The 72089-nt window shown below is 36.3% G+C and overlaps 1 pseudogene; it reads left to right on the top strand.

Moving 5' to 3' along the window:
• Positions 1–41398: 41398 nt before the first annotated feature.
• Positions 41399–51867, top strand: LOC118619673 (annotated as a pseudogene).
• Positions 51868–72089: the final 20222 nt, after the last annotated feature.

Raw genomic sequence — 72089 nt, 5'->3', positions numbered from 1 at the left:
ATAAACTCAAAATGGATAAAACTCTTAACTGTGACTCATGAATACATAAAAATCCTAGAAGAAACTGTAGGCAACAAAATTTCAGACATCATATGCAGCAGAATTTTCACTGATACATCACCTAAGGCAACAGAAACAAAGGAGAAAATTAACACATGGGACTACATCAAACTCAAAAGCTTCTGCACTGCAAAAGATACAATCATCAAAATAGAAAGGCAGCCCACTGAATGAGAACATAATTTCCAATGACATAGCAGAAAAGGGGTTAATTTCCAATATATAGAGAGTGCTTATACCACTCAACAAAAGGAAGACAAAGAACCCAATTAAAAAATGGGCAGAGGAACTAAATAGACACCTCTCCAAACAGGACATACAAATGGCTAAGAGACATATGAAGAAATGCTCAACATCACTAATCATCAGAGAGATGCAAATTAAAACAACAATGAGGTATCATCTCACACCTGTCAGAATGAATACCATCAACAAATCATCAAACAAGAAGTGTCGGAGAGGGTGTCGAGGAAAGGGAACTCTAGTGCACTGCTGGTGGGAATGCAGACTGCTGCAGCCACTATGAAAAACTATATGATGTTTCCTCAAAAAATTAGAAATTGAACTTCCATTTGACCCAGTGATCCCACATCTAGGAATATACCCTAAGAAGCCTAAAACACCAATCAGAAAAAATATATGTACCCCCATGTTTATAGGAGCACTATTTACAATAGCTAAGATCTGAAAACAGCCCAAATGTCCATCAGTAGACAAATGGATAAAAAAGCTGTGGTACATATACACAATGGAGTACTACGCAGCTGTAAGAACAAAAGATCTCTTATCCTTTGAGAAGACATGGAGGGACCTGGAAAGTATCATTCTAAGAGAAACAAGCCAAACAGGGAAAGACAAGTATCATATGACCTCACTCATTTGTGAAATAAAATGAACATAACAGCCTGAGGACTGGGGTAGTCCCAGAGACGTGGAAGTGTGGTACAGACTGACAATCCCCAGAAAAGGGGGTGGTGGGGGAGACATAAACTACAGAATTTATATGCATGTGTGCATGAACAATGGACATGGACAACCAAGCTGGGGACATGGCGGGGAGGGAGAGGGAGGTGGGAATCAGTGGGGGGGAAAGGAGATACTTCTGTAACAAAAATAAATTAATTAATTTAAAAAAAAAAAGACATCCAAAAATAAAAGAAAACAAACCAACCAAAAAAAAAAAACCAGAAAAACAGTTTGAGAGAACTGTGGGAAAACTGGAAATGTAACAATACGCACATCATAGGATTTCTAGAAGAAAAAGTAAATAAGCAAGGGTTAGAATATATATTTGAAGAAATTGTGTCAGAAAATATTCCTAAATTGATGAGGGAAAAACGCATTCAAGTTTAAGAAGCACAGAGAGCCCCAAGTAAGAACCCAAGCAGGTTCACACCAAGGCACATAATGATTAAAAATCCAACAATTAAAGACAGAGAGAATTCTAAAGGCAGCAAGAGATGAGCAACAGGTTACCTACTAAGAAACCCTTGAAAGACTATCAGCTGATGTCTCAACAAAAACACCATAGGCTAGAAGAGAACAGCATGAAGTACTGAAGGTAATGAAACGACTATCTAAATCCATGACTTCTCTATTCAGCAAGGCTATCATTCAAAATAGAAGATGAAATAAAGAACTTCCCAGACCAACAAATTAAAAAAAAGAAAGTCAAATAAAATATATTAGCACCAAACCATCACTACAAGAAATGTTAAAAGAATTGCTGTAATTAGAAGAAAAAATAGGAAGAAAAATATAACCACAATAAACAAAACTGGCAATAAATAAGTACATATCAATAATCACCTTAAATGTAAATGTACTGAATGCCCCGATCAAAAGACACAGAGTAGAGTAGGTGATTGGATAGAAAAGCATGACTCATATATATGTAGTTTACAAGAGACCCACCTTCCAACAAAAGACTCACATAGTTTGAAAGTGAAGGGATGGAAAAAAATCTTCCAAGCAAATGGAAAGAAAAAAAAAGCTGAGGTAGCAATACTCATATCTAATAGAATAAATTTCAAAATGATGGCCATATTTAGAGACAAAGAAGGCCACTACATAATATTGAAAGGATCTATCCAACAGGAAGATATAACCTTGGTAAACATATATGCACCCAATATAGGAGCACCAACATATATTAAAAATCTTCTGGAAGACTTCAAAGGAGAAATCAACAGCAATACAATCATAGCAGGGGACTTCAACACCCTGCTGACATCACTGGATAGATCCTTATAGACAAAAAATTATCAAGGAAATAGAGACTGTAAAAGAAGCACTAGACCAAATGGATTTAATAGATATCTACATAGAATTACACCCTAAAACTACAGAATTCACATTCTTCTCAAGTACACATGAAATATTCTCAAAGATAGACCACATGTTAGGACATAAACTAAGTCTCTACAAGTTCAAGAAGATTGAAATCATATCAAGCATTTTTCTCAGATCACAGTGGCATGAAACTATAAGTCAGTTACAACAAAATATGAAAAGACATTTGAACGCATGGGGGTTGAATAGCATGTTATTAAACAATGAATGGCTTACCAAGGAGATCAAGGAAGAAATTAAAAGCCAATGAAAATGAACACACAATACTACAGAATCTATGGGACACAGCGAAAGCAGTCCTGAGAGGGAAGTTCATAGCACTACTGGCCTACCTCAAAAAACAAGAAAAATCTCTGATAGACACTCTAACCTCACAACTTAAAGAACTAGAAAGAAAACAAAAAGAAAACCCCAGAGCAGGTAGAAGGAAAGAAACAGTAAAGATCAGAACAGAAATAAATGACACAGACAAAAGCAACAACAACAACAACAAAAATTCAAAAGATTCATGAAACAAAGAGCTGGTTCTTTGAAAAGATAAAAAAGATTGATGGCCCCTTACTTAGACTCACCAAGAAACAAAGAAAGAGAACACAAATACACAAAATTCAAAATGAAAGGGAAGAAGTAACAACTGACACCTTAGAAATACAAAGGATTGTTAACAAATACTATAAACAATTATAGGGCAATGAATTGGAAAACCTAAGCAAAATGGACAAATTTCCAGAAACTGAAATTTTCACAAAACTAAACCAGAAAGAGATAGAAAACTTGAACAGACCAATAATAATTGAGGTAGTCCTGTTAAAGAAATTGAAGATGTAATCAAGACTCTCCCAGCAAATAAAAGCCCAGGCCTGGACATCTTCACAGGGAAGTTTTAATGAACATTCAAAGAATAACTAATACCCATTCTCTTCAAACTACTCCAAAAAATTCAAGAAGAAAGACTTCCAAATTTGTTTTATTACGGCAGCATAATTCTAATTCCCAAACCAGATAAAGACACTACAGATAAAAACTATAGGCGAATATCCCTGATGAACATAGATAACAAAATCTTTAAGAAAATATTAGCACATTGAATCCTGCAATACATTAAAAAAGTTATTCACCATGACCAAGTGAAATTCATCCCAGGGATGTAAGGCTGGTACAATATTTACAAATCAATAAATGTGATACACCATATAATCAAAGAAAGATAAAAGCCATATGATCATATCAATAGATGCTGAAAAAGAATTCCAGAAAATTTAGCATCCATATCTGATAAAAACACTCAACAATGTGGGAGTAGAGGGATCATATCTTCACATAATAAAGGTCATATTTGAAAAACATATAGCCAACATCATATGCAATGGGCAAAAACTAAAAGCATTTTCATTAAGAACAGGAACAAGACAGGGATGCCCACTCTCACCACTGTTATTTAACATAGTATAGAAAGTCTTAGCCACAGCAATGAGACATGAAGAAAAAATAAAAGGAATCCAAATTGGAAAGGAAGAAGTGAAACTGTCATTATTCAAAGATGACATGATATTATACATAGAACACCCTAAAGATCATCAGAAATCTACCAGATTTAATAAACCAATTTGGCAAGGTAGCAGGATACAAAATCAGCATCAAGAAATACATGGCATTCTTATATACGAATAATGAAGTCACAGACAGAAAACTAAAAAAAAAAAATCCCATTTACTATTGCATCAAAACAATTAAGATACATGGGAATAAACTTAACCAAAGAAGTAAAAGACCTATTTGCAGAAAACTACAGGGCATTGAAAAAAGAAATAGAGGAAGACATAAAAAAGTGGGAGCACATTTCTTGTTCATGGATTGGAAGAATTAACATCATTAAATGTCCATACTACCTAGAGCAATCTATAGATTCAATGCAATCCCCATCAAAATACCAATGATATATTTCACAGAACTAGAACAAATACTCCAAACGTTCATATGGAACAAAAAAACCCTGAATAGCCACAACAATGTTGACAAGGAAGAACAAAATAGAAGAGATCACAATACCAGATATCAAGTTATACTACAAATTCATTGTAGTCAAAGCAGCTTGGTACTGGCACAAGAGCAGACATATAGATCAAGGGAATGGATCTGAGATCCCAGAAATTGACCCCAGACATTATGCTCAATTAATATTTGACAAAGGTAGCAACAGCATACAATGGAGTAAAGACTGCCTCTTCAATAAATGGTGTTGGGAATATTGGACAGGTCCATGCAAAAAAAATGAAACTACACCACCAACTTACTCCATACACGAGTTTATTGAGAATAAACTCAAAATGGATAAGATACTTAAATGTGACCCATGAATCCATAAAAATCCTGGAAGAAAATGTAGGCAGCAAAATTTCAGACAACATATGCAGTCAAATTTTTACTGATACAACACCTAATGCAAGAGAAACAAAGGAAAAAAATGAACTCATTGGACTACATCAAACTAAAAAGCTTCTACACAGCAAAAGAAACAACCGTCAAAATAGAAAGGGAAGCCGCTATATGGGAGAGCATAACTGCCAACAATAGATTAGATAAGGGTTGATTTCCAAAATACATAAAGTGCTCATACAGCTCAAAAAAAGGAAGACAAAGAACCCAATTTAAAAAAATGGGCAGAGGACCTAAATAGACACCTCTCCAAAAAGGACATATAATTGGCCAAGAGATATATGAAGAAATGCTCAACATCACTAATCATCAGAGAGATGCAAATTAAAACAACTATGTGGTATTACTTCACACCTACAAGAACAGTTGCCATTAACAAATCATCAAATAAAGGCTGACCAGGGAGTGGAGAAAAGGGTACTCTAGTATACTCTGGTGAGAATGCAGACTGGTGCAGCCACTATGGAAAATATGGTGTTTTTTCAAAAAATCAAATAGGAACTGCCATTTGACCCAGTGATCCCACTTCTAGGAATATATCCTAAGAAGCCTGAAACACTCAGAAATAATATGCATACCCCTATGTTCATAGCAGCACTATTTACAACTGCTAAGATCTGGAAAGAGCCCAAGTGTCCTTCAATAGATGAGTGGATAAAAAAGTGGCGGTACGTATACACAATGGAGTACTATGCAGCTGTAAGAAAGAGCTCTTATCCATTGAGACAACATGGAAGGACCTGGAGAGTATTATCCTAAGTGAAACAAGCCTATCAGAGAAAGACAAATACTACATGATCTCACTTATTTGTGGAATATAATGAACAAAATAAAGCGATGAAAAAAATAGACCAAGATACATAGAAAGGAGTATGGTTCAGACTGACAAAACTCAGAGGAGTGGGGCAGGGGCTATGGATGGGGTAAACCAAAGAACTTATATGCATGCATGCCTAACCAATGAACGTAGACAACAATGCTGTGGGTATGGGAGGCGGGATGGGGAGGAGCGTGTCTAAGGGGGGAAAAGGAGAAACATCTCTAACAAAAATAAAATAATAAAAGAAAAAAATAATAATTAAAATAAATTACGCACAAAGAATAAAATAAAATTAGAATTTTCAATGTCAGAATATGGGAATATTATTAACCATTGCTGAATGTAGGTTTTTTATTTCTTTTAAATTTTGTATTCAAAATTTTATTGGGTAAATCAGTGCATTTAAGTAGAACAATGGGAGGATTGTTTCATAGGTAATCTAATAAGCTAAGAGGAAAGAACATAAAAAATAATGGTGTAATGTTGAAGACATTTCTACTGCTCACCAGTATTTTTGATATGTCCTTTACTTGTGCTTGAGAAAAATTATAATTTTCTTTCTTTCCTCCTCAAAGATAGTTGTAGTCATGAGGCATACAGAGCATGTCAGTAGAAATTATGTATTTAATCACCTGTGAAATCATTTAAAAGACAGTGGAGTAAAAACAGCCTCTTTAATAAATGGAGTTGGGAAAATTGGACAGCTACATGCAAAAAATAAATAAAATAAATGAAACTAGACCATCAACTTACACCATACACAAGAATAAACTCAAAATGGATAAAACTCTTAAATGTGACTCATGAATTCATAAAAATCCTAGAAGAAACTGTAGGCAACAAAATTTCAGACATCATACGCAGCAGAATTTTCACTGACACATCACCTGAGGCAATAGAAACAAAGGAGAAAATGAAAACATGGGACTACATCAAACTCAAAAGCTTCTGCACAGCAAAAGAAACAATCGCAGAAAATGGAGATGCTACCCACTGTATGGGAGAGCATAATTGCTAATGACATAGCAGATAAGGGGTTAATTTCCAATATATATAGAGTGCTCACAACTCGACAAAAGGAAGACAAAGACCCAAATTAAAAAATGGGCAGAGGAGCTAAATAGACACCTCTGTCATGTATTTCTGCTCTGATCTTTACTATTTCCTTCCTTCTACTTGCTCTAGGGTTTTCTTTTTGTTTGCTTTCTAGTTCGTTATGTTGTGAGGTTAGGTAGTCTATTAGAAATGTTTCTTTCTTCTTGAGGTAGGCCTGTAGTGCTATGAACTTTCCTCTTAGAACTGCTTCTACTGTTTCCCATAGGTTTTGTGTTGTTGTGTTTGCATTTTCATTGGATTCCAGGAAGTTTTTAATTTCTTCCTTGGTCTCCTTATTGACCCATTCGTTGTTTAATAACATGCTTATTTAGCTTCCATGTATTCAAATGTCTTTGCATGTTCTTGTTGCAATTGATTTCTAGTTTCATGCCATTGTGATCTGAGAAGATACTTGATATGATTTCTATCTTCTTGAACTTTTAGAGATTGATTTTGTGTCCTATCATGTGGTCTATCTTTGAGAATGTCCCATGTGCACTTGAGAAGAATGTGAATTCTGTAGTTTTGGGGTGTAATTCTATGTAGATATCTATTAAATCCATTTGGTCCAGTGCTTTATTTAGAGTCTCTGTTTCCTTGGTAATTTTTTGTCTAGAGGATGTATCCAGTGATGTCAACGGGGTGTTGAAGTCCCCTGCTATGATTGTATTACTGTTGATTTCTCCTTTGAAGTCTTCCAGAAGATTTTTAATATATGTTGGTGCTCCTATATTGGGTGCATATATGTTTACCAAGGTTATATCTTCCTGTTGGATAGATCCTTTCAATATTATGTAGTGGCCTTCTTTGTCTCTAGTTATGGTCTTTATTTTGAAATCTATTTTATCAGATATAAGTATTGCTACCCCAGCTTTTCTTTCCTTTCCATTTGCTTGGAAGATTTTTTTCCATCCTTTCACTTTCAACCTATGTGAGTCTTTTGTTGTGAGGTGGGTCTCTTGTAAACAACATATAGATGAGTCATGCTTTCTTATCTAATCAGCTACTTTGTGTTTTTTTATTGGAGCATTCAATCCATTTACATTTAAGGTGATATTTATATGTATTTATTTATTGCCTTATTTGTTTAGTGTGGTTATATTTTTCTTCCTATTTCTCCTGCTAATTACAGCAGTCCTTTTAACATTTCTTGCAGTGCTGATTTGGTGCTTATATATTCCCTTAGCCTTTTTTTTTTTTTTTGTCTGGGAATCTCTTTATTTGACCTTCTATTTTGAATGATAGCCTTGCTAGGTAGAGTAGTCTTGGATTCAGATCCTTGTTTTTCATGAACTTGATTACCTCATGCCATTCCCTTCTGGCCTCTAGTGTTTCTGTTGAGAAGTCAGCTCAGAGCCTTATGGGGTTTCCTTTGTAGGTAAGCTGTTGCTTTTCTCTTGCTGCTTTTAGGATTCTCTCTTTGTCTTTAAATTTTGGCATTTTGATCACTATGAGTCTTTATGTGGGCTGTTTGGCTTCTTCTTACTTGTGGCTCTCTGTGCTTCTTGAACTTGAATGCGCTTCCTATACCAAGTTAGGGAAGTTTTCTGTCACTATTTCTTCAAATATATTCTCTAACAATTGCTCATTTTCTTCTTCTTCAGGGACCCTATGATGCGAATGTTATTACATTTCTGGGTTGTCCCATAGTTCTGTTAAGCTGTCTTCCTGTTTTTTAATTGCTCTTTCCTTTTGGTTTTGTGATTGGTTGTTGTTTTTTTTCTAGCCTATCTACTAATTCACTGATCCAGTCCTCAGCTTCCTCTACTCTGCTAGTTAGACCTTCCAATGTGTTCTTTGTTTCTGCTATGTCATTTTTCATTTCTTCTTGGTGGTTTTTAATTTCCAACTGGTTGATTTTTAACATTTCTATGTCTTTACTCATGGTGCTCATATCCTTACACATGCTGTTGAGCTTCCTACAGATCACGGCTCTGAATTCTAGTTCTATTTACTTGCTTAACTGCACCTCATTTATCTCCTCTTCAGTAGAGGTCTCTTGTTCTTTCATTTTGCTTTTGTTTCTGTGTTTCACCATTTTGGCTATCACAGTGGGCTTTGGAGCCTGACAACTTTTCCCTGTGTGTTGGTATTCTGCTGTTTTTTGCTCCCTCTCTTGGGTTTGGATGATCCAAGGAGGACCCACATTCAGCACCACTGTCAAGTTTTACTTTCCTGGTTAAAGTTGCTAGCCCAGCAAATGGTATAGTTATCCTCTAGCTTTTTGCCTGGAGGCTATCAGTACTGGTTTCCTGAAGAACTTTGGCTTCTCAGTTGAATGACAAACTGGCTCAAGTGCTTAGTGTAAGAGGATTTCCTGAGGGTAAAGCAGCTGCTGGTTGTTAATAGGCCTCAATTAGCATTTCAATGGCCACCAGGTGCAGTTGAGTCTCCAAAGGAGGGGCCACTGCCTCTACCCAGGGCCCTGGTAAGGAGTAAGATGACCACAGTCCTCTGTGGCTGCAACTCAACAAAAGCTCTGTGGCTGCAACTCCAAATCCTGAGTGTCCCCACACAGTTCCAGTCCAGTCTGCCCTCGCTCTGCTGGAGCCCAAGGTAAGTGTCTGCTGCTATTTTAGCCTCTGTCTTGGCTCTGCACTGTGGAGCCACTTCAGAGTTTAACACAAGGGCACAGCTCACAGCCAAGGCTGCTGCTCACAGCTAAGGCCGCTGCTGACCATGGGCTCCCAGCCCCCCTCTTGCGTCTTTGCAATCCTACCTGGATTGAGTCAGTTTCCCTTGTTATGTGGTCCTTCAAGCTGTTTTTTTGTTGCCTTATCCTGATGATTTGTCTTTATTTTCATTGTAATTTCAATTTGGTCCTGGGAGATGATCTGTGTAGCTTCCATTCCCTCCACTGCCATGTTGGAAATCCATCAAAACAGAAATTTTTTATAAAGCTTTTGCAAAATAAATAGAAAATGGCAGAACAAAAGTCTTAATAAAGTCATGGCTTTAAAAATTAAGATAATCTCCAGAAAATAACAAAAAACAAAACAGTGACATTAAGTAGGCAGAAAAAAAAAAAAAAAACTATCATAAATCAGGGTTATTCACCTTCCAAATAATTGAGGTCTCTGAACAAAAGAAACAAACAAACAAAAAAAATGATTAGAAAAAAAAAAAGTAATTTAAAAATATTTCTCAAAATTTAAGACTTGAGTTTCCAGATTAAAAAATCTAAATGAGTACTTAGTACACTGTATAAAATTTGACACAAATCAATGTACATTATCAGAAAATACATATTATCTATTTATGTTCATTCTTCAACTGTTTATTCCATAATCAGTTACCACATAGAATGAAAAACCTACTGTAAATAGAGTTAAAGCATAAAATATGTAATTACAGAAAATAAATTTAAAATGAATAACAAAAACAGAATTGGCAGATTCTGTTTTTTAATTTTAAGGATTGTCTCCTTTGTCACATTCTCCTATTCTAATTTGATATATATTTAAAATCCATTCCCAAAAATACATAAATTTATTAATACACTGAAATCTCAATTAAGATGTAAATATTTTTTGTGCTTGTGGGAAGTATTGAATTATTCAAATCTGTATTCATCGCCAGGGAGAAGTAAAAGTTTTAATAGAGAGAGAGAGAGACAATGAGCAGTTTCTCTTCACACAGCATAACCTGATTTAGAATGTACACTTAAAGGGAATAAACATTTTTGTGAATGGGAAAGGATCTGTTATATATGCCCTTATTTATAAATGCATATCATTATAAGACATACCTAGAACTTTTATGTATACATTTGCCATTTAAAAGAATCACTTATTTAACTTAACCTCATTAAGCATGCTTTGTCACTAGTGTTAAGTATTATTACATTTATTATAGTATTTAAAATATTCTATGTAATATATAAAATATTTTATATAACATATATACATATATCTGCATAGTATTTAATTAAAGTCACCAATTCACAAAGTCATAACTAAATATACTCTAGCTAGAAAATAAATTGTTTTCTTATTAGAGTAGATATTACTGTGGCCTTAACATATATTTTCAGGTTGTCATTCATAATTTGAAGTTTTAAAAAAAGTATTAAATCACTATATTATATTTTATTTTTAAATTTTTAATTTATAATTTGTTTTTTTTTACAGATGTTTCTCATTTTTCCCCATTGACACCCTCCTCCCCTCACCCCCCCACCTTTGTTGTCTATGGTCATTGGACATGCATATATGCATGTAAGTTCTGTGGTTTATCGGTTCCCCCCACAACCCCCTTTTCCTCTGAGGCTTGTCAGTCTGTACCCTACCTCTATATTTCTGGGTTAATTTTGTTCATCAGTTTTAGTTCATTATATTCCACAAATAAGTGAGATCATGTGATATTTGTCTTTTTCTGATTGGCTTGTATTTAGCATAATACTCTCTGGGTCTTTCCATGCTATCTCAAAGGATAAGAGATATTTCTTTCTTACAGCAGCATAGTATGCCATTGTGTACATGTACCACAGCTTTTTTATCCATTCATCTACTGATGGACATTTGAGCTATTTCCAGATCTTAGCTATTGTAAATAGTGCTACTATGAACATAGGAGGACATATATTCTTCCTGATTGGTGTTTCAAGTTTCTTAGGGTATATTCCTAGAAGTGGGATCACTGGGTCAAATGGAAGTTCAATTTTTAACTTTTTGAGGTAACACTATATTTGTTTCTACAGTGGCTGCACCAGTCTGCATTTCCACCTGCAGTGTACTAGAGTCCCCTTTTCTGCAAACACTTGCCAGCACTTGTTTGATGATTTGTTGATGGTGGCCATTCTGACAGTTGTAAGGTGATACTTCATAGTTGTTTTAATTTGCATCTCTTTGATGATTAGTGATGTTGAGCATTTCTTCATATGTCTCTTGGCCATCCGTATGTCCTTTTTGGAGAGGTGTCTATTTAAGTCCTCTGCCCACTTTTTAATTGGGTTCTTTGTCTTCCTTTTGTTGAGTTGTATAAGCACTCTATATATTATCTAAATTAACCCCTTATTTGATGCATCATTGGCAATTATGGTTTCCCATATACAGTGATACCTCGGTTCTCGAACATAATTCGTTCCAGGAGGACGGTCAAGAACCAAATTGTTCGAGAACCGAAGCAATGAAACCCAATAGGAAATAATGGAAACTGGATTAATTCGTTCCAAGCCCCAGAAAATGCCTATTTACTGGCCTAATTTGTATATAATATGTAGAAAAACATAAGTCTCAACAAGAAATAAAAGTGTACAGTATGTATTAAAAAAATAAAATAAAATGTACTGTAAAGTACAGTAAATTGTGTTTCATTTACTGTACCTGTACCAACCTTTATTGTCTTGAAGGGGAGTCCTCTTCAATAAAAACAGAGGGTAACTGCTCTTCGGGTGTTTCTGTTCTCTGTATCTTTTGCTGAGGAGAATCAGAATCTTTCTCTGCAGTTACTTGTCTGATTTCTTTATGGAAGAATTTTTCAATTGTTTGCTGTTTTTTTCTCCTTTCAGAAATTTTGCGGAAAGTGGACATAACATTGTCATTAAAAATGTTAACTGCTCTATTTGCTACCACTTTATCAGGGTGATGTTGTTCAACAAAGTTTGCGATTTCTGCCCATTTTGCACACATTTCATGAATAAGGCCACTAGAAGTATCCTCCACTCTCTCCTCTTCTTCAGAAGAAATTTCTTCCACCATATCCTTCTGCTGCTGTTGTTGTAGGTGCATCAGTTCCTCGGCGGTTAACTCAGCAGCGTGACCTTCCACAAGTTTGTTGATGTCATCTTGTTGAATGTCAAGGCCCATGGTCTTTCCTATGGCCAAATATCATCAACTACAGCAACATCTTCATCAACGACAGGAGCTGACTCAGCTTCTAAACCCTCACTGTCCCTTTCAGGCCATAGTTTTCGCCATGCCGCATACAATGTGCGATGAGTGACATTACTCCAAGCAGTGTCAATCAAGTTTACACAATTTAGGATGTTGAAGTGTTCTTTCCAAAATTCCCTCAGAGTTAGCTGTGTGTCATTTGTCACTTCAAAGCACTTCCGGAAGAGGGCCTTTGTGTACAATTTCTTGAAATTGGATATGACCTGTTGGTCCATGGGTTGCAGAATAGGGGTTGTATTGGGGGGTAAGAATTTTACTTTGATGAAGCTATAGTCATCAACTAGATCTTCCTCTAAAGCTGGGGGGTGAGCAGGAGCATTGTCTATCACTAATAGACATTTTAAAGGCAATTTTTTTTCTGCCAGGTATTCCTTCACTCGAGGTGCAAAAACTTCACGCACCCACTCTGTAAAGAATTGTCTGGTAACCCAAGCTTTGGTGTTAGACCGCCACATCACAGCCAATTTACTCTTCATTACATTGTGCCTTTTGAATGGCCTGGGATTGTCTGAATGGTAGACAAGCAAGGGTTTTACCTTGCAATCACCACTTGCATTTGCACAAAACAAAAGAGTAAGCCTATCTTTCATAGGCTTGTGCCCTGGTAGCGCTTTCTCCTCTTTGGTTATGTAGGTGTTGGCTGGCATTTTTTTCCAGAATAATCCGGTCTCATCGCAGTTGAACACCTGCTCAGGAACAAACCCTTCTGCCTTGACATAGTCACTAAATTCTTTAATGAACTTATTAGCAGCCTCCTGGTTTGCACTAGCTGCTTCCCCATGCCTACTGACGCAATGTATGCCACTTCTATGTCTGAAATTCTCAAACCAACCTCTGCTGGCTTTAAATGTGAAAGCACCTTCACCACTTGTACCAGGTGTTTCTTTGTTCAGATCACTGAATATTTGTAGTGCTTTCTCACAAATAACGACCTCATTGATGCTGTCACCTGCTAACTCTTTTTCTTTAATGAAAATAAGGAGCAGCTTCTCAATTTCCTCCATTATCTGAGGCCTTTGCTTAGTTATCAGCGTTACACCTTTGGCAACATTGGCAGCCTTTATAACAGCTTTATTCTTAAGGAAAGTAGAGATGGTTGATTTTGGCACGCCATACTCAGCAGACAGATCCGAAACACGTGTGCCCTGTTCATATTTGGCAATGATTTCTTTCTTCAGCTCAATAGTTGTTCTCACAGCTTTCTGCTTACCTTTGTCTGCATTACCACTTCTGGCTTTCTTTGGACCCATGTCTAAGGGTTAAATTCAGTGTAAAGCGTGACTCTCTCCACAAAGCGTGACTCTCTCCACAAAGCGTGACTCTCTCTCTGCACTCACACTGATGACGCAAGCAAGGCGCGCTGGGCCGAATGAACGCCATTCGGCTCAACTCGGCTCATCTCGGAAGTTCGAGTTCCAAATATTTGTTCGGATTTCAAGACAAAAGTTTCTCAAATCTCCTGGTCGAATACCGATTTGGTCGAAAGTCAAGGCGTTCGAGAACCGAGGTATCACTGTAGTGGAATCCCTTTCTGTTTTGATGGTTGTTTCCCTTGCTGTGCAGACGTTTTTAGTTTGATGTAGTCCCATGTGTTCATTTTTTCCTTTATTTCTCTTGCCTTAGGTGTTGCATCAGTAAAAATTCTGCTGCATATGATGTCTGAGATTTTGTTGCCTGCATTTTCTTCTAGAGTTATTATGGATTCACAAGTTACATTTAAGTCTTTTATCCACTTTGAGTTTATTCTCATGTATGGTGTGAGTTGGTGTTCTAGCTTCATTTTTTTTTGCAAGTAGTTGTCAAATTTTTCCAACACCATTTATTGAAGAGACTGTCTTCACTCCAATGTATGCTCTTGCATAATTGTCAAATATCAATTGAGCATACTGTCTTGGGTCAATTTCTGGATTCTCTATTGTGTTCCATTAATCTAGCTACCTGTTCTTGTGCCTGTACCAGGCTGTTTTTATTACAGTGGCTTTGTAGTATAACCTGAAACCTGGTAATGTGATCCCTCCAACTTTGTTCTTCTTTTTCAAAATTGCTGTGGCTGTTCGAGGTCTTTTGTGATTTCATATAAACTTTTGGAGTGCTGATTCTAGTTCAGTGAAGTATGTCATTGGTATTTTGATGCGGAATGCACTGAATCTATAGATTCCTTTGGGTAGTATGGACATTTTAATGATTTGAATTATTTCAATTCATGAACAAGGTATATGCTTCCACTTTTTAATATCTTCCTCTATTTCTTTTTTCAATAACTTATAGTTTTCTGTGAAGAGGTCCTTTATTTCTTTGGTTAAGTTTATTCCTAGGTATCTTAATTTTTTTGGTGCAATGCTAAATGGGATTATTTTTTATTTTCTTTTTCTGTGGTTTCATATTGATGTATTCGAATGCCATTGATTTCTTGATGTTAATTTTGTATACTGCTACTTTGCCAAATTCATTTATTAAGTCGAGTAAATTTTTAATGGAGTCCTTAGGATTTTCTATGTATAATATCATGTCATCTGCAAATAATGACAGTTTCACTTCCTCCTTTCCAATTTGAATCTCCCCCTTTTTTTTTTCATGTCAAATGTCTGTGGCTAAGACATTCAGTATGATGTTAAATAAGAGTGGTGAAAGTGGCAACCCTGTTTTGTTCCCATTCTTTTTTTTTTTTTAATTTTTATTGTTGAATGTAGATGTATTACAGATGTTTATTTTCGCCCCATTGACCCCCTCTTCCCCACTCCCGCCCCCTCCCACCTTTTCCTACACTATTGTCTGTGTCCACTGGTTATGCATATAAGTTTTTTGGTTTATTTCTTCCCAACCCCCCAACCCCTTTCCCTTTGAGGTTTGTCAGTCTAGCAATGAATTTGTACTTCTTAATCCCTTCAGCTTTTTCACCTATTCCCCGAAACCTCCTCCCATCTGGCAACCAACAAAATGTTCTCTGTATCTATGAGAATGTTTCTGTCTGTCTGTTAATTTTGTTTGTAGATTCCATTGTTGATAGTTATGTATTAAATGCCATTTTGTTTGTTCATATATTTTATCTTTTTCTTCAAAAAGACCCTTCATCTTTTCATATAATAACGGTTTGGTGGTGATGAACTCCTTTAACTTTTTCTTGTCTGGGAAAGTTTTTATATGGTCATCCATTCTAAATGACAGCTTTGCATGATGGAGTAATCTTGGTTGTAGGTTCTTGCTTTTCATCACTCTGAAGATTTCTTGCCACTCCCTTCTGGCCTGCAAAGTTTCTTTTGAGAAATCAGCTGACAGCCTTATGTGAACTCCCTTATAGGTAACTAACTACCTTTCTCTTGCTGCTTTTAAGATTCTCTGTTTGTCTTGAACATTTTGCATTTTGATGATGATGTGTCTTGGTGTGAGCCTCTTGGGGTTCATCTTATTTAGGACTCTCTGTGCTTCCTGGACTTGTATGTCTGTTTCCTTCACCAAGTTAAGAAAGTTTTCTGCCATTATTATTTCAAACAGGTTTTCAATTTCTTGTTCTCTCTCTTCTCCTTCTGGCACGCCCAAGATGCAAATGTTGGCATACTTGAAGTTGTCCCAGAGGCTCCTTACACTATCCTCATTGTTTTGGATTCTTTTTTCTTTTTGCTGTTCTGATTGGGCGTTTATTGCTTCCTTATATTCCAAATCAATTGTTTGCTTCTTGGATTTACGTACTCTATATTGAATCTGTGTAAATCATTCTTTATTTCAGTTAATGCCTCCTTCATTTCTGACTGTGCATCTATCATTTCTAACTGGTCCTTTTTTATGCTCTTGAGGCCCTCACTAAGTTCACTGAAGTTCTCACTAAGTTCATTGAGCATCCTTATAAGCAGTATTTTGAACTCAGCATCTGTTAGGCTGCTTATCTCCATTTTGCTTAGTTCTTTTCTTGGGGTTTTGTTGTGTTCTTTCATTCGGGACCTGTTTATTTGTCTCCTCATTTTGGCTGCCTCCCTGTGTTTGTTTCTGTGTATTACTTAACGAACGGTATGGGGTTAGCTGAGACCAGATGCTGCTCGTTTGAAAGAATTTAGGAAAAACCTGAAGCTGGATCCAAGACAGGCCAATCCTATGGTTAAGCAACTGGCAACAGCTTGGGTGGGCCTGAAAGTTGGGTGGGGCGGGGCCTCAGAGAATCACCAGGGCAGGGCTACCAGTGTGAGCCAATTTGCTGGAGTCCCAGATATGGCGGCTGTCTGCCACCCCAGGGAAGGGCTCACCAAAGAAACAAAGGCCTCTGACAGCACATTTGTCCCAGAGAAAGCCCCTTCTCTAGCCTTCACTCCAGTGCCAAACAGCTTAGTTCTTCCCTGTATGTCTCTGGTGCCCATCAAGCTGCCTCCCCTCCAAGCTTAGAAGGAGTGAGTCCAATAAGTCTGTGCATGGACCCTTTAAGGAGCTGCCTGGGGCTCCAGGCATATTAGCTTTTCTGAGTCTCAGTTCTTGCTGTTTTTTCCAGCCAGATGTTATGGGGACTTCTCTTCCTGGCACTGGAATCCTGAGCGGGCACCTGGTGTGGGATGGGGACTCCTCAGTCCTCAGGGAGGACCTTCCCTGCCGAGGTATTCTCCTGATTTTTATCCACCACATGTGGGTGTGGGACCAGCCCGTCGCACCTCTGCACCTTGCGCCTCCACCCCTCCTACCCATCTGGATGTGGCTGATACTTTAATTCCGTAGTTGTAGGACTTCCATTCATCTTGATTACAGGCAGTTTTGAATGATGATTGTTATGTAGTTTAGTTGTAACTTTGATGTGGTTGTGGGAGTACGTGATACCGCGTTTACCTATGCCGCCATCTTGACCAGAAGTCATTGTTCCTGTTCTTAAGGGGAATGCTTTTAGCTTTTACCCATTTAGTATGATGTTGGTTGTAGGTTTTTCATATATGGCCTTTATTATGTTGTGATATGATCCCTCTATTCCCACATTGTTGAGTGTTTTTATCAGAAATGAGTGCTGGATTTTTTTCAATGCTTTTTCAGTGTCTATTGATATGATCATGAGGTTTTAATCTTTTCTTTTGTTTATGTGGTATATCACAATGATTAATTTGCAAATATTATACCATCCTTGCATGCCTGGGATGAATCCCACTTGGTTATAATTAATACTTTTTTTGATGTATTGCTGGATCCAATTTGCCAATATTTTATTAAGAATTTTAGCATCTGTGTTCATCAGGAATATTGGCCTGTAGTTTTCTTTCTTCGTAGTGTCTATATCCGGTTTTACAATTACAATTATGCTGACCTCATAAAATGCGTTTGAAAGTGGTCCATCTTCTAGGATTTTTTGGAATAGTTTGAGGAGAATGGGTATTAGATCTTTTTTGAATGTTCGGTAAAACTCCCTCATGAATTCAACTGGGCCGGGGCTTTTGTTTGCTGGGAGTTTCTTAATTACATCTCCAATTTCCTTTGTTGTTTTGGTCTGTTCAAGTTTTCTATCTCTTCCTGGTTCATTTTTGGGAGGCTGTGGGTTTCCAGAAATGTGTCCACTTCTCCTAGATTGTCCAGTTTGTTGGCGTATAACTTTTCATAGTATGTTTTGATAATCCTTTGTATATCTGTGGTGTCAGCTGTTACTTCTCCTCTTTCATTTCTGATTTTGTTTATTTGGTTTCTCTCTTTTTGTTTCTTCGTGAGTGTGACTAAAGGTCCATTGATATTGTTTATCTTTTCAAAGAACCAGGTTTTTGTTTCATTGATCTTTTTAATTGATTTTTTTGTTTTTTTGTTGTTTTTTTTTAGTCTCTATACCATTTATTTCTGCTCTGACCTTTACTGTTTCCTTCCTCCTACTAGCTCTGGGTTTTTCTTTTTGTTTACTTTCTAGTTCATTAAGTTGTAGGGTTTGAAAAGTCAATTAGAATTTTTTCTTGTTTCTTGAGGTAGGCCTGTAGTATTATGAACTTCCCTCTCAGGACTGCTTTCGCTGTGTCCCATAGGTTTTGTGTTGTTGTGTGTTTGTTTTCATTGGTTTCCAGGAAGTTTTTAGTTTCTTTCTTAATCTCATTAGCAACCCATTTGTTGTTTAATAACTTGCTCTCTAGCCTCCAAGTGTTTAAATGTTTTTGTGTGTTTTTATAATAATTGAGTTCTGGTTTCATGCCACTGTGATCTGATAAGATGCTTGATACAATTTCAATTTTCTTGAATTTATAGACTTGCTTTGAGTCCTAACATGTGGTTTATCTTTGAGAATGACCCATGTGCACTTGAGAAGAAAGTATATTCTGCAGCTTTGTGGTGCAATGTTCTGTAAATATCAATTAAGTTCTACTGGTATAGTTTGTCTTGTGAGGACTCTATGTCCTTGTTAACTTTTTGTCTAAAAGATATATCCAGTGGTGTCAGTGGTGTGTTAAAGTCATCCCCTGTGATCGTGTTGCTATTGATCTCTCTCTCTCTTCATGTCCTCCAGAAGTTTTTAAATATATTTTGGTGCTCGCATATTTGGTGCATATATGTTTACCAGGGTTATATCCTCTTGTCGGATTGCTCCTTTTAATATGATGTAGTGACCTTCTCTGTCTCTTATTATGGCCCTCATTTTGAAGTCTATCTTGTCAGATACACCAGGTTTTTTTCATTTCCATTTGATTAGAAAATTTTTTTTTCATCACTTCACTTTCATCCTATGTGAGTCTTTTGTTGTGAGGTGGGCCTCTTGCAGACAGCATATATATGGGTTGTGTTTTCTTATCCAGTCAGCTACCCTATTTCTTTCTTTCTTTTTTTTTTTTTTTTTGAGCATTTAAGCCATTTACATTTAAAGTAATTATTGATAGATAGTTATTAGTTGTCATTTTAATTGTATGCCTGTGTTCCTCTCTCTCTCTCTGTTTCTTCTTCTTACGACAGTCCCTTCAGCATTTGTTGCATTCCTCATTTGAAGCTCTTTATTTGTCCTTCAATTTTGAATGATAGCCTTGCTGGATAGAGTAGTCTTGGATTCAGACCCTTGCTTGCATTACTTTGTACACTTCATGCCACTCCTTTCTGGCCTGCAGTGCTTCTATTGAGAAATCAGCTGATAGTCTAATGGGAGCTCTCTTGTAGGTACCTTTCTGTATCCCTCATGCTTTTATAAAGATTGTTTCTTTTTCTTTAATGTTTGTCATTTTATTGTGATGTGTCTAGCTGTGTGTCTTCTGGGGTTCATCTTTCTTGGGACTCTCTGTGTTTCCTGTACTTGTGTGACTTTTTCTTTCACCAGTTTAAGGAATTTTCGGCCATTATTTCTTCAAACAGGTTCTCTTTTCCTTTTTCTGATTCTTCTCCTTCTGGTAGCCCTATAATGAGAATGTTGTTACGTTATGTATTGTCCAAAAGCTCCTTTAAACTTTCCTCCTGCTTTTTAATTTTTTTTTCTATTTGCTGCTCTATTTGAGTGTTTTTCTCTATCTTGTCTTCTAAGTTGCTGACTTGTTCTTTCGCTTTTTCTAATCTACAACTGAACCCTTCTAAGATATTTTTCATAACTGCTATGTCATTCTTTATTTCCTCTTGATTTTTATGCATAGCTTCTACCTCTTTTTTAGCTGAAGTAGTTCCCAGTGAACTCTTCATAATTCTTATTAAGTTGCTTGTAGTTCTCACCAAATTGTTTGAGCACCCTTAAAATCATTGCTTTGAATTCTTTATCTGACAAGTTGCTCTCTTCCATTTCCTGTAGTTTCTTCCCTGGTGATTTGCCTTTTTCTTTCCTTTGGGTGTTATTTCTTTGTCTCTCCATTTTAGCCATCTTGTATCTCTAGACCCACTGAGGGATGTTTTGATGTGTATGCAGCTCACTGTATATCAAATAAGGCTACTGTACCTCCCAGGCTGTTTTGTTGCGTGTTGCCTCTTGCCTGCTGTGGGTCCTGGAGGATTGACTACTGGGGACTGGTATTGGTGTGTCCTGGTAGGTGCTGCTGCTGGATTATGTGGGCCCCTCTGGAGCTATGTTCATAGCTGGTCACTGCTGCCACCTGTAGCTATATAGTTCAGGCCCTGTTAGAGCCGCACTCCCTGCCCATACCATGGGCAGCTAGATCGCACAGTTGCTTTGGAGACCCAGCTTTATGCCTATCTTGTGGGCAGCTTGGTCACACAGGCCTCTCAGGTGCCCCAGAACCTTGCATGTCCCGTGGGAAGCTGGACTGCACTGGTCCCTCTCGAGCTCTGGCTTCCCATCATCCTTGTGGACCACTGGGGAGCACAGGCCTCTGTGGGGCCCCAGCTCCCACCACTGCTCCTGGGGAGTGCAACTGTCCCATGGGGCTCAACTCCTGCTCAGCTTTTGCTGTAGTTTTTCAGGATGGGTCTCAGTTGCTGGTCTGTGCTTCTGTTACTTGTGGATGGATGTCTGCTCCTCAGACTCTGTTGCTGGGTGTGTATCTTGACTCTGATTGGGCTGCTACTATGGTGGATGATGCTGGGCTCCTGGCTGTCTGTGGCTTCCACAACCAGCACCTTGGCATCTCCACTATTGTTCACTGGTCTGTGTTGACACAGGGTATCCACTGGGCTGATAGTGCCAGGTGCACTGGTGGACTCAAATTGCTGGTCCCTAGCCCCTCCCACTGCCTCCTTCCAGGGAAGACCAGGATCTTCCAAAATGGTGGAACCTCACCACTGCGCAGGGAGAAGAGCCCTGAACAGCAGCTTACAGTGGTGGCCAGCTGCTCCCTGTCCACAGCACAGGAAACTTCTGCTCTGTAGCTCTGCACTACATGAGTTTGGTCATCCACCTTCACGTCCACTCACACACTAGTTCACTCTTTCACACACTCACTCTCCCTCCTGTCCTTCCCACTGCCATTTTCAATCTTTACTACATTATATTTTAAATAGAAGGGTTAATCTTGCAATCAGAAAGACCTGACATTTTAGAGTTAAATTAAATTAGAAAGAAATATTCCATCACTTTTCAGAAAAAAAAAAACATTACTCATTTTTTTAAAAAGTAATATTATTAGCAGCAATAAAAAAAATTTATGGTTATACATCTGTTATCTCTGGAAGACTATGCTTTTTCGTGCTTCTAAGAATTGAGCAAATAGTACTAATATTCTTAATGTGTTACCTAATTTAGAATTTCATACTCTATATAGGATAGTAAAATTTGACTGCATCATTTTTCCTTTTACAACATTTAATATGAGGGAAATCTGTCCTTAGTAATATCCAAGGGTTGTTAGAGTTTTGGTTTTTTTGTTGTTTTTGTTTTTCAGAGAGGCCAGAATAAATACATCTTCTGTTTGGTTTTACAAATTGTAAGATTCACAAAATTTTAATGATAAAAAAGTGAGGAAACAAACATTTTTCCCCTCTATTTTAGCTTTGCTGTTTTAGCAGTTCATACATAAAATGTATGACATAGAGGCTCTTGGAAGGTTCAAAAGAAAAATGATTCCATAATATAAAAGGAATACATTATTTCAAGTTAAAAACAACAAAAAGAACAATTCAAATCAACAGTGAGTTCACAGTAGAAATACAAAAGGCTAAGAAACAAATGAAAATATGCTTAACAACAATAGGAGCTAAGGAGATACAAATAAAAAACCTTTTATTTTTCTGAGATAAGCAACATATTTTAAAAGCTTAAGACCAGTTTTTCTCTATATGAGTAGGCAAGAATGATGTTAAACCCTTGATGGGAAAGATTTGTGCCAATTTTTATTGGTTCACAAGTTATCATTTCTTTAGTTAAAAAGTATATCCTTTGACTCCAAACCTCAACTTTCATAAATCTATATTTACAAAATATAACATATAAACAAAACAGTCACTAAAACTACATTTTAATGTCCAGTGTTTGACAAACAATTAAATAAATATGTATTATATTAAAATAATGATGCAGTGATTTACCAAAATGTCTCAGAGATAACAGATTATTTATCAATTTGTCCATTCATCTATCATAGCAATCTATCTAGACTACTTCAGAAAAAGAAAGAAAAAACAACAACACTAGTTGCTATGGAGTATGAACAGTATTTGGCATTTAAAAATAAACTAGTCAACATTTATTTATGAGAAAAATAGGAATGAAAAGAAATCACATAAAACATGTTTAAAATTATTATGTCCAGAGTGCTTTAGTGGGTTGAGGTAAAGGTGGAAATAGTCATTTTATGTTTAACAACAGTTCCTTGGGCCAGGGAAGCTTAGAGAAAAATTCTGTGAAGCTGAAGTTTGGCAGGTTTCTCAGGTATTGGTGCAGTTCATCATTCTATTGTTTGGTCCTGCTTAACTTTAATCCTGATTATTTTCATCAAGAAAATTCTAATAAAGGTCAGATTTCTTGGACCATGCTCCCCACATATTTCTTCAAGCTTATTAAAACATGTGTGTCCATTACTAAGATAGAATGGTAGAGTGAATATTGGTAGACAATTAGCAGTCTAGGCTACCCATCTCACTTGGCTCAGAACAGAGACAGTTACTTAAGCTAAATAACTTGGAATCTCATCTTCTCACATGCTACTTTAATTTGTCAGCAGAAATTGTTGGCTCTACTTTAAAAACATATCTCAAATCCAACAATTTCTCATCTTTTTCACTGCTAAAGTTCTAGTCAGTCACAAACATATGCCACTTGGTCTTTGCAACAGCTTATGGATCAATATATTTGCTGTTCCTCAAGCATATCATGCATGCTCCAAATTAGGCCCTGATTTTAGTTCATTCTCTCAAGCAAGTACTGTGTATTGGAAAACAGAAAGTCTTGGAGTCTTTTCCAGTTCAGATGTGGAGAGGCCTCTATTATCAGATATTTTCTTTGATTTTCTCTTACCATTAGATTATTTCTCTCCAAATTCTTACATCTTTCTTTAGTTATATTCTTTCATAAGTACTTTTTTTTTCAGTGGTAATTGAGCAGAACTATGTGGCAATGGTAGAACAAATTTTTTTTTGTCTCTTTCTCAACTTTCATTTTCTTTAAGTGATCATACTAATTTACTCTACCTTCTTTTGTTACTCCTGACAAAATTATGGAGACTATAGCTAGAGTTTGGCACACCACTAGTAGCTTAGGTGTTGGTGCATACAAACACACACACACACACACACACACACACACACATTTATTTTAGATAGTACATTTATATATTGATGTTTATTATAAATATGTGCTATGTATGTATAAAATTATTTTAGTTTCAATTTACTAGGTATTAGTGTGCTGTGAAGAGTGTATATTATAATCTCATTTTAAGTCCTTGCTTTTCATCACTTTGAATATTTCTAGCCATTCCCTTCTGCCCAGCAAAGCTATCATTTAGAATTGAAGGACAGATAAAAAGCTTCTCAGATAAGAAGAAGCTAAATGAGTTCACCATCAAACCAATATTGTATGGAATGTTAAAAGCTCTTCTTTAAGAAGAAGAAGGAAGAAAAAGATAAACAAAAATCTGAGCAAAAAAATGGCAATAAATACATATCTATCAATAATTGAATCTAAACATAAAAATAAAAAAGCAGAACAGAAAGAGACTCAAAGATACAGAGAACATTTTAACAGTTACCAGATGGGAGGGAGATCGGGGGAATGGGTGAAAAAGGTGAAGAGATTAAGAAGTACAAATTGGTGGTTACAGAATAGTCATGGGATGTAAAATACAGCATAGGGAATATAGTCAATAATATTCTAATAATTATGTGTGGTGTCAGATGGGCATGAGATTTATCAGAATGATCACTTAGTAAATTATATAATGTCTAATTGCTGGAGCTTACACTTGAAACTAATATAATATTGTATGTCAACTGTAATTGAAAAATATGAAATTATTTTAAAAAGAGGATATATATATATATATATAATCTTTAAATATATATAAAAACATTCACAAATTAAGTATTTATGTTTTTTTTATTAGTCTCCATTATGGATTGTGCATCCATGAGGATACAGAACAGAACACGACTAGATAACTGAATTCCTAGTGACTGCCAGAATGCCTTACACAGAATGAACTCTCTTTAACATTTTTAACCAAGTAAAAGGGGAAATAAAGGAAGTGCTTCTTATTCTATGTATTTATGACTGGAAAACACTATGGTAAATAATTCAAGATAATTTTTATGATTCTCATTCACTTCCTTCAAAATATTATTAATATAACTTTATTGATTTATTAGCTAGCTGTTGGGATAATATTTTTGACAAGACTGCTTGAATTATGTTTGAAATTTAATTTATGCAAATTATATGTGAAATTTCAACCTCAACTGTTATATTCGAGTGTAAGATACTATGCTTGCACATAAGAGGATCACTGAATAGCTATAAATATATCTAGCATGGATTTCCAGATAATACTGGGTCATAAAAATTACACACACACACACACACACACACACACACGCTAAAACCATAGGGGCAACATCAAGATAAGTGATTAATGATTAGTTAGGGCTTATTCTTTTCCACAAAATATATAAAGCAATATTAATATTTTATTCAAAGTTCCTGAGAAGCATGTAAGTTAATATTTCTATTTATAAATGGAAAACATAAGACTTAGTATATCTCAATAAAATATGACAATTCAAGACAAACTTTTTCTTTCTCAAAATGATTTCTCAGAAAACTAAGAAATCACCATATAGTTAGTTTCTTATGAAGTCTTATGTAATAGAATGTTCAACCAATTAATTTTATACTGAGTGAGAGTTTGTGTGTGAAATGGGGAAGGAAAAATATATAGTTTTAGATTATTTTCTTATTTGTTTAGCAAGAAAAATGTTTAGAAAGTACTATTATTTCTCAGAAATTTAATTATATTTGTCAATTTATAGAAATCCTTAACTTCAATAGAAATATAATAGAACAAAAGTCATACTATTTAGATGTTAGACAAATCTGTATTTGAACTTGAAATAATTTTTTCAGTGACAGCATCACATATAAATTTTAAAAGAGTTGTAGCATAAACAATTTCAAAATACAGAAAAAATAATGATATGCTCAGGAAAATAAATTGTCAGATGTGACTTCATAGGCATTTTGGTGGTTATAAGGATTAAGCAAATAAAGAATTTTATAATAATAAATAGGAAAATATAGTGAAACTATGTTAAAATATGAATTTATTTGAAAGAATTGTAAATAGCCATTTGAGTAATCCACATCATTAAAAGCGTACAATGTTAGTTGGTTTTTAGAATATTTGGGGCTCATCTTAATCTTGGGTCTCTGTATATATAGTAAATGCAAGGATTCAGTAGAACTCACAGTACAGTTTAATTTTAGACCTGAAATACTTTCCCATCCAGTTTGACGTCAGTGTCGGCTTCCTTGACCATTACATACAACACCCTCCAAAAGTCAATGAGTAATTAGCTAAATTGGATGTGCAAATGTATATTTTAGGTAGAGAGAAGACAATATTCAAAGGTTGCATTATATTCAGAGTGATGCAAGTGGTTATATTTGGGCAATGCTGGCAAAGCAAACAAAGAAATAATCATGTTAAGAAGCTGACATTTTGAAGAAGTCAGATCCCAAAAGGTCTTCTAACCTATGCTACATGAAAATAATGAAGTACTGTTGAAGGGATTTAAGAAAGGAGCAGATATAGGAAGACATAGGTTTTAGTAGCCTTTCGCCCATTTCAAATAGTCTCCTCCATTCTTGAGAAGAATATTTAATGTTTTCTAACTGTTATTACAAAGATAATGCAAATGCAGCTTCAAACCATGTCCTTTTGTTACCAAACATCTTGAAAATATAAGCCAATCTTCTACAGCCATTCTCTTAGAGAAACCATTGTTCCTTAGAGTGACTTACTGCTGTTGTGGAAATGCAATAGATAGAGACAAAACTGAAGACTGAGAGCTTAACCAAGAAGTTTTCACAATAGATGGAACTGGCCCAAGATGATAACAGTAGGGAAGGAGAGAAGAAGCTGCTTTGGAAGTATAATCAGTACATATAAAATAGGAGTTTTATGTACAGGAGATCTCACTGATTCTTAGTGAGATATGAGAAAGAGAGAGGAATCAAGGATAATAATTATATTTCTGGCTTCAACTACAGGATTGCAAATAATCTCATTCATTGAAATCAGAAACACAGAAAGAATAAATTGACACTGAGAGGAACTGGGGGGGGGGCCCAAAATGAGTAGAAGGAAGGAAATAATAAAAATCAGAGCAGAAATGAAGGAAATATATTCTAAGAAAAACAATACAAAAGATCTATAAAACCAAGAGCTGTTATTTTATTTATTTTCATATATTTTATTAATGTTTTGGAGAGAGAGTAAGGGAGAGAGATATAGAAACATAGATGTGAGAGAGAAACATCAATCGACTGCCTCCTGCACATCCCTCACTGGAGTTCAAGCCTGCAACCTGGGCATGTGCCCTGACCAGGAATCAAACCAGGACCTCTCAGCCCATGGGAGCATGTTCAATCCAATGAGCCACACTGGTTGGAAAAGAGCTGTTATTTGTTTATTTTTTTGGTACATGCCCCTAGCGGAAGCTGAACCCAAAACTCTCTGGTCAGCAGGCCGATTCTCAACCACTGAGCCAAACTGGCCAGGGCAAGAGCTGTTATTTTTGAAAAGATAAAAAAGACTGACATTTAATCAGACTCAGAAATAAAAATATTTTTTAAAAACACCCAAATATATAAATCACAGTTTAAAGAGAAGTAACAACTCACACCAAAGAAATGCAAAGGAGTATAAAAAACTGGAAAAAATGAATGAATTCATAAAATCATACAATGTTCCAAGACTGAATCAACAAAAAAAGAAAACCTGCACACATAGGTTACAATAAATAAAATTGAAACAATAATCAGAATATTCCCAAAAAACAAAATTTTTGACCAGATAGCTTTAGAGGTGAATTTTACCTAACAGTAAGAGAACTCACACATATGCTTCTCAAACTATTCCAAAAATTTCAAGAGGTGGGAAGACTTCCAAGCTCATTTTACTAGGCCTGTATTATCCTTATTCCAAAACCAGATAAAGACACTATAATAGACCAATATCACTGATGAACATAGATGCTAAAATCCTCAATAAAACGCTAGCAAACTGGATCTAGCACTTTGTTAAAAAACAGCAACAAACACATGATCAAGTGAGATTTATTTTAGAGATGCAAATTTGGTACCATATTCACAAATCAATAAACGTGATATACCACATAAAATGAATGATAAAAATCACTTGAGCACATGAATTGATGCAGAAAAAACATTTGATAAAACCTAGCACCCACTTATGATAAAAAAAAAAAATTCTCAGTATAGTGGGAATTGAGAGAACATACCTTAACATAACAAAGGCCATATATCACAAACCCACAGCCAATATCATACTCAACATGCAAAAACTACAAGTGTTTTCATTAAGATTAGGAACAACATAGAAATGTCCACTTTCACCACTTATTCAACATAGTGCTGTAAATTCTAGCCACAGAATTCAGACAAGAAGTAAAAATAAACATTATCCAAATTAGAAAGGAAGAAGTAAAACTGTCATTATTAACAGATGACATGATTCTGTATTTAGAGAACCCTAAGGATTCCACGAAAAAACTGCTGAACTGATAAGTAAATACAGTACAGGATAGAAATGAAATATTCAGAAGTCAGTTGCATTTTTATACAATAACAATTAAATGTTAGAGAGGGAAATTAAGAAAATCAGAGCAATTGCAACCAAAAATAAATTTTCTAGCCCTGGCCTGATGGCTGAGTTGGTCAGAGCTTTTTCCCATACGCCAAAAGTTTTCAGGTTCAATTCCCAATCAGGGCATAAAACCTAGGTTGTGAGTGTGATTCCTGGTCTGGGTGCCTGGGTGCTTACAGGAGGCAACTAATTGATGTTTCTCTCTCACATTGATATCTCTCTCTCTCTCTCTCTCTTTCTCTCTCTCTCTTCTTTCTCTCTAAAAATCAATAAACTGAGATAGAAAAATGGCAGCGGAGTGAATGGAAGCTACACAGACCGTCTCCCAGAACCAAACTGGAATTACAACTATAACACAGACAAATTGATGGGAAAAAGCAACAGAAAAGCAGCTTGGAGGACCATATAACCAGGAACACTGACTCCATCCTGGCAGGCTTGCAAAGGCATGAGACAGGGGCTGGGAGCCCACCGGCGCCCTTGGGTTACATCCCCAGACGGCCCCACAGCACAGAGCTGGGACAGAGGCTGAAACAGCCACAGCCACTCACCTAGGGCTCCGGCAGAGGGAGGGCAGACTGGACTGGAACTGTGTCGGGACACTCGGGGTTTGTAGGGCACTCAGAGCGTTTGCTGAGTGCCAGCCACACAGTATGGTGGCCAGATTGTTCCTTCCCAGGGCTCTGAGGAGAGGCAGCAGCCCCTCCCTCGGAGATCCAACCCCACCCTGTGAGCCATTGAAGTGCTAATTGAAGCTCATTAAAAACCAGCTTCTGCCCCACTCTCCTGAAAGCCCCTTGTGCTGAGCACCTGAGGGAGTTTTTCAATCAACTGACAATCCAAAACTCATCAAGTAACCTCCACTGCTAGCCTCCAGGCAAAAAGCTAGAGGATAACAGTACCTTTCCTGGTCTGGCAACTTTAACCAGGAAAGTAAGACTTGACAGTGGTGTTTAACATGGGTCCTCCCTCGCTCATCTAAACACAGGAGAGGGAGCCACAAACAGCAGAACACCAACACCCACAGGGAGAACTTGACAGGCTCCAAAGCCCACAGTGATAGCCAAAATGGTGAAACACAGAACAGAAGCCAAATGAAAGAGCCAGAGACCTCCACTGAAGATGAGATCAATATGGAGCAATTAGGCATGTTAACAGAGCTATTATTCAGAGCCATGATATTGAGGAAGCTGAACACCATGAGTAAGGACATAGAGACACTGAAAATAAGCCAACTGGAAATTAAAAACCATCAAGAAGAGATAAAAAATGACATATCAGAAATGAAAAACACATTGGAAGGCTTAAAAAGCAGAGTAGAGGAAGCTGAGGAACGGATCAGTGAATTAGAAGACAGGGTAGAAAAAATCAACCAATCAGAAAAACAAAAGGAAAAAACTATTAAAAAACAGGAAGACAGCTTAAGAGAACTGTGGGACAACTGGAAACATCATAATATTCACATCATAGGAGTCCCCGAAGAAGAATAAAATGAGCAAGGGATAGAGAATATATTCAAAAAAATAGTGAGAGAAAACTTCCCTAATTTGGTGAAGGAAGAAGGCATTCAAGTTCAAGAAGCACAGAGAGTCCCAAGTAAGAAGAACCCAAACAGGCCCACACCAAGACACATAGTAATTAAAATGCCACAAATTAAAGACAAAGAGAGAATCCTAAAAGCAGCAAGAGATAAGCAACAGGTTACCTACAAAGGAAACCCCATAAGGCTCTCAGCTGACTTCCCACAAGAAACACTACAGGCCAGAAGGGAATGGCATGAAGTAATCAAAGTCATGAAAAACAAGAATCTGAATCCAAGACTACTCTACCCAGTCAGGCTATCATTCAAAATAGAAGGTCAAATAAAGAGCTTCCCAGACAAAAAAAGGCTAAGGGAATACATTAGCACCAAACCAGCACTGCAAGAAATGTTAAAAGGACCGCTGTAATTAGCAGTAGAAATGGGAAGAGAAATAGAACCACACTAAACAAAAATGGCAATAAATAAGTACATATCAATAATCACCTTAAATGTAAATGGATTGAATGCTCCCATAAAAAGACACAGAGTAGCTGATTGGATAACAAAGCATGACTCATCTATATGTTGTTTGCAAGAGACCCACCTCACAACAAAAGACTCACAGAGGTTGAAAGTGAAGGGATGGAAAAAAATTTTCCAAGCAAATGGAAAGCAAAAAAAAGCTGGGGTAGCAATTCTCATACCTGATAAAATAGATTTCAAAATGAAGACCATAACTAGAGACAAAGAAGGCCACTACATAATATTGAAAGGATCTATCCAACAGGAAGATATAACCTTGATAAACATATATGCACCCAATATAGGAGCACCAAAATATATTAAAAATCTTCTGGAGGACTTCCAAGGAGAAATCGACAACAATACAATCATAGCAGGGGACTTCAACACCCCGTTGACAGCACTGGATAGATCCTCTAGGCAAAAAATTAGCAAAGAAACAGAGACTCTAAATGAAGCACTAGACCAAATGGATTTAATAGATATCTACAGAGAATTACACCCCAAAACTACAGAATACACATTCTTCTCAAGTGCACATGGGACATTCTCAAAGACAGACCACATGATAGGACACAAACTAAATCTCTACAAGTTCAAGAAGATTGAAATCATATCAAGCGTCTTCTCAGATCACAATGGCATGAAACTAGAAATCAATTGCAACAAGAACATGCAAAGACATTTCAACACATGGAGGCTAAATAGCATGTTATTAAACAATGAATGGGTCACCAAGGAGATTAAGGAAGAAATTAAAAACTTCCTGGAAACCAATGAAAATGCACACACAACAACACAAAGTCTATGGAATGCAGCGAAAGCAGTTCTGAGAGGGAAGTTCATAGCTCTACAGGCCTACCTCAAAAAAAAACAAGAAAAATTTCTAATTGACTGTCTAACCTCACAACTTACAGAATTAGAAAGCAAACAACAAAAATAAATAAATAAATAAATAAATAAATAAATAAATAAATAAATAAATAAATGTAATCGATTAAATGGGTTGCTAAGAAAGAAGTTCCCATATAGTGTTTTGCTGTTTATTTTGGTCATGAAGATCTCAAATTAAATATATTTCAATAAAAATATTTCTGTGAAACTATAGGTAGTTTAACTTTGGCTCCCTGATAATATAACGAGATATTTTATTTTTATAAATATCATTTGCTATAGTCTTTTTTTTCCAACTTTTATTAATTTTGTGACAGATATTTCTCCTTTATCTTCCCTAGATACCCTCCTCCTGATCCCACACCACTCCCCAGCATTGTTGTCTATGTCTATTGGTTACACACATGAGTCTGACATTATGTCATTAATTTTATCATTGCTTTTATAAAGGAGAGAATTTTCAGAGGTTCTTATGCCACCATTTATTCTAAAGTTTTATGGGGGCTATATTTAAATTGTTATATTTCATCTCTTTTATTTATGTAGTACACTTATCCATCATCTTTTTTAATGGAAATAATAAAGGTTGTTTTATTGCTTTTCTAGTGGCAAACCTCAACAAATAACTTCAGCCAATAATGTATTAAAATGAAAATAAACATAAACTAGGAACAAGAGAATCACTATTTTACAATTCTGTAGTGATCACTCTTATAAGGAAGTGTGCCCTGGTAGTTACTCAGGAGGTCTACCTGATGTTTATTCAAATGGCATGATTGTATGTATCACCGTTGTATTTTCATTAGATATTTACAGATATAAATATTGTATTAAGAAGGTTTGTGACTATGTGTATGACAGAAGTGGCAGTAAAGAAAAGAACATCTTTAATATTTCATTTTAATATGTTATGAATAAAAACTATATTTGATTGTTCAGTCTTAAAAGATAAACAAAAGCTCAATTTTCTGTAAAAATAAAGTCATGAAATTTCCAAGGATTTAATATTAAATTTATTATATAATTCATCAGTTAATATATCTTTCCTAATTTCCTAATAAATATACTATCCCCCCAAAAAAGTATAAATTTCAATTGAATTAAGACTACAGGCATAGTAAAAATAATCTTGAGAACATTAATAATAGCAATATTATGTCACATAGCTTATGAGCTGGTTTGCCCAAACAGGCCTACTTTAAATTTGATGTCTTTAATTGTTAATAATATCCTCCTTGACACTCAAAACAATCATACTTTTTTTTCCCCCCATGTAAGGAGAATTGTATTGCATAGTTTCTCTACAGAGATAGAGGGAGATTAGAGATAGAGATAGAGACAGAGGTAGAGATGAAGATATATATAGAAATAGAGACAACTATATAAAGAGCTATATGTGCCACTTTGGAATCTAGAATGTGCTCACTTTTACAGTATTTTCTCACCTCACTTTCTTTATACTCACTTCATTCTAGATATTGTGAATCTCCCTGGGTTTTGAGAATGTCCGCTAAGATAAGCTTTCTCCTCTGCCAGAAAGACCCTTCCACCTGTACTGGCCAGTAGTTAGATAGCTGTCAGATTCTATTTGAAACATTGCTTTCTGTCTTTGCAATTATCATCCAGACTAATTCATTAGATCCCTTTTATTTATTTGTTTGTTTGTTTCTTTGTTTATTTTATTGATTGTTTTAGATAGAGAGGAAGAGAGAGGGGGACAGAAATAAAAACATTGATGAGAAAGAAACATCAATCAGCTGCCTCCTGTATGCCCCATACTGGGAATGGAGCCTGCAACAAGGGCATGTGTCCCAACCAGGAATCAAACCAGTGACCTCTCTGTGCATGGGATGACACTCAATCCACTGAGCCACACTGGCCAGGCTATTAGGTCCTTTTAAATGTCTCCATAATTCATGTGCTTCCCTTTCTATAACCCATTTTTTAATCCATAAAATTAATAAGTTTGGCAACTCTAACTTTCCTGCAACAATCAAGATTTTAGTGTATTTCATTATTAATCTAGTAGCGATTACTTAAGACATCAATGGTAAATAGAATATTTTTCTTAAATGCCTTAAGGCATGTAACTTTTCTACACCAATGCTAGTATAAAAATATCAAAACTCTTCTATCCATGTTTCTATCTATCATCTATGATCTATGTATCTATCTATCTATCTATCTATCTATCTATCTATTATCTATCTTCCTGATCTATATATAGGCAATTATCTTTTTCTGTTGATCACAAACTAGTTAGCAGTTTATCCAATGAACTAGTAATTAACAGTATTTTATTTTTATATGTAATATTAATAATCACATTGTAAAATATGAGGGATTTCTTTTGCTAAAAAAAATTTATGTGGATTCTGTTCAAAAACACTTGTAGGCACAAAATGAAACTATTTAGAAAACCCAATAATAATTACAGCATTTAAAATCCCTGCTTATAACTGAGCTTGATGTATAAAATTTTGGGGGAGTATAAAAGTATAAAATCATACCTTCGACACAAAAGCCACTACTCCCCTTCTTAGGCATCTATTTTTCCATAATCTTGATTTGATTACATTCATTCATTAAATAACAAACAATTTAAAAAGCAATGAATCATGCTCCTAAAGCTATTATAAAAGAAGAAATGTTACCTGAAATGGTATAAGATATACTGCAGCCTATCACAATGGTAGATGTGCATTATTAATATTCAAAGTAAAATAAGGGTATAATGAAACGATTGTTTACATTAATACCAAGCAGAGATTTTCAAGTTGTGGTGTGGTAACTCCAAGAACATTTTAGTCTTCTGAATTTTATATTCTCACGAATGAACAGTAGAGTTTTCCAGAAGTTACATGACAATAAAATTTGGTCACTTCCCTGATAACTATTGAAATGTATACAGTTGGTCCTCATTTATCATGGTTAATCAGTTCCAGACTCTACCTCAATAAAAAAAATTTCTGCTAAGTAGGATTCTTTATTTATATACAGTTATCCTTTCCCACTTTGTGCTTCAACTTTAAAGGCTTCACTCTATTGTGTTTTTTTTCAAACACTGTACTATATTTGAAAAAACCGTGCTAGAGTGAAGCCGCAAAAGTCTAAGCACAAAGTGGCGAGGGACGACTGTAAATGAAGATTATTTTACTTTAAAATCACTTAATTTTACTTTCTAATTGCAAATATTTATAGATAGAAGATTTTGTGATCTACAATAATTGTTTTACCATGCAATGGAATTTGGGATTCAACATGTCAGCAGGCAGGACTGGAGTGAGGGTGAGAGTGTGAGTGGGTGAGCATGTATGAGAGAGTATGGGTGGGGGTGTGAGTCAGGTGGGCAGCTGCCTGTTGGTAGGGAAACCCAGGGTAGACCATTTGGATGCTCTAGGCAGAAGGAGGTGCCAGCAGCAAAAGTGTGCTCCCCAGATGGTGCTTATCCCCTCTGGGGATCAGAGAGTGAGCCATTTTGGAGGATCCTAAGGTCCTCCTTGGGAGTAGGCTATAGGTACTGGCAGAGACCCAGTGACCTAGGCCACAGATAGATACATACAGTCCTACCACCTCTATCTTAGAAGCAGAGGGTTCTGCCACCTCCCAGGACTGCCAGCAGCAGACTGACCTGCCATACCCATGGGACTCACCAGTCACAGAGGTTACTGCTGTCCTTATGGTACCCACCAGTAGCAGAACGGTCCACTGCCCTCAATGGAACCTGCCAGCAGCAGAAAGGCTCTAGACCCATTGTAGTCATGAGCTGTTGTCACTGCAGGCCCCCCTGCAGCAGAGAACTACAGTCCCATTGGCCCTGTTATAGCAAAGAGCCACTGGGCACCACTGCCACCACTGAGAACTGCTAGCACTCCCTGAAAACTGGACCAGGTCTGAGATTCAGTTTGTAATACCCACTATAACCTCATGCTGCTGGATGTACTGACCTGCTAATGTAACCCAACCATGCCACCTGGCCCCAGACCACTGGACTGGTAAAATGGTTAAACAAATAACCCCAAAATGAATGAAAATGAGGAACTGCCAGAAAAAAAAACTAAATGAAATGGAGGCAAGCTAGTTATCACATAAAGAATTCAAAGTAATGATTATAAAGGTGCTCAAACAACTTAGTGAAAATTACAAGCAACTCAATAAGAATTATAAAGAACTCAGTGGAAACTACATCAGAGTGAAGAAAAGAGGTAGAAGCTATGAATAATAGTCAAGTGGAAATAAAGAATGACATCGCTGAAAAAAAAAATGCCCTGGAAGGATTCAGTAGTAGGTTAGAAAAAGCTGAAGATCAAATCAGTGAGTTAGAAGACAAAGTAGGGAAAAAAAAAAAAATTTGAGCAGCACAAGGGGAAAAATTTTAAAACACAGGAGGAGAGTTTAAGAGAGCTTTGAGACAACATAAAAGATAACAACATTTGCATCGTGGGAGTACCAGAAGGAGAAAATTCAGAAAAAAGGTCTAGAGAAACTGTTTGAAGAAATAATTACAGAAAAATTCCCTAACCTGGTGAAGGAAAAGTCACACAATTCCAGGGAACACAAAAAGTCCCAATCAAGATGAACCCAATAAGACCCACACCTAGACACATCACAATTAAAATGGCAATATTAAATAAAAATAAATTTATCTTAAAGGCAGTAAGAGAGAGACAGAAAGCAACCTACAAGAGGGCTTCATTAGACTGTCAGGTGATGTCTCAGTAGAAACCCAATAGGTCAGAAGGGGGCAACATAAAATATACAGAGTAATGAAAAAAAAGGTCTAAATCCAAAACCACACTATCCAGCGAGGTTGCTATTCAAAACTGGAGGGGAAATAAAGAGCTTCACACACACAAAAAAAAGGCAAAAGCATTTTACTAACACCAAATCAGCAACGTAGAAATGCTAAAGGGATTATTGTAAGAAGAAGAAGAAATAGAGGGAGAGAGAGGAACAAAGACATAAAGAATTAAAATGGCAACAAATAGGTACCTATAAATAATAACCTCTAATGTAAATGGCTTAAATGCTCCGATCAAAAGACGTAGGGTAGCTGAATTTATAAGAAAACATGACCCATATATATGTCATCTACAAGAGACCCACCTGACAAAAAAAGACTCACGTGGGATGAAAGTGAAGGGATGAAAAAAATGTTTCAATGCAAATGAATAACCCCAAAACACACACACACACACACACACACACACACACCAAAACCTGCTCAGGTAGTAATATACATATCTGATAAGATAAATTTCAAAATGAAGGTTATAATAAGAGACAAAGAAGGTCACTACATAATATTAAAAAAATCATTCTAACAAGGGGATATAACCCTGGTAAACATATGTATCCAATAGAGGAGCGCCAAAATATAAAAAAAAAAAAAAAAAAAAAATTCTGGAGGACTTCAAGGGAGAAATCGACAGCAATACAATCATAGCAGGGGACTTTGACACCCCACTGACATCACTGGATAGATTCTCTAGACAAAAAAAAAAAAAATTAACAAGGAAACAGAAACTCTAAATGACACACTAGACCAGATGGTTTTAATAGATATTTATGAAAAATTACATCCCAAAACTACAGAATACACATTTTTCTTAAGTGCACATTGGGGCATTCTCAAAGATAGACCACAATTTAGGACACAAACTATCTACAAGATCAATAAAACCTGAAAGATTTCAAAAAATATGAGTAAATATGATAAAATAATTTGGAGGAATAGCAAGATAAAAAACTAACATCCAGAATTAGATGGCATTTTTATGCACAAATAATGAATAATCAGAAAAATAAACAAAAAACCTATCCCATTTACCATTGCAACAAAACAGTTAAGATACCTAGAAATAAACTTAACCAAATAGATAAAAGACCTGTTCTCAGAAAACTACAAAATATTGAAAAAAGAAATAGAGAAAGATATTTAAAAAATGAAAACATATACCATATTCATGGATTGGAAGAATAAACATCATTAAAATGTCCCTACTACCCGAAGCAATCTATAGATTTATTGCAATCCCTATTAAAATGCCAATGGTATATTTCACAGATATAAAATAAATACTGAAAATGTTTATATTAAACCAAAAAGACCCTGAATAGCCACAGCAATCTTGGGAAAAAAAAGAAGAACAAAGTTGGAGGGATCACAATTATGTATAGTAGGTTATACCTCAAAATCACTGTAATCAAAACAGTCTGGTACTGATACAAGAATAGCCATTTGGTTCAATGGAAGATAACAGAGAACCCAGAAATTGACCAAAGACATTATGCACAATTAATATTTTGACCCGGCCCGCAGGTCGAGCAACGAGGACTCTAGAGGGGGAGTGAGGATGAGGAGGGACAAGAGACACTAGAAATGGAGACAAGACAGGGCTCTGATCAAGTCTCGTTTATTCAGGGAAAATCCACAGGGGAAGAAGCAGAAAGACAAGATCATTTGTTGCCAAGAGATAAGTTTGTGGTAACCACCAGGAAGCAATTTCAAGTAAATATCATGTGTGGAACAAAAGATAAACAGAGCATAACTGGCTGAGTAAATGGTTACTTAAAGGAATGCAGAAACATTGTATACAGAGGTATCCTGTGTTGGGGCAGGAGATGGCAGAGCAGATTGTAACAACATGGATGCCATGCAAATAGTCTCCCACAATATTTGACAAAGGAGGCAAGAGCATACAATGGAGCAATAACAGTCTAGTCAATAAATGGTGTTGGGAAAATTGGACAGGTACATGCAAAAAAAAAAAAAGAAAGAAAGAAAACAAAAGAAACTAGACCGCCAACTTACTTCATATACAAGAATAAACTCAAAATGCATCAAATACTTAAATGTGACATGTGAAACCATAAAAACCCTAAAATAAAATGTAGGCAGCAAAATCTCAGACATCACATGTAGTAAAATTTTTACCAATACATTGCCTAGGCAAGAGAAACAAATAAAAAATAAAAAATCAATAAATGGGACTACATTAAAAAGTTTCTGAATTGCAAAAGAAACCAGCATTAAATGAAAATGAAACCCACTGTATGAGAGAACATATTTGGCAATGATACATCGGGTGAGGGATTCATTTTCAAAATATATAAAGTACTCATACAAATAAACAAAAGGAAGACAATCCAACTAAAAGTGGGCAGGAGACATGAATAGACACCTCTCTAATCAGGACATACAAATGTTCAAGAGTCATATGAAAAAATGGTCAGTGTCACTACTCATCAGTGAGATGATATGGAGGGACCTGGAGAGTTTTATTCTAAGTAAAATAAGCCCATCAGAGAAGATAAGTACTCTATAACCTCACTTTTTGTAGAATATGTTAAACAAAATATGCTAACTAAAAAATAAATCTGAAGACATGGAAGCAGTGAACAGACTGACTGGCAAACTTCAGAGGAAAGGGTATTGGTGCGGCGTGGTGGGGGAGGGCACTACCACCTTCACCCCACTATTTCCTTCCTGTGGTGGTGGGGTGGGGGAGTAGAAGAGAGTATAGGGGAGTAAATGGTAGTAAAAAAAATTAATTAATTTAAAAAAAGAATGTAAAGAAATTTGGAAACCCAAAAGTTTGAGAACCACTTTTTAAAAAAAATTGATTTAGAGAGAGAGGGAGAGAGAGAGAAATATCTGTGAGCAAGAACACTGTTTGGCCTCCCCCTGCATGCCCTCCTCTGGGGTTTGGCCCACAACCTGAGCATGTGCCCTGACCAGGAATCGAACCGGCGACCTCTTGGTCAATACTCAATCACTGAGCCACACTGGCCAGGTGAAAACCACTTATTTAAGAGAGTACATACATATTTATAAATTTAAATTTATATAAATGAAAAATATATTTAATGCCAATTCTTCCAAATTGAAATGCTGTTTAAATCACTTCACTTTTGCCCTGCCAGTGTGGCTTAGTGGTTGAGTGTCTGTCTACCCATGTACCAAGAGTCTGGTTAGATTTCCGATCAGGGCACATGCCCAAGTAGTGAGCACCTATCATCAGTAAGGGGCATGCAGGAGGCAGCCAATGGACGATCTCTTTTATCAATGTTTCTGTCTCTCCTTTCCTCTCTAAAATCAATAAAGAAAAATAAATAAATAAATAAATAAATAAATAAATAAATAAATAAATAAATAATAAATAAATAAATAATCACTTCACCTTTTTTGGAAGCATATAATATTTTACTTATGTTTAATGATGGCAGAGTTATCAAATGATATTTTTAGTCTTTCTCATAAAGAGAAAAAGGTTAAAATTCAGAAATACAAAAACTATGCATTTTTAATTTTGAGAAACATAATTTCTAAAATCCAACAGACAGCCCTGGCTGATTTGGCTCAGCGGTTAGAGCATTGGCCTGCGGTCCAGAGAGACCCGGGTTCAGTTCCCGCTAAGGGCATGTACCTCGGTTGCAGTTTGTCCCCGGCCCTGGTTGGTCGTGCGGGTGGCAGCCACTCGATGTGTCCCTTTCACATCGATGTTTCTCTCTCTCTCTCGTCCTCTCTCTCCCACTCTACCTGAACAAAAAATGGAAAAATGTCCTCGGGTGAGGAAAATAAATAAATAAATAAATAAATAAATAAAATAAAATGCTTTAAAAAAATAAAATAAAATAAAATCCAACAGGCAGATTATATACTCACTCAATCCAGAAAGCATCTGGTTAGGTATATACATTTAGAAAATTAAGCAGACTGTAGAAAAAATAACAATTTGTAATATTATAAATAATTACATGTTAAATGGCTCAACTATAATCCTTTACATCATCCATTAATGTCCCAGTATTTTTGCAACAGTTATTTTAAATTAAAACGGACTACAAAACAACTTAACTTTTATTCTACACTATAGTAATTGATCCTACAGTGAGATTTATTATGCAATCACGGTAGTCAATGGCATTTACAACTAGAGTAAATTAAGGTAAATGAAGAAGAAAATTGCCTTCTTTGTAACGTTTAGCTCATTATAGGATTAAACCACTATGTCAATCCATGTTCATCAATAGAAATTACGGTGCTTGTTGACATAATTGAATCAAAATATTATCTCCAATAAACAGACTCTGTTACACAAGCATAGAAACTATTGTGTTTTTTTAAACTGATTTGCTTTCCAAGTACTTATTAAAATGGATATTTTAAAGTGGATAATTTGCAACACTACTGTTTATTTTCTTTTTTGCATTTTAATATAAAGAGAGAATTGAAATTGTATTCTGTAGCTCCAGGGTAACTTTTTCCTTTAAGATTCTTTTTAAAATTTATATTGTGCTTATCTCTACTCATCAGTTTAATTAGAATCACCATGATTAATTCAAAAGATTAAATATAGATTCTTGAGGAAACTATACTAGTGATATTTATAGATTCTAATTCTGAATATAACATAATTGCTTACTAATAGACTAACATTATTTTACAGGAACTAATAATATTAAATATAGCAGTGGGGGTAGTAATAGTAGTAATACTGTCAACACTGAAAAATCTTTCATGAAGGATATTAGGAGATCTCTTTTTCTTTAAGAAAAGACAGGATGTGGTAATAAGTCAGAACTTAATTGGACATACTCCAGTATTAAATCAAATAGTATCATTAATAGAATATTATTTAATATTTAGCATATATCCTTATTTATTAGGTGACGGCAGTGTAACTCTAAATGGCAAGTTAGACAGCTTTCTGAAAAATATTGCTCTGATGTAATTCCCTAATACTTATTCATTCTGTTTTAGCTATCCAGATCTACATGCTGTTCTTCAAATAGATTAGCCACACTTCTCCAAAAGGCCTTAGCACTTGCCACTTGCTGTTTGTTTTTCTGCTTGGAATCCTCTTTCTTCAGTAGTCACTTGGTTCAGTCACTTATGTATTCTTTTCTTGAACATCACTTTTTCAGGAAGGAACTCAACATGTCCTTTCCGTCTTCATAGTACTTAGCAATATCCAGTTAATGATAGATAGATGATAGATAGAACACTTTTGTATATTTTATATCTCCTCACAGGAATATAAAATCTTGGAGGACAGGAAAATTAGCCTCTTGCAAGTTTTTTTGTTGTTGTTGTTTTATCTCAAGCACACAAACCCAGACCATGGAAGGAACTCAAGAAATATTGGGTGAGTTTGAGATTGATATAATTTCAGACTACACAACTAAATGACATAGAAAAAAATATTCCGTGGGGCATAAGGAGCAAGATATAATCTCTAGTGATTTTATGAAAACAGAAACATTTTCAGTCTCCAACAAAAATCCATTCAATTTTTATTTTAAGAGATATCTAAGTAAAAGCAGGAATTTCTATTAGTTGTCTTTTTCCCCTCAGAATTTAGTGGTAAATTACATTTATTATGAAAATAATTAATTCTATCCTGTCAAACATGAATGAAGTCAAAAATCAAAATTGAAAAAGGAAAAAAACGTAACAGTAAAATTCTAACTTGTGCTCTATCACATATCTGATCTCAGCCAGCTGTTTCCCATTCCCCAGAAGTAATCACATTAAAAATGTGAACAAAGCATTGTGGTAATTTTTCAGGCATATAAAACATATATTTATATATTGCAGGAGTATTATAATTGGCAGTTTAGAACTTTACTTTTATTTTTACTTCATTAGCCCTCAAATTTTTCATCTTTGACCACATGGTCTAAAAATCTGTATAGTATTCCACAAATTTACCTATAGTACATCATTAATGTATTTTTAAAACCCTTAACAGATATTAAAGTACTTTCATTTATTAATTTTATTCCTAATGCTGGAATTTTTTAATATTTCAGACATTATACATCTCAAATGCATGAGTGCTAAAATAACATTCTTGTTTGAGTTTATTTTAACTCTAAATTCTAGTATTATAATGGTTAAGTAAAAAATATATGCCTTTTCATAGGTACTGAAGATTTACAGATATGCTTATATATATTTTATTTTTATTTCTGTGTCATATTTTATTTTTTTATTAATTTATTTTTGTTACAGATGTTTCTCTTTTTTCCCAGTTGATACCCTTTTCCCAATTCTGCCCCATCCCCCTTCATTGTTGTCTATGTCCATTGGTTAAACATACACGCATATAAGTTCTTTGGTTTATCTCTTCCCACCCCCGTCTTCTGAGGTTTCTCCATCTTTACTCTACTTCTATGTCTCTAAGTCTATTTTGTTCATCAGCTTATTTTGTTTATTATATTCCACAAATAAGTGAGATCATGTAATATTTGTCTTTCCCTGATTGGCTGATGTCACTTAGCATAATACTCTCCAGGTCCCGCCATGACATTTCAATGCATAAGAGACCTTTCTTTCTTACAGCTTCTTGGTATTCCATTGGGTATATGTACCACAGATTTTTTATCTACTCATCTATTGATGGACATTTGGACTGTTTCCAGACCTTAGCTATTGTAAAAGTGTGCTATGAACATAGGGGTGCATATATTCTTTCTGATCGGTGTTTAAGACTTCTTAGAATATATTCCTAGAAGTGGGATCACTAGACCAAATAGCAGTTTAATTTTTAATTTTTTGAGGTAACACCATATTGTCTTCCATAGTGGCTGCACAAGTCTGCATTCCCACCAGCAGTGTACTAGATTCTCCTTTTCTCCACACCCTCGCCAGAACTTGTTATGTGATGATTTGTTGATAGCAGCCATTCTGACAGGTGTGAAGTGATACCTCATAGTCATTTTAATTTGTTTCTCTCTGATGGTTAGTGATGTTGAGCATTATTTCTTATATCTCTTGGCCATTTGTATGTCCTGTATGAAGAGGTCTCTATTTAGATCCTCTGCCCATTTTCTAATTGGATTCTTTTTCTTCCTATTGTTGAGTGGTATGAGTACTCCATATATGCAGATTTTAACCCCTTATCTGATGTATCGTTGGCATTGATGCTTTCCCGTATATTGGGTTCTTTCTCCATTTTGATGGTTGTTTCTTTGGCTCTGCAGAAGCTTTATAGTATTATTTAGTCCCATTTATTAATTTTCTCCTTTGTTTCTCTTGCCCAAGGCATTGTATCAATAAAAATTCTGCTACATGTGATGTCTAAAATTTTGTTACCTACATTTTCTTCTAGGATTTTTATGGATTCACTAGTCACATTGAAATATTTATCCATTTTGAGTTCATTTTTATATATGGAGTAATTTGGTGGTCTAGCTTAATTTTTGAATTTTTTTATTTTGGCATGTAGCTGTCTAATTTTTCCAATACCATTTATTGAAGAGGCTGTCTTTACTCCATTGTATGCTCCCGCCACCTTTGTCAAATATTAATTGAGCATAATATCTTGGGACAATTTCCGGGTTCTCTGTTCTGTTTCATTGATTTATATGTCTGTTCTTGTGTCAGTACCAGGCTGTTTTGATTGTAATGGCTTTGTAGTATAACCTGATGTCCAGTATTGTGATCCATCCTACTTTGTTCTTCTTTTTCAAGATTGTTGTGGCTATTTAGGGTCTTTTTGGTTCTGTACAAAATTTTGGAGTATTTGTTCTAGTTCTGTGAAATATGTCATTGGTATTTTTATGGGGATTGTATTGAATCTATAGATTGCTTTGGGTAGTATAGACATTTTAATGATGTTATTCTTCTAATCCATAAACAATGTATATGCTTCTACTATTTTATATCTTCTTCTATTTCTTTTTTCTCTAAGTACAGGTCATTTACTTCTTTGGTTAAGTTTATTCCTAGGTATCTTAGGTTTTTTTTTATTTATTTTTTCTTCAATGGTAAATGGCATTGTTTTTTTAGTTTCTCTTTCTGTGAGTTTATTATTGGTGTATAAGAATGTTTTAATTTCTTGATGTTAATTTTGTATCCTGTTACTTTGCCAAACTTGTTTATTAAATCTAGTAGATTATGAAATCTAGTGGTCTTTAGGGTTTTCTATGTACAATATCAAGTCATCTGCAAATGATGACAGTTTCACTCCTTCTTTTCTGATTTGGATCCCTTTTATTTTTATTTCATGTCCAACTACTGTGGCTAAGACTTCCAGAACTATATTAAATAAGAGTGGTAAAAGTGGGCATCCCTGTCTTGTTCCTGTTCTTGAGGGAAATGCTTTTTGTGTTTGCCCATTGAGTATGATGTTGCTGTAGGATTTTTTCATATATGGCTTTTATTATCTTGAGATATGGTTCCTCTATTCCCACATTGCTGAGCTTTTTTATCAGAAAGGTGTACTAGATTTTGTCGAATGCTTTTTCGGCATCTATTGATATGATCATATTGTTTTTATCTTTCATTTTTTATGTGGTGTTATCACATTTACTGTTTTGCAACTGTTTTACCAGCCCTATACCCCTGGGATGAATCCCACTTGGTCATGGTGAATAATGTTTTTTTGTGTATTGCTGGCTCGAATTTGTTAACATTTTGTTAAGGATTTTGATTACTTCATGTCATTCCCTTCTGGCCTGTAGTGTTCTTGTTGAGATCAGCAGATAGCCTTATGGGAGTTCCCTTGTAGGTAACCTTTTTGATGTCATATTTTATGAAGTGTTATATGCTGAATTATTTCCATCAAATATGTGTTGAAATTCTAACACTTCTATCTTAGAATGTGACTTTAATTAGTTTAGAAATAGAACATAAAAGATACTTGCAGAGGTAATCAATTTAAAATGAAATCAGCAGAGTGGACCCTAAAGTTGTTATGTCTGCTGTCCTTATGAAAAAGAGAAATGTAACTAACTGAACTACCCTGCCAGGGACCCAACAGATTTTCTGATATATATTACCTGACGATATATATGCTTTTATTGATTTGAGAGAAAAAGGAAGGTGGAGAGACAGAGACAGACAGCAAGAGGGGGAAAGAGAGAGAGAGAGAGAGAGATCAACATGAACATGAGAGAGAAACATCAATCAATTGTCTACTGTACTCTCCCCAACCGGGGATGGAACCCACATCCTAGGTATATGCCCTAACCAAAAATCAAACCTAAATTTTTTGATGTACAGAATAATACTCCAACCAGATGAGCAATTTGGCCAGGGCTCTGATGTTATAATATGTATAGTTTCCTAGGCTGCTGTAAAAAGTTACCACAAACCTAGTGACTTTAAACCTCAGAAATTTATTTTCTCATAGTTCTGGAGATCAGCATTCAAAATCAAGGTGTGGGCAGGGCTTTCCTCCTTAGAGATGTTCTAGAGGAAATCTGTTCCATTCTCTTATCACTTGTGGTGGTTGCTTGTTTTGAGTTTGTGACTAAATACTCCAAAATCTGTCTCTGTTCTAACATCACCCATTTTGTTTGTCTTCTCTGTGTGTCTCTTATATAGTCACATGTCATTGGCTTTAGGGTCCACTTGGATACTCCAAGATAATTTTCTTATCTCAAAATCCTTAATTACATCTGCAAAAAACCTTTTATTTAATTAAGGAAGTATTCACTGGTTCTAGGGATTAAGATATGAACATATCTTTTGGGGAGACTACCATCAAAACACTAGAGATTATTACTAAAATTTTAGACTAAAAGGAATATAATCTCAGTTATATGTGTAAGCCAATAAACAAAATAAACTGACAAACAAAATAGAACCAGAAGTATGGACACATGAAATAAGCTGGGGCCAGAGAGGAGAGGGATGTAGGGATTATTGGATGACAGAAGGTGAAGAGATTAGGCAAATGACTTCTATGAGTATCTCATAGACATAGACAACAGTGCAGTGATGGCCAGAAGGAGGTGGGTGGAAACTGGGTGGAGGTGGTAAAATGGGGCAAGTAATGGGGGCATCTGTAATAGTGTAACCAATAAATAAAAAATAAAATAAATGTTAAAATTATTAATTTGATTGATACACCATGTCTGATACTGCAGGCTCTATAAGATTAAAGCTTGAATCTATTTACTTCACTCCACTCAATTTTATTGAGAGTTAATTGACATAGACCATTGTGTAATTGTTTGTGTTGAAATAATTTCAAACAATTCTTGCAAGGTAATACTTTCTTAGACAAAGCAAGGAATACTAAGTTGTACAGAAATAATAAAAATAAATACATTATAAGTAATGAGCCTCTGATGGTTTCACAAGTTTGCGTGTATTTCTTTTCTTCTAACTAGTACTTGAATTTGGTTTGGATTCTTACATCAAGTCTTAAAACACTTGAGCAAAATCAATTGGCCTTGCTTGGAAAAGCAGTATTTCTTTGTCCCAGGACAGGCGGTTCTACCGCTCAAGTTTCAAATTTCTGCAAAGTTATGTTAAGACAAATATTTTAGCTGATTTTTCCATCCTGTCTTCACTGTCTGATCAATGTTTTAATTTTTACACCAGAGCGGACATACCTTCCATCTTTGCTAAATGTAATTTCCCTGTATTTTTAAAGCTGTTTTGCAGTAAAAATTAATTTTAACATACCACTCCCCAATATTAGATGACTACCATGCAGATTAGTTGATATTAACTTCATCCCCATCTTTAGGGGAAGCAACTGTAGAAATCACCTCCCATTCTCCCAATGACTTGTTGATTTATCCAGATTTAAGTCCATGAGAACACTTTTTATTTTATTTTATATTTTTAGAGAAAGAGATAGAAATATCAATGTGAAAGAGGTACATCGATCAGCTGCCTCTTGCATGCCCCCCACTGGGGATCGAGACACAACCCAGGCATGTGCTCTAATGGTGAATCAAACCGCGACCTCTCAGTTCATGGGATAAAGCTCAATCCACCAAGTTACAATAGCCAGGAGTCAATGAGAACATTTTAACATAATATATTTGGTAGCTTTTCATTTCATCCTATTTTTTATCATTGAAACAGCATTTTCCAAGATTATGTTTATTTAAATTACTTTTTAGAGATATAGTAAATGATAGGTTTTAGTTCTACCAAAATTGCATGTAGAGTTTACAGAAACTTTTCTATTAACCTCCAAAGACAAGGGGTAATTTATAAACTCTTCCCCACCTACAATACTATTTCTACTCCTTGAGTTATATTCTTGTTGATTTTTCCGTCATAAATCTGACTAGTAAAACGATTTATTTGACATTCCCCAGTAGATCATTACTTTGTACACTGAAAAACACTTGTACTGTCAAAGATTGGTGGTGATTATTTTAGGAACCAATCAACTTGGTTTTAGTAAGTTCTGAATATGCAAAACATGATAGAAAATTAAATGTTAATATTTATAAAACTTCTGCTAAGAAGAAAAATTGAATAAACAACATAGAAATAAACTGGTACTAAATGCCTATGGTTACCTATTAACAATATGTGATATGTTATTACATGTGTAAAATTAATTGAAGCCATAATTTTAATTAATAATTGCCATATAACTAAAAACATACAGATACTAGTGTTTCAATATATTTTTAAAAAGAAAATATATGAAAACCAGATTAGTCAACTGAGCATATATAGTTTACTATTTTATTAAAATATTGTGAATGTAGATGTTTCACTCTGTTTGAATATAACACTTTAGAGTAAGTGAAGTGCCCTACTATCTCAACTACATCTACTCTCTTAACTATATACTTAAATAATGTGCTACAGATAGTTAAATTTTCTAAGATTAGAAATTGAGTTGTTAAACTGCCAACAGAAAGATTATATAAAGAGTCCCTCCAGCTCTATCCTGAAAATAAAGACCACTTTTAAATATTCTGTGAGGAGAAAGGCACTCAAATAAAGCATTCATGATTTTTTTGTATATTCACATTTTTATTGCTTTTAATAATCTATTGACTAAAAAAGATAGAAATACATGAGTTTTTATGAATAAAAAGTATAAAAATGTACCAACTTTATTGTTTCCCCCTTCAGATGTGATTATAAAATAATATTTTTTAGTGCATGATGGTATTTATAGACACTCCACTTAACTGTCAGTTATCTACTGTAGTGAAGTTAGAATTCATCCCAACTTTCTAAGTTGCTTAATTGGAGAAATAATAAGTATCAGATAGCACCAGAAAAACAACTTTGAAGGAAACTCAGGGGAAATATATCCTAACTGGTTTGGAAGAAGAAAATGGTACATCGGAAAATATTCTGACATTTTATTTTTGAAAATAAAAATGAGTTAAAAGTATGTGAGAGGGGATTGAAGTAGAAAATAAAAAGTAGTTTGTTAGATTTGTCTGTTTTCTATCAGAAAAGGAGAGGTGTTAATGAAGGAAATAAAATAATGTCTTCTGTCTTCTACTGTGACTGAAAATGGAGAGAGAAGATCTCAGAAGGCATCACATAAGGCAGATAGTGAGGTCCGCAAAACATCTGTCGCAGAATCAGCTGAGGGCTTGCTAAAAATGCAGAGTTCAGGGTCTTACTCCAAGGCAACTGAATCAGAAATCCTAGGATTTTTGGCCTAAAATTTGCATTTTAACAAGATCCCTGTGGGTTTTATATACACACTAAGTTTGAGTAGCAGTACTTTAGGCAGAAGTTTATCAGAGAAATCATTTCACAAGGGAAACTAGTGCCCCCTTCAAGAGATTTGTGTGTGTGTTTGAGGGGGGACCAGGCTAGTCATTCAATTATGATTAACACTAGGGACATAGTTGAAGTTAAATCCTGCAAAGTAAAGACTTTTATATGTGCTGTAGATCAATGCATGGGTTTAATCTATTTTAAGTACTATCAAGTGGAAAAAGAACAGACTATTGGGAAAATGTTTGGTATTTTCTTCAGACTGGCTGAGTTAAAGTAATATTCTTAATCTTCAGAATAAGACAGAGGCAAGGGGAATTATTTTTTTCTGTTTAAGAATTTACTATAACAAACTATAGAAATGATCCCTGAAGTGGGATGGGAAGGAAGATGTCAATGGGGGGGGAAAGGAGAAACATCTGTAACAAAAACAAATTAATAAAAATAAATAAATAAAATAAGATCTAGAAACTGAGAGAAAAAAGAATTTACTATAATAAGCTAATAATATTCATAAAAATAGTGCATTGGCCAATGGGTTGGATTAAGCAATAATAAGAACTTCTACTGAGATAAGGAGGATGTGATGAGATATAAAATGTGGACTAAGATAATCATTTTCCAAATTTGAAACTGAGTTCAAAGACCCTATGACTCTCAGTCCAGGCTAAGCACCATTTTTAGTTATTTTTTTCCTCCCAGGACAAGGATGATTTATTCCCCTGAATGAGCACGGCTGCCCAATTTCTTAACAGATGCCTTTCCACAGTATGATGTGCAAAGATACATTGTACTTGCAACCAACACTTTCCTGGGGAGTCTGAGGAATAGGACTTACCCATGGCAGTGTGGAGCTGTGCCTGGCAAACCCCTCACAGTACCAGGAGGTGCCCTTGGATGAGGCAGTGAGTCTGAGGCTACCTGATATGCCTTCCGGAACAGAGAGCTCTTTAGTGCCACCCTCCTGCCCAAGCACAACTTCACAACAAGTGTCCTAATCCTACAGATCAACATGATCAAGGATTTGGCTGCATGTAACAACTGCCTGCCCAGCCCAGCACACTATGGACTGCCAAGGTTAACTGCTTCAGGGGCTCCAAGCACCACAGCACCCTCATTGCCTGCCACCGTGCCTGCCCCCCATGGCTGACCTCAACAGCTTCCTTGGTCTGATTTCCTATGGGTGAACTTTTTGGTGGAGGATGACACTAGTGGGAGTGTGGTAGTCAGTCACCCTGTTATATGGCAGCTGGAGAACCCAGGCCAGGCCCCTGAAGCAGAGGACAAAACGATGTGAGAGATCCTGGTATTGGAGTGGGACATGAGACCTCTCAACCCACGGTCCAAGGCCAAGAAGCTGATGAATACAGCAGCACTGACTAGAGTGCCCTGACGTGTGCCCATGGACAGTGTGTGTATGGGGGGGGGTGGGCGAGCTCTGGTGGAGGTAACAGAGGACACTGGTTGTGAGTTGGCCAACGCACAGGTTCTGCAGATGTCTGAGACCTGTGAAGCTGTGTCTGTGGCTAGCAAGAAAAGCTTGGACACTGGATGGGTGTGGACTTCTGGTGGTGCTGCAGGCCTCTCTTTACCTTGTGGGCTCCACTGCTGTCCACAAGGAGTGCCTTTGAGCAGGTCTAAGACTGGAGGGTACCCAGCCCAGCTGAAGAGGCACTCCTGAGCTGTAGGCAGGGGCAGCAGATTAGGGGAAACAGGGCACCCTTGGCTGCCATCTGCGGTACTGGCCTGAGTGTATGCACTTCCTTTTCCCCTTTGCACCTCTGTCTCACCCACCAGTTACGTCCCGACTGGCTGATAGAAATATCTGACCTCATGGCACTGCACGCCCTTGTGCAAGACCCACGCATTACCAGTACCTTGCTGGAGGGCAGCCACAGTCCTGGTGGGCCAGGAGCTGGGTGTCACCTCCACTGAGGTGCCTTCCTGTTGTTTAACTACATCCTAGCAAATAGGCCCTGCCCATGATGGATGACAAGCTCTTCATGCTAGAGCTTCAGTAAAGCCAGTGATGGGCATATCACTTGCCTGAACCAGGGCACTGCCCACTCTGGGGAGGTCACAGCCACATTCTGGGCACAGTCAGCCTTTCTTGTTCCAAAGCAGGGGGTGACCTGCTCCCTTCTTTGTCCTTCTTTGGCCATACCCTGGCCCCCACTGAGCTCCACAACTACTGTGACCTCAGCCGAACAGTGGGCACTGTCCTGCCAGCAGAGAAGCAGGATGCCCAGCTCAGCATGGTGGTGAGTGGGGAAGGCACTGAGGGGTTGCCCCTGCATGTGACTCTGCACCCCTTTGATCCGTGTCTGTTGGGGCTGCCATAATGTGGTCCAGGCTTCAGGCACCACCTGACTAGGGCTGCCTCCTGCTTTCACATCGGTTGTCACCCTCCCATCTAGCCCTGCCCAGAGCTCACCAACCATGAAGGCCAGCATGGGTGGTGAAGGGTATTGGACAAACAGTATGAGGGCAGTGGGTGTGTGATGGGCAAGTTCAAGCAGGCATAAAAGGAGACCTGGAAGGAGGAGGCAGAGGATAGGGAGAGAGAGGGGCAAGAGACAGAAATAGTCCTTGCTCTTTAGCAGGTCACCAACCTACAGCTAGGCATGTACACACTGCTGGGCATCTTTTGTCTGGCCATCTTCATCTTCATGGTCAATGATGTGGTGTTTCTGCTGCACATCCTGTGCAAGGAGCGTTAGGCAGTGCCACAGAACTTGCCTCCCCTCCGCCCCACAACTGGGTCTGGCTGGGAACTGACCAGAATTAACTGATCCACCAGCTTGACCAGTAGTTACCTAGCTCACCTAAAGGGAAGTGGGGTTGCCTCTTTAAGAGTAGGGGAGGGGAGGCCCTGACCCTGGCCCCTGCACCTGCTGGGGCACCACCAGCTCCACCAGCACACTGGACTGGAAGAAGCTGGGGATCAGCAGAAGCACAGAGTTTGTGACCATTTGCACCAGCCCCTGCAGCCCAGCTGCCCAAGGAGCCCTGGGGCCCCTGCTGTGTAGTCCATCCTGGTGACAAGTAAAAAGAATATCTGCTGGTTGTGTGAGGACATTGGGCTGAAGGACACTGAGGAGCTTCTCAGCTACATGGAGAGTATCTGAGGCAGCTCCTGACCCCTCCCTAGCATGCCTGCCCCATTTTTGTCAGGCTGGCAGCCTCCTGCTCATGCTCTAGTGCTTGTTGATTCAACTGTCCTGCCTGATTCGTCACAAGAACCCCCAACCAGACCCTCTGACTGTCCCTTGTGATGGACCACAGTCATGAGGAAAGGCTCATGTCATTCTATTGTTGGGTACAGAATAAATAGACAAAGGACCTCCCTCAAAATAAAGTACATAGGGATGGTGAAGATAGGGAAAAAAGCAAGAAGGAGAAAGGAGATATCTACAAATAGGGAAGGAAAAAGATGTACATTAACCCTACATGCTTCTTTTCATAGCATGCCTTAGGTAAGTTGAAGTAGATAAAGTAGCAAAGGGAAATGGATGGATTAACGGTGGTCCTATTAGGCTGGGCTTTGGGAATTGTGTCTTCTACCTCAGCTTTCAAGCATAGCATAGAAATCTTATGTCCAAGCATTTCAAAAGATTATATGTGCTAATATCACAGGATTCTCAGAGAAGAATATGGACCAAATTTGGAGGCATCAATTTTTGTTTTTCAGATCTTTTAAGAATATTGAGTGGGTATAAGTAGAGAGGAAGTGCTATTAAATATTTCATAAATATGTTTCTAGTCTATCAATATTATAGAAATTCAGTAAAATTAATTTTATTTAATGGAAAAAATTATATTTTTGCACACCGCAAATAGTGGTTACAATTTCATACCTTTGAACATTATTCAAAGTACTATATAAGATAACACAGAGAATGGTAAAGCATTCTCCTCATTCTCAAACCATTAATAGACAAACATGTGAATAAGTGCATTATGGCATGGTAAGAATTATTTTTAAATATATAAGCAAAATGTTATAGGAGCAGAGTGAGGAAGTATTTTCTATTACAACCCCTACCTCAAGTATCAACACCAATATTAATATCATTAATATCCTCACCACTATTAACACCCCCACCATCACTGCCCACATTATAATCATTCTCATCATCAACACTATTCTAACAACCACTACCACTACTACCCCAAACCACACCAACATCCCTGACTACAGACTTTTCTACATGTCCATAATTTAAAAAAGAAAAAGAAATTTCAGATACTATCATAGTTTTTATTTCCAGTGTGCGAGAAGCTTTCAAAATTAATCCAAAATGTTTTTCTTTATTTTGCCTTAATATTTGTGCTATTAATGTAAGTTAGCTCACCTAAATGTTTCTATAACTTAGCACACCTGGAAGTAAATTATCTGCCTTGCTCAGTCTGACTTTAGCATAGTCACTATTTTGTTGTTTGCACTTGGTTATTTATGTAGCTGATATAATGTTCTAAATTTTATTAGCCTACAAATTCAGATGTGCAACAAGAAATTTATACAACTTCTATATTTCACTATGACAGTCTATGACAATATTGAAATATGCCTGCAAAAAAGCAACTATAGAATTGGAACATGATAGAAAATCAACTTCCTGAATGTACTGGAAAGTAAGCAATAGCTAACTGCCTTTTGGGGAATGAGTACATGAAGGACAGTATAAAGAGAATTATACAAATCATTCCCCCACTCCACAGCAGCTGGCATGTCATATGGCATGCACAGTGTTCTTACATGGGAAAAGTTTGAACACACCATGAACACTGAACAAAATAAAGAAATCCTGGAAAGAAAGACTAGAGAAGAGATTATCAAACTCAGCCAAGAAAATTCCCTTTTGAAACAAAACAGCACTATTGAAGAAATACAACAATCTGGTCTCCTCAATCTAATATTCACAATGTTGGGGGTACAATCCAGAAATACATTCTCAATAAAAAAGAAAATCGATAAAGTGTGACCCTGTAATGAACCAGATGTTTCAATTAACTGACAAGGATTTAAAAGCATCTTTTATAACTAACTATTCTCAATGTAGGTAAATAAAAATGTTTGATAAATAATAATCTCAACAGAAAGAGAGTGGATTTTGGCTGATAATAATAAACAATAAAAATAGACATTTTATAACTTACAAATTGTGAAAAGTAGATGATTTTATATAGTCAACTTGAAATAAAGTAAGGATAAAGTGAATTTGAAGATAGATTAATATAAATTATCAAGGCAAATTCCAGCCAGAAGAAAATAAAAATAAAGAACAGAGGTTCGAAGACCTACTAGATAATAGAAAATAATCATTGAACATTCTACACACATGTAGTCATTACACATTACATAACTGGAATACCAGAGTGAAGAGTGAGTGACATAAATTTGGAACAACAATTTGAAGAATTATTCTCCAAACTTTTGCAAATTTGACAAGAAATTTCCATACCTACGATACTAAACCAAAAGCAAACATAATAAACAAAAAGAAGCTCAAGCTTGGCAGCATCATAATCATACTGTTGAAAGCCAGAGATGAAGAGCAGCTATTGAAAGAGACAAATGAAAAAATTACATCTTACATACAGTTTATAACAATTTGATTAACTTTTCATCAAAATCCATAAAGAATAAGAGAGAGTAAAACAATGTTACTATGTTTTAAGAAAATGTCAATGCAGAATTCTATATCTAGTTAAAATATCCTTCAAGAATAAAGGTTTATTATAGTCATTTTCAGATTAAGAAAACTAAAGAATTAATTTTTAGCAGACCAGAACTATAAGAAACAATGCAGAAAGCCTATGGACAGAGAAAAAAAAATGATGCCAGGTACAAACTCCAGTCTTCAGAAAATAAAGAAGTTTTGTAATAGTACTAAATACAAAAGAATATTTTCTTTTGACTTTTTTTCTATAAATAATGTCTCAGTTAATTCTTTATAACCATATAAATGCTAAAAATTATTATTTTGTGATGTTCATAATGTACATACAAATAATGCATATAAAATGTGTATGGTGTTATATAATTCAATCAGAAAAGATAATATTTTTCACAAACTCTGAGACACGGAATAGGAAAATAATGAATCTTGATTCTTTTTATACCTTGAACAAAAATGTAACTCAAAATTTGTCACTGACTTAAATGTAAAAGCTAAAACTATTAAAATTCTAGAAGAAAATGGGAATGAAATTGTGTTATTTGATGAGATCAGAAGCTGAGGCACAACTTAATATCAAACAGGAGTGATTTAAAATATAACATTTATTTACCTTGTTTGTTGTAGAAAAGCCAATATTGACTCATCAAAGTGTGTTTCAGGAGGGGAGGTGGTAGAAAAGCCAACTTCTTCTTGAGATATAGAGATGAGTCTTATTTAAACAGTATACATTATTGGTTAGTGTGATAGATTATGGTTCACTCTATACATTTATACTTAGACTCTCTATAAAAAATACAATTTTCTGACTTTAACTAGACAATACATCATCTAAGTAGAGCTTTTTAGGACCAACTTCAAAGCACCTATTATTATTTTTTCTACTTTAGCACTTTGGAATATGTATACTTGTGTATTTTAACATTAAGGCTGGATACTTGATTATACAATGTGATTCACTGTGTTATTCTATTGTCCCACCACTTACTTAATTAGAACCATGTAACATTTGGTTAATTAGGAAAAAAGAATAAGTTAAAATACTTGAGAGAGATGTGATTTAATAACAGTATTCAAAATTCATTTAGGTATTTCTGTAAATCTATTTTGTTTTTATTTTTATAATATAAAAATGCATTGATTCACATTATATACATCTGGAATATCTATACTGATCATTTAGTCAAACCCCTCATTTTATACTTGTAAAAATTAAAACATAATAAATAATGAGACTATATTCAATCAATATTATAACATATTTTTCTTATGGTAAATTCTCCATATTTCATCTATTTTAATAAAAAGCATGCAGCCCAGCTGGTGTAGCTCAGTGGTTGAGAGTCGACTCAGGAATCAAGAGGTTGCCAGTCCAATTCCAGGTCAAGGTACATGCCCAGGTTGTGGGCCAATTCCCCAGTGGGGGTATGCAGGAGGCAGTCAATCAATCTTTTCTCTCATCAATGTTTCTATCTCTCCCTCTCCCTTCCTCCCTCTCTAAAATTAATAAAGAAAAAATTAAAATAAAAAATAAAAAACATGCATATTGAATATTTTGGGGAAGAGTTTAAATACTATATTCAAGTTAAATATAAATTAGAGGAATGCTAAATTAAACCTTAGACAAGGCTCTGATTCTTCACATTGTACTTGCACTTAATTTTGTTAATAGAGCACAGATTTATGAGCCACATTCACCAAAACATCTTATTATAAGAAGAGAAGTGGAACAAAGGTAAGGAAACTGAATAAGAGAGACTTCAGTCCCTCTACTTGCATTCTAAAAAAATAGCCATATAGACATTTAGGTATAGATATATATTATAATACTTATCATTTATTTCTTATAACCTTATTTGGCTTGAATTTTCAGTGTTTAAACTTCTTGTTCCACTCTGTTTTCAAAAATAAATTTTCTTCTCTATAACTCCATATCATTTTTACCACACTGTTTAAATTTGAGCAAAACTTTATAACCAAGAAAAAAAAAATAATAATTTTCTTTATCAACACTTTGGTTCTTTTATCTTTTAAAACTTTCTTATAATATTTAACATCTGATATTAATAAGATAGATTGCTTGCCCTTGCAAGGAGCCATTTTCTTTTGTTTCTGTATTTAGCTGAACTCTGCACTTTTCTTATAATTATTTTCTGCTGCTCCAGATAACACAAAAGTCACCTCCTCAATCATGATTTTTCCAATTTCTTCAGGTGTAAGTATCCACTGCTCCACTGAGTAGTATTTCTATTCTCTTTGCTCTCATCTTTAACATTTACTCATATAACCATACATATAATAAAGTCACACACAGAACAGTGTATCAAACAGACACGTAACACACATTTTTATAAGATGTCAACACTTGATTGCTATCAAAAATTTAAAAATTGCATGATGTCTCTACAGTACTTTTTTGATTATGATATCCTTTTTGTGCTGATTGGTTTATTTTGAAGCTAAAAAAACCCAAAAACTTAAAAACAAATTAAGTACATCAAATAAATATACATTTAAAAGTAGTAAAGTTATTTTCAAACACATAGAATAAAACCCTCAAACATACACGCACACACACCCAGGTATATATTAAGGAAGCAGAAAATAATAAAAATGTTTTCTTTACAAAATAATAAACTTTTATAAATATTCATTATGCATGATCAATACAAAATTAGATAGAACACTAACAATATAACTAACTAACCATATTCCTGATAGGAAAACTGACCATGACCATCAGGTAAAGTAACTCTGATGCTACATAATTTGGAAAGAAAGCAAAGTGGCAATAGTGGCTTTACAAATTATACTAGTCCCTTGGCTGAGACGCTGATTCCTGAGCACTTTGTATTTTCCTGCCTGGTTATTGAATGTAGTACGTAGAAATGATTTTCAAATTCTTGAACAGTGAAGGGATACCTTCCAACTTTGTAATTAAACAAACAAAGAAAATAGAGAATGGGAGTGGGGGTCAGGGAGAGGGTGTCTAGGGAGGGAAAGATAAACATTTGTAACAAAATAAATTAATTAATAAAACAAAACAAACAAAAATAGATAATGTTTTTGCAAATAAAAAATATGGAGATAAGCAACAGGTGTTAGTGGACAGGGCTATGGAAAATGAGATCTGTTCACAGATTTTTAAGAAACATTTATTGTATAATATTCTTTAGAAAAAGTTGTTTAGTTCTACATAACATCATAGTCTTCATGGTTAGAGAACTTATCTTGTCTTAGTATTTTACATGACACATTTTTAAGATTTATAGAAACAAAAAAATATATTTATTGAGAATCTACAAGGCAAAGCAAACTGAGGGACTATTGGCAACTTCCTCCAAAATATAAGGAAAATGTATTGGCATCATATTTGCAACCCTAACTGTATGCTAAATTAGGCTTTGAAATAGACAGTAAGTTCAAATTAATGACTAATACTCAATAGGGGATGGTTCTTACTCTCATAGACACAAGCTTATACACTTTCCCCATTTTTCTGGGTTTATAACAATAGGAACAAATATAAATAAGCAATTTAGGAAAGATTAACCACATTGAAATTGGAAGTTCTAAAATACAAGGTGGGGCAAAAATACGTTTACAGTTGTTCAAACGAAAAGTAATAAATATTGATACATGGATTAATTATGTTTTGCATACTCACAACTATAATCCTACTTTTGCCCTGCCCTGTATGTTTTCTCAATTTTCTGCTACTAAAAAGACAATCACTAGTTGTAAACATGAAAACTGAGAAAAAAAAAAATCATGATTATCTTAGTGTTAATACAAGTCCTATTCTGATACTTGAGTAAAATTGGAGGTTTAACAATAGCTTATTTTACTTATTCTTTATTTGTATTTGTTTTTTTTTAATGATTGCATTTATTGGCATTACATTGGATAATAAAATTATAGATGTTTCAAGTGTATAATTGCATAATATGTCACCTGCATATTGTATTATGTCTTCACCACCCAAAGCCAAGTCTCTTTCCATCAACATATATCCTCCGTTTATTCTTTTCTACCTCCTCCCAACCCTTTTTACCTCTGGTAGTCACCATAATGTTATATGTGTCTGTGAGTTTGTTTGTTTGTTTGTTTGTATGTTGTTTCTTAATCCTTTCACCTTTTTAACTCAGCTCCCCAAATCCCCTCTTCTCTGAAAGCTGTAGTCTCTTCTCTGTATCTACAGACTGTTTCTATTTTGTTAGTTTGTTTTGTTCATTAGATTCCACACATATGTGAAATCATATGGTATTTGTCTGTCTCTGACTGGATTAATTCACTTAGCATTATACTGTCCAGGTCCATCCATGCTGTCACATAAGGTAAGATTTTCTTTTTTATGGCCAAGTAGCATTCCATTGTGTAAATGTACCACAGCTTTTTTATCCACTCATCTACTGAGGGGAACTTGGGCTGCTTCCAAATAGCAGATTTTAAATTAAATACTTGAGAGTGATGTCAAAAATCCCCATTATATTAGAACTTTAAGGGGAAAGTGTCTTTATTTTCTGTGAAAATCGTTCTGCTTTACTTACCAAAAACTTTACTTTTCTTAATCATTGGTACAAGAGGACAAAAAGTAAATAGACATCGAAGTAAATAGAAGGAAGTGACATATCTGTATTTACACTCTAAGGGCAAACCTCTCCTGGTTGCTCTTGAAGTCTGTACTAAAAAATATAAAATCCTTGCAGAAAAGAAAACCACAGGCTAGTTTCCTACTAATTTATACATAACATAATACATATATGGTTTATTCACATAAAATATTTATGTGGGTGATTCAGGTCAAAAATAAAGCTAAAGTGCCTACCATTTTATTTATGACATATGATAGTTACATTTTCTAAATAACAGGATAAGTTATTTCATGAATCTATATTTAATCCATTTTACTAGCTTTAGAGAAAGAATGTGATGAAGTTAAGGAGGATAAATGCTGCAGGTGGTGGCAGGCAGGACCAGATGGAGGGTGAGTGTGTGAGAGAGTGTGAGTGGACTTGAAGGTGAACTACCAAACCCGAGCAGTGCAGAAACGCAGAGCAGAAGGTTCCTGTGCTATGGATGGCAGCAGCTAGCTACCCTGGTAAGTGGCTCTTCAGGGCACTTCTCCTGTACTTTGGGGAGCTCCCACCATTTTGGAAGATCCCTGGTCTTCCCTGGGAGGAGACAGTGGGAGGCACTAGGGCCCAGCAACCTGAGCCCACCAGTACACCTTGCACCATCGGGCCAGTGGACACCCTGTGTCAACACAGGCCTGTGCACAGTAGTGGAACTGCCAAGGTGCTGGTTGCAGAAGCCACAGATGGCTGGGAGCCCAGCACCATCCCTCAAAGTAGCAGCCCGATCAGAGTCCACCTATACCCCCAGCAACAGAGGCAGACATTCATCCCCAGGCAACAGAAGCACAGATCAGCAGCTGAGACCCATCCCCAAACACTACAGCAAAGGCTGAGCAAGAGTTGAGCCCCATAGGGCAGTAGCACTCCCCAGCCGCCAGCAGCCAGACCTGGGGCTCCACAGAGGCCTGTGCGACCCAGCAACCCACAAGATAAGCATAGAACCTTGTCTCCAAAGGGACTAAGCAGTCCAGCTGCCCACAAGACCTGCAGGGTGCTGGAGAACCTGTGCCACCAGCACAGGCATAGAGCCTGGTCTAGGCCTAGAGCCTGGTCTCCAAAGGGACTGAGCAATCCAGCTGCCTGCGGGACCTGCCGTGTGCTGTGGCACCAGAGGGGCCTGTGCAACCCAGATACCCATAAGATAGGTGTGGAGTCAGGTCTCCAGAGGAACTGTGCAATTCAGCTGCCCATGGTAAAGGCAGGGGGCATGGCTCCAACAGGGCCTGAGCTATACAGCTACAGGTGGCACCAGCTACCAGCTGGAAACACAGCTCCAGAGGGGCCCATGTGATCCAGCAGCAGCACCTACCAGGACACACCAGTACCAGCCCCCACTAGACAATCCTCCAGGATCCACAGCAGGCAAGAGGCAACATGCAACAAAACAGTCTGGGAGCCACAGTACCCTTATTGGATATACAGTGAGCTGCATACACATCCAAACATCCAGTGGGTCTAGAGCTACAAATGACTAAAATGAAGAGACAAAGAAACAACACCCAAAGGAAAGAAAAAGGCAAATCACCAGAGAAGAAACTACAGGAAATTGAAGAGAGCAATTTGTCAGACAAAGAATTCAAAGCAATGATTTTTTTTTTATTATTAATTTTTGTTACAGATGTTTCTCCTTTTCCCCCCACTGATTCCCCCCTCCCCCTTCCTCCCTGCCCTTTCCCCAGTGTGTTGTCCATGTCCACTGTTCATGCATACATGCATATAAGTTCTGTGGTTTATCTCTCCCCGACCACCCCCCTCCTTAGGGGATTGTCAGTCTGTACCCCACTTCCACATCTCTGGGACTACCCCATTCCTCAGACTGTTATGTTCATTATATTCTACAAATAAGTGAGATCATATGAAACTTGTCTTTCTCTGTTTGGCTTGTTTCACTTAGGGAGCCATAAGAAAGAAAGATCTCTTATCCTTTGAGACTACCTGGGGGGACCTGGAAAGTATCATCCTAAGTGAAACAAAGCAATGATTTTAAGGGTGCGTAAACCATTTGGTGAGAACTACAAGCAACTTAATAAGAATTATGAAGAGCTCACTGGGAACTACTTCAGCTTAAACAAAATAGAAGCTATGCTTAAAGAGGTAGAAGCTATGCATAAAAATCAAGAGGAAATAAAGAATGACATAGCTGTTATGAAAAATACCTTAGAAGGGTTCAATTGGAGATTAGAAAAAGCTGAAGACCAAATCAGTGACTTAGAAGACAAGGTAGAAAAAAACACTCAAATAGAGCAGCAAATGGAAAAAAAAAAATTAAAAAAGCAGGAGGAAAGTTTAAGGGAGCTTTTGTACAATATAAAATGAAACAAGATTTGCATTATAGGGATACTAGAAGGAGAAAAAACTGAGAAAGGAATAGAGAACCTGCTTAAAGAAATAATGACAGAAAACTTCCCTAAACTGGTAAAGAAAGAAGTCACACAAGTCCAGGAAGCACAGAGTCCCAAGAAAAATGAACCCCAGAAGACCCACAGCTAGACACATCATAATAAAATGGCAAACATTAAAGACAAAGAAACAATCTTTAAAAAAGCATGAGGGAGACAGAAAGTTACCTACAAGGGAGCTCCCATTAGACTGTCAGCTGATTTCTCATTGGAAACACTGCAGGCCAGAAAGGAGTGGCATGAAGTGGACAAAGCAATGCAAGCAATGGTCTGAATCCAAAACTACTCTATCCAGCAAGGCTATCAGTCAAAACTGAAGGAGCAATAAAGAGCTTCACAGATGAAAAAAAAAAAAAAAAGTTAAAGAAATTTACCACAACCAAATCAATACTGCAAGATATTTTGAAGGGAATCTTGGAAGAAGAAGAAACAGGGGGGGGGGGGGGGGGGGTGAGAGAGAGAGAGAGAGCAAGAGAGAGAGAGACAGGCATAAAATTAAAATGGCAACTAATAACTATCTATCAATAATTACCTTAAATGTAAGTGGCTTAAATGCTCCAATCAAAAAACATATGGTAGCTGATTGGATATGAAAACACAACCAATATATATGCTGTCTACAAGAGACCCACCTCACAACAAAAGACTCACATAGGATAAAAGTGAAGGGATGGAAAATAATTTTCTAAGCAAATGGAAATGATAAAAAAAGCTGGTGTAGCAATACTCATATCTGACAAGACAGACTTCAAAACGAGGGCAATAATAAGAGACAGAGAAGGTCACTACATTATATTAAAAGAAGCAATCCAACAAGAGGATATAACCCTGGTAAACATATATGCACCAAATTCAGGAGCACCAAATTATAGTAAAAACTTCTGGAGGATTTCAAGAGAGAGATCAATAGCAACACAATCATAGTGGGTGACTTTAACATGCCACTGACACCACTGGATATATCTTCTAGACAAAAAAATTAGCAAGGACATAGAGTCCTAACAAGACAAACTATATCAGTTGAACTCAATTGATATTAATAGAACATTTCACCCCAAGCTTGCAGAATATACATTCTTCTCAAGTGCACATGGTTCATTCTCAAAGATAAACCACATGTTAGGACACAAAGCAAATATCTACAAATTCAAGAAAATTGAAATCATATCAAGCATCTTCTCAGATCACAGTGGCATGAAACCAGAACTCAATTACAATAAAAAACACAAAAACATTCAAACACTCAGAAGCTAAATAGCATGTTATTAAACAACAAATGGGTTACTAACAATATCAAAGTAGAAATAAAAGCTTCCTGGAAACTAATGAAAATGAACACACAATAACACAAAATCTATGGGACACAGCAAAAGCAGTCCTAAGAGGGAAGTTCATAGCAATACGGGCAAACCTCACGAAACAAGAAAAATTTCTAATTGACTTTCTAATCCTACAACTTAAAGAACTAGAAAGTAAACAAAATAAAAACCCAGAGCTAATAGGAGAAGGAAATAGTAAAGGTCGGAGCAGAAATAAATGACATAGAGACTAAAAAAAAACAATTAAAAAGATCAATGAAATAAAAAACTGGTTCTTTGAAAAGATAAACAATATTGATGGACCTTTAGCCAGACTCACTAAGAAAGAAAAAGAGAAAAAAAACAAATAAATAAAATCAGAAATGAAAGAAGAGAAGTAACAACTTACACCAAAGAAATACAAGGGATCATAGAAACATACTATGAACAATTATATGCCAACAAACTATACAATCTAGGAGAAGTGGACAAATTTCTAGAAACACACAGCCTCCCAAAAATGAACCAAACAGAGATAAAAAACTTGAACAGACCAATAACAACAAAGGAAATTGAAGATGTAATTAAGAAACTCCCAGCAAACAAAAGCCCAGGCCCAGATGGCTTCACAGGGCAGTTTTATCGAACATTAAAAGAAGATCTAATACCCATTCTCCTCAAACTATTCCAAAAAATCCAAGAAGACGGAACACTTCCAAATTTATTTTATGAGGCCAGCATAATCCATATTCCAAAACCAGAAAATGACACTAAATAGAAAGAAAACTACAGGTTAATATCCCTAATGAACACAGATGACAAAATACTTAACAAAATATTAGCAAATTGGATCCAGTAATACATCAAAAAAATTATTCATCATTACCATGTGGGTTTCATCCCAGGCATGCAAGGACAGTACAATATGCTTAAATCAATAAATGTGATACACCACATAAACTAAAGGAAAGATAAAAACCATATGATCATATCAATAGACTCTGAAAAAGCATTCAACAAAATCCAGCACCCATTTTTGATCAAAACGCTCAGCAATGTGGGACTAGAGGGATCATATCTTAACATAATAAAGGCCATACATGAAAAACCTACAGCCAACATCATACTCAATGGGCAAAAACTAAAAGCATTCCCCTTAAGAACAAGAACAAGACAGAGATGCCCACTTTCATCACTCTTATTTAACGTAATACTAGAAGTCTTAGCCATAGCAATTAGATATAAAGAAAAAATAATGGGGATCCAAATTGGAAAGGAGGAAGTGAAACGGTCATTATTTGCAGATGACATGATATTGTACATAGAAAGCCCCAAAGACTCCATCAAAAATCTATTAGATTTAATAAATGAATTTGGCAAAGTAGCAGGATACAAAATTAATATCAAGAAATCAACAACATTCTTATACACCAATGATGAAATCACAAAGAGAGAAACTAAAAAGACAATCCCATTTAACATTGCAGCAAAAAATTAAGATACCTAGAAATAAACTTAACCAAAGAAGTAAAGGACTTCTTCACAGAAAACTACAAGTAATTGAAAAAAGAAATAGAGGAAGATATATAAAAGTGGAAGCATATACATTGTTCATAGATTGGAAGAATTAATATTATTAAAATGTCCATACTACCCAAAGCAATCTATAGATTCGATGGAATTCCCATCAAAATACCAATGACATACTTCACAGGACTGGAACAAAAACTCTAAAAGTCTATATGGAACAACAACAACAACAACAAAAACCCTGAATATTCACAGCAATCTTGAAGAAGAAGAATAAAGTAGGAGGAATGACATTACCAAATTTCAGGTTATACTACAAAGCCAATGTAATAAAAACAGACTGGTACTGGCATAAGAATTGACAGATAGATAAATGGAACAGAATAGAGAACCCAGAAATTGACCCAAGACTATATGCTCAGTTAATATTCGACAAAGGTGACAAGAACATACAGTGGAGTCAAGACAGTCTCTTTAATAAATGGTGTTGGGAAAACTGGACAGCTACTTGCAAAGAAATGAAACTAGAACATCAACTTACACCACACATGGGAATAAACTCAAAATGGAAAAAGACTTAAATGTAACTTGTAAATTCATCAAAATTCTACAAGAAAATGTAGGCAAAAAAATCTCAGACATCATACACAGCAGAATTTTTACTGATACAACACCTAAGGCAACAGAAACAAAGGAAAAAACAAACACATAGGACTACATCACACTTAAAAGCTTCTGCACAATAAAAGAATCAACCATCAAAATGGAAAGGGATCCCACTATATAAAAGACCATAATCACCAATGATGCATTAGATAAGGGGTTAATTTCCAAAATATATAGAATGCTCATACAACTCAACAAAAGGAAGACAAAGAACCAAATTAAAAAATGGGCAGAGGACCTAGACACCTCTCCAAAAGGAACATACAAATGGCTGAGACATATGAAGAAATGCTCAACATCAATAATCATCAGAGAGATGCAAATTATAACATCAAAGAGGTATCACCTCACACCTGTCAGAATGGCCACCATCAACAAATCATCAAACAACAAGTGTTGGTGAGGGTGTGGAGAAAAGGGGACACTAGTACACTGCTTGTGGGAATGCAGACTGGTGAAGCCACTGTGGAAAACACTATGGTATTACCTCAAAAAGTTAAAAATTGAACTGCCACTTGACCCAGTGATCTCACTTCTAGTAATATGCCATAAGGAACTTGAAACATCAATCAGAAAGAATATATGTCCCTCTATGTTCATAGCAGCACTATTTACAATAGCTAAGATCTGGAAAAAAAAACATTGTCCATCAGTAGATGAGTGGATTAAAAAGCTGTGGTAGAGGAGAGAAAAAATGGCAGCAAAGTGAATGGAAGCTACACAGACCATCTCTCAGGACCAACTGGAATTACAACAAAAATAAAGACAAATCGTCAGGAAGGGGCAACTGAAAGGCAGCTTGGAGGACCACATAACTAGGGACCCTGACTCAATCCTGGTAGGCTTGCAAAGATGTGAGAGGGGGCCGGGAGCCCATGGTTCGCAGCGACCTGGGCTGGGACCTGCTGCGGCCTCGGCTGGGACCAGCGGACTCGTCTCAGACCTGTGGCCCCTGCTGGGACCTGCTGCAGCCTTGGCTGGGACCTACTTCAACCTCGGCTGGGACCAGTAGCCTCAGCTGGAAGCTGCACCCTCGGCTGGGTACTGTGGCCTTAGCTGGGACAAGCAGCTGCCACGGGTGGGATCTGCGGCCTCGGCTACACTCTCGGATGGGAGCTGCCTCAGCCTCGGCTGCCCTTAGCTGGGAGCAGCGCCCTCCAGTTAAAGTCCCAGGCTGCACCAGACAGAGGCTAAAATGGCAGCAGCCACTCAACTTGGGCTCTGGCAGAGGGAGGGCAGACTGGACTGGAACTGTGTGGGGACACTTCGGATTTGGAGGGTGCTCAGAGCCTTTGCTGAGTGCAGCCACGCAGAACTGTGGTCATCTTACACCTTCCCAGGGCTCTGGGAGAGGCAGCGGCCCCTCCCTCGAAGATTCAACCCAATCAGGTGGCCATTGAAATGCTAACTGAGGCCCATTAACAACCAGCATCTGCCTCACCCTTGAAAAATCCTCTTACAATGAGCACCTGAGGGAGTTTTTCAGTCAACTCAGAAACCATAGTTCTTCAGGTGACCACTACTAATAGCCTCCAGGCAAAAAAAGCTAGAGGATAACAACCATTTCCTGGGCTACCAACTCTAATCAGGAAAGTAAGACTTGACAGTGGTGTTTAAAGTGGGTCCTCCCTGCCTCATCCAAACCCAGGAAAGGGAGCCACAAGCAGCAGAACACCAACACCCACAGAGAAAATTTGGCAGACTCCAAAGCCCATTGTGATAGCCAAAATAGTGAAACACAGAAACAAAAGCCAAATGAAAGAACAAGAGACTTCTACCAAAGGTGAGATAAATGAGGTGCAGTTTAGCAAGTTAAAACTAGAATTCAGAGCCATGATCTTGAGGAAGCTCAACAGCATGTGTAAGGACATGAGCACCATGCGTAAATATATAGAAACATTGAAAACCAACCAAGTGGAAATGAAGAATGATATAGAAGAAATTAAGAACACATTAGAAGGACTAAACAGCAGAATGGAGGAAGCTGGGGACTGGATCAGTGAATTAGAAGACAGGGTGGAAAAAATCAACCAATCAGAAAACCAAAAAAAAAAAAAAAAATTGAAAACAGGAAAACAGCTTTAGAGAACTGTGGAACAACTGGAAACATAATAACATTCGCATCATAGGAGCCAGTGAAGAAGAAGAAAATAAGCAAGGGTTAGAGAATATATTTGAAGAAATAGTGATAGAAAACTTCTCTACTATGGTGAAGGAAGAAAACTTCTCTACTCAACTTCAAGAAGCACAGAGAGCCCCAAGTAAGAAGAACCCAAACAGGCCCACACCAAGACACATAGTAATCAAAGTGCCAAAAATTAGACAAAGAATCCTAAATGCAGCAAGAGAGAAGTAACAGGTTACCTACAAAGAAAACCTCATAAGGCTCTCAGCTGACTGCTCAAAAGAAACACTACAAGCCAGAAGGAATGGCATGAGGTAATCAAGGTCATGAAAAACAAGAATCTGACCTACGACTACTCTACCAAGCAAGGCTATCATTCAAAATAGAAGGTCAAATAAAGAGCTTCTCAGACAAAAAAAAAAGCTAAGGGAATACATTAGCACCAAACCAGCACTGCAAGAAATGTTAAAAGGACTGCTGTAATTAGCAAAGAAATGGAAAGAAAAATAGAACCACACTAAACAAAAATGGCAATAAATAAGTGCATATCAATAATCACCTTAAATGTAAATGCATTGAATGCTCCCATAAAAAGACATAGAGTAGCTGATGGGATAAGAAAGCATGACTCATCTATATGCTGTTTACAAGAGACCCACCTCACAACAAAAGACTCACATAGGTTGAAAGTGAAGGGATGGGGAAAAAAATCTTCCAAGTAAATGGAAAGAAAAAAAAAAAGTTGTGGTAGCAATACTGATATCCGATAAAATATATTTTAAAATGAAGGCCATAAGCAGTTCTGAGAGAGAAGTTCATAGCACTACAGGCCTACCTCAAAAAAGAAGAAAAATCTCTAACAGACTACCTAACCTCACAACTTAAAGAACTAGAGAGTAAACAAAAAGAAAACCCCAGAGCAAGTAGAAGAAAGGAAATAGTAAGGATCAGAGCAGAAATAAACAACATAGAGACCAAAAAAACAATCCAGAGGATCAATAAAACAAAGAGCTGGTTTTTCGAAAAGATAAACAAGATTGATGGACCCTTAGCTAGACTCACCAAGAAACAAAGAGAGAGAGCCCAAATACATAAAATCAGAAATGAAACAGGAGAGATAACAACTGACCCTACAGAAATACAAAAGATCGTTAACAACTACTATGAAAAATTATACGGCAACAAATTCGAAAATCTAAGCGAAATGGACAAATTTCTAGAAACACATAGTCTCCCAAAACTAGATCAGGAAGAGATTGAAAACTTGAACAGAACAATAACAACAGAAGAAATTGAAGATGTAATCAAGACTCTTCCAGCAAACAAAAGCCCAGGCCCGGATGGCTTCATGGGGGAGTTTTACCGAACATTCAAAAGAACTAATACCCATTCTCCTCAAACTATTTCAAAAAATTCAAGAAGAAGGAAGACTTCCAAACTCGTTTTATGAAGCCAGCATAACTCTAATTCCAAAACCAGAAAAAGACACAACAAAGAAAGAAAACTACAGGCCAATATCCCTGATGAACATAGATGCCAAAATCCTGAACAAAATACTAGCAAATCGAATCCAGCAATACACCAGAAAAATTATCCACCATGACCAGGTGGGATTCATCCCAGGGATGCAAGGCTGGTACAATATTTGCAAATCCATAAATGTGATACACCACATAAATAAATTGAAGAATAAAAACCACATGATCATATCAATAGATGCCGAAAAAGCCTTCAACAAAATCCAGCATCCATTTCTGATAAAAAATACTCAGCAGTGTGGGAATAGAGGGATTATGTATCGACATAATAAAGGCCATATATGAAAGACCTATAGCCAACATCATACTCAATGGGAAAAAACTAAAAGCACTTTCTTTCAGAACAGGAACAAGGCAAGGATGCCCACTTTCTCACCTCTTATTTACATAGTACTGGAAGTCTTAGCCACAGCAATCAGACAGGAAGAAAAAATAAAAGGGATTCAAATGCTAAAGGAGGAAGTGAAACAGTAATTATTTGCAGATGACATGATACTATACATAGAAAACCCCAAAGAATCCATCAAAAATTTACTAGACTTGATAAATAAATTTGGAAATGTAGCAGGATACAAAATTAACATCAAGAAATCGATGGCATTCTTATACACCAATGATGAACTCACAGAAAGAGAAACTAAGAAAACAAACCCATTTACCACTGCGGCAAAAAAATTAAAATACCTAGGAATAAACTTAACCAAAGAAGTGAAGGACCTATTTGCAGAAAACTACAGGTCATTGAAAAAAGAAATGGAGGAATATATAAAAATTGGAAGCACATGCCCTGTTCATGGATTGGAAGAATTAACATCATTAAAATGTCCATACTACCCAAAGCAATCTATAGATTCAATGCAATCCCCATCAAAATACCAACGGCATACTTCACAAAATTAGAACAAGTACTTCAAAAGTTCATATGGAGCCAAAAAAGACCTCGAATAGCCACAGCAATTTTGAAAAAGGAGAACAAAGTTGGAGCGATCACATTACCAGATTTCAGGTTATACTACAAAGCCATTGTAATCAAAACAGCCTGGAACTGACACAAGAACAGGCATATAGACCAGTGGAACAGAACAGTGAAGCCAGAAATGGGCCCAAGGCAATATGCTCAATTAATATTTGACAAAGTTGGCAAGAGAATATAGTGGAGTTAGGACAGCCTCTTTAATAAATGGTGTTGGGAAAATTGGACAGCTACATGCAGAAAAATGAAACTAGATCATCAACTTACACCCTGCACAAGAATAAACTCAAAATGGATAAAAGACTTAAATGTAAGTCATGAATCCATAAAAATTCTAGAAGAAACTGTAGGCAACAAAATTTCAGACATCATACGCAGCAGAATTTTTACTGTCACATCACCTAAGGCAATAGAAACAAAGGAGAAAATGAACACATGGGACTACATCAAACTCAAAAGCTTCTGCACAGCGAAAGATACAATCATCAAAACGGAAAGTCTACCCACTATAAGGGAGAACATCATTGCCAATGATATATCAGATGAGGGGTTAATTTCCAATATATATAACGTGCTCATACAACTCAACAAAAGGAAGACAAACAACCCAATTAAAAAATGGGCAGAGGAACTAAATAGACACCTCTCCAAACAGGACATACAAATGGCTAATAGACAAATGAAGAAATGCTCAACATCAATAATCATCAGAGAGATGCAAATTAAAACAACAATGAGATATCACCTCACACCTGTCAAAATGGCTGCCTTCAACAAATCATCAAACAAGTGTTGGCGAGGGTGTGGAGAAAAGGGGACTCTAGTACACTGCTGGTGGGAATGCAGACTGGTGCAGCCATTATGGAAAAGAATATGGTGTTACCTCAAAAAATTAAAAATTGAACTTCCATTTAACCCAGTGATCCCTCTTCTGGGAATATACCCTAAGAAGCCTGAAACACCAGTCAGAAAGAATATATGTACCCCCATGTTCATAGCAGCACTATTTACAATAGCAAAGATCTGGAAACAGCCCAAGTGTCCATCAGTAGATGAATCGATAAAAAAAGCTGTGGTACATATACACAATGGAGTATTATGCAGTTGTAAGAAAAAAAGATCTCTTATCCTTTGAGACGACATGGAGGGACCTGGAAAGTATCATCCTAAGTGAAACAAGCCAAACAGAGAAAGACAAGTATCATATGATCTCACTTATTTGTGGAATATAATGAACATAACAGTCTGAGGAATGGGGTAGTCCCAGAGATGTGGAAGTGGGGTACAGACTGACAATCCCCAGAAGAGGAGGTGGTGGGGGAGAGATAAACCACAGAACCTATATGCATGTATGCATGAACAATGGACATGTACAGCAAAGCTGTGGACAGGGAAGGGAGGGAGGGGGAGTGGGGAATCAGTGGGGGGAAAAGGAGAAACATCTGTAACAAAAATTAATTAATAAAAAAAAAGCTGTACACAATGGAATACTATGCAGCTGTAAGAAAGAAATATCTCTTATCCTTTTAGATGGCATGGAAGGACCTGGAGAGTATTATGCTAAGCGAAACAACCCAAGCAGAGAAAGAGAAATATCACATAATCTCACTTATTTGTGGAATATAAAGAACTAAACAAACTACTGAACAAAATTAATCCAGAGACATAGTGGTGGGGTACAGGCTGACAAGCCTCAGCAGAGGGGGTGGGTTTTGGGGGGAAGAGATAAACCACAGAACTTACATGCATGTATGCATGACCAATGAACATAGACAGCAATGCTGGGGATGGTACCAGGGGCGGGGAGTAGAGGAGGGTGTCAATGGGGGAAAATGAGAAACATCGGTAACAAAAACAAATTTGTAAATAAAAATTTTATTAAAAAATAAGATAAATGCTGTAGGGGTGATATCAGCAACACCATCTCTGTTTTAAACTGTTCTTTGGCTCTTCTTTTCATCATATATCATCATAAAAGGTGGATTTAGTTTGAAACTTTCCTCGGACAATCTGAGATTATTATTGAAGAAGAAGTTATGTCCAAAGTGTTTTCTCAAAACAATCCTCAGGTCTGAAATATTTGTTCCCTTCCACCTCATCAGCTCTAACAAGTCTGAATTTTTTTTAACTTTAAGGCACTATGCCAGCTCCATCTGTTTACTCAAGCATTTCTGAGATTGTGAGTAAAATGTGTTTAAGGATATTTTTACTATTAAGGGATTATCTTTCAGTTGCTGATGATTACTAGTGCACATGCTCAACTCTATCTGTGTTTGAACATGTGTATGCAGATATTTAAAAAATGAAATATATTTTTTTAAATAGATAATATAATTTACACTCATTAATTTAACATATGTTCTCAGAGTCCAGCCAAAGCCCAGGTTTCACTGAATAGTACAATTTCTACCTAATGCCAGGGAAGGAAATGAGAAAATCTGTCACTGAGTATCTTACTAACTTTTTAAAAAAGTGTTAATGTGTCTTAGTAAGAAGTAAGCTTCACATATTTCAT

Source organism: Molossus molossus, unplaced genomic scaffold (genome assembly GCF_014108415.1).
Source record: "Molossus molossus isolate mMolMol1 unplaced genomic scaffold, mMolMol1.p scaffold_m16_p_7, whole genome shotgun sequence".
Taxonomy (NCBI): Eukaryota; Metazoa; Chordata; class Mammalia; order Chiroptera; family Molossidae; genus Molossus; species Molossus molossus.
This window is presented reverse-complemented; position numbering and strand designations above follow the sequence as displayed.